The sequence below is a fragment of the Patella vulgata genome, chromosome 9 (genome assembly GCF_932274485.2).
Source record: "Patella vulgata chromosome 9, xgPatVulg1.2, whole genome shotgun sequence".
Classification (NCBI taxonomy): domain Eukaryota; kingdom Metazoa; phylum Mollusca; class Gastropoda; family Patellidae; genus Patella; species Patella vulgata.
In genome coordinates this window covers 6766506-6832980 of record NC_065887.2, presented here as the reverse complement: position 1 = coordinate 6832980, position 66475 = coordinate 6766506, and the positions used below count along the sequence as shown (strand labels likewise).

Here is a 66475-nt window from a genome sequence, read left to right as displayed (position 1 = left end):
AATTATGTGAGATTTAGGAAAAGAGCTGTCAGTTTAAAATAGATAATGGAAAATCAATATATTGAAAAAAAATTCAGTCAAATTTATAAGGACAGCACTGTCTCGATTTTCAATGCTACCATTTTTCGATAATAAACAATGTCTCGATTATCCATTTTTAAATTAAAATATCAAATGGCATTCGTGTTTCACTTCATTAATAATCGCGACCATCGGATGTTCTAGACAATTGCTGATGGACTTGTCAAGTACATAAGTCTCTAATTAATAATTTAAACGACACTTAGGGCCAAAAGAAAGACACCCAATAGGTAAATATAGCTCTTAAATAATACTTCAGTGCAGAACAGTAGGACGTTAAACCCCATTTCATTTCATTTCTTACATAATATATGATCTTTCTATGGCCAAGGGGGGGGGGGGCACGGTGGCTTATTGGATAAGAAGCTGACTCGCTAGTTTGGAGATCCAGTGTTCGATCCCTGCATTAGCCGACAAAGTTCATCGGGATTTTTCGACGTGGTGTCCCCTTGTCACTGATGCAGAACAAGGACAGCTGCCTAGTCGTTCGGATAGCAAGAAAGAACAGACGCTCCATGTATATCTTGGCGTGCACGTAAAACATCCCTTCGCAGATGGAATTCCATATTAGAGAACACCATAGTGCCGCTGTCCTGGCAAAATATCGCTCATAGCACACTGTATGACGTATGCCTGTATGACGTTAGTCTAGTCGGAGCAGAACAGTAGGACGTTAAACTCCATTTCATTTCATTGTTTCCCGATTTTGTAGAGCCCTGTACACAGAATTTATGGGTACATTTAGTACATAGCTAGTTTCTCGTTTTTGTAACTTTGAATCGTTTCTAGTTCATTTTATTATGTTTCTCAAATAACTCAATTACTTGATACATTCCTTGACATCTCGAGTAATTTTCATCTTACCGGAAGTGACGCCATTTTTAAAAAAATAACTATAATTTTAACCTTTAAAATTGTTGTAAAGAGTGCTAACTATTACCCTTTACGAATTCCCTTTAATTAATAGTATGTATCTTTATACGGCCCCACTTTCCCCTGCTTATTTACAAGGGTAGATAAATGGTTAAAACCCCTAAAAGTGTTCCGTTAATTCTGGGTCAATCGGATAATTATTACCCAGCTGGATCTAGGACGGAAAATGAATTTGTGTTTGATATGTATTGACAGCTGATCAGTACATATGTTATCACAAAGTTTCAATTTAAAATTTAGAAAACTAAAACGTTTTCTAAAAATGTAAAATTTCCAGACTTTGCTCTTAAACAGAGCTACAAAGTTTCAAAAAATAAAATTCAGAATAATTTTACCCGTTACATTTTTCTAAAAAGACCCAACCGTTTGCAATACTTATTTCATGATTTCTGACATGTGCAGACTATTCCAAATAGCTTTAATTTGTATGTCACATTCATCTTTCTTTCAACCCCGAAAATGTCAAAGTAATCCAATGAGCATTTTTCTGCGAAATAAACAAGGTGGAAGCAGAAAAAAAAGCTAAAAAGCCGAACAAAAACAATGTTTAACATGAGCTTTACAATGTGAAAACCAAATAAGATTTATTGTCGCGAAACAAACGGTGAAATTCTCCTTCACTAGACATTTGTACCCGAATGCGCTCAATTTGTAAAGTACCTGTAAAATTGGTACGTGTCCCACGCAGGCGCATTCGTAATATTTATCTTCTGAGACAAGCACAATGTCGAGGTATGTGAAATTCAAAAGAGAATACTGGATTTTATCTAACTTCTATTATGGTTCGGGGAAGAATCAAAGAGATGAAAATTCCAGGTACGTCACAACGTTTCAGCTATTCTGATTACAAGCAATTTTGGAGTCGTATTATGACCTGGATCAGACAATAGTTCATATGTGTAAGGACAGAATAAAAAAAAAACCGACTCAGGTAAAGCCGCCAGGTAATTAAATATATATATTTTAGATGCCATTTTCGCAAATTTGTCTGATTAAAATAATTTTCGGGGCGATAAATGGCGAAGTTGATGGCCCAGTTTGTTTTTGGCTTCGTCTCTTACGTTCTGTCTACTGTTGTTGTCCTCTGGTGAGTTAGGGGAAGGGCATGGCAAGGGACAACGTATTGGCGTGCACGTAACAGATCTGCTGGCACTTTGAATGCGCTATTAGAGTAGACCGTAGCGCCGCTATCCTAGCAAACTTTCCCTCATAGCAAACTGTATTGCGTATACCCGTCTTCATAAGCCCAGCCGGAGCAGCAGAATAGTACTACGTTAAACCCCATTTCATTTCATTTCATCTCTGATCCAGGTACCGAAACACTCATAAGTGTCAGTATTTCACCTGTGGAGACACGAGCGCTTTGGTTGGTCTTGTGATCTTGCAAACACAATTAAAGTTCATCACATTGAGTCTCTCTTATTAGACTGATCAATCACCTACAGAACCAACAGAAGAGACGATACAGATTCGAGCCCAGCCATTCTCAAGAGAAAATGGAAGAAAATAATGAAAAGTCGTTCACGTCGACATTATGTGCTAAAATGCAGTATATTATATGCCCCACATGCCCATAATTGTGGTCTGTTTATGTTGGAAAACACTGCCAGGAAGAAAAGAACAAAAACATCGAAGCAGACGAAATAGATGTCACTTACAAGCTCTCAATACATCCACGTGATGTAAACAATTAGCTGGTTCATTCCCATATCGCCGACTCGACGAGTTTTAGGTGAAAAATTTTGGTCGGCGTTAAGGGGTTGAGTGACCAAGAAGAATAGACCCAAGCTGAAGGATAAAACTAATTAAGCAGATAATTTTGGGAGCATTTATTTTTTTTAAATACATAATTTTACCTTTTTGCATGCATAAAGTGTACAACATAGTACAAAAATTCTAAAAATTCTTTCTTCCTTCTTTTGCTGTATAGGAATAAACTTAGATTGTAACTGGGCATTATCCATCGTAGAAAGAAATGAATATGAAATGTCTTGTTGTTGTTGATTATTACAAATTTAACATCCAATACATAATGCATGATATTATGGACAGGTTGATTTAATTACGTTATTTACATCTGAATGAGTAGGCCTAATATATAGAAGATAGGTAAAAACACTAAATAGTAAAATTTTCTTGTATATCTAAAAGTCACTTTAAAACAGATTTAAAATAATAAAACGTTCTTGTATATCTAAAAATCACTTTAAAACACGGTTTTAAAAACGTTGTGGTGAGAAGAGAGGGTGGGTCATCTTCTCACTTTGTCATAATGAAAACAATTATCATGTTGAACTGTAGCCTATTATTTTATTAATTGATGAGTGAGTTGAATTCTGACAAAATTCAAGTTCATGTAATTTAAGTGAACTATATTCATTTTATTAATTACTGAGTGAGTTGAATTCTGATAAAAATCAATTTAAGTGAACTATATTAATAATGACTGGTCCCTGCTTCATTAACGCTTTTAATCCGTTTTTAACCAATCAAAGAGTACCGCGGTCGACTTTCCCAATTCTGGTAAGTTGGCGATATGGGAAGACCCCAATTAGCCATGTGGCGTGAATTGAGCCACAGCGTACTGTTCAGTATGAGTGAATTTACACGACGGCTTGGTGTACTAAGCGTTAAAAAAACATAAATTCATGTTTATAATATCCCAATAAACAGCCCATTTGATCAGATGTTTGACCAAACAACACCGTATTACAGAGGGGATTATTTCTGAATATATATTTTAAGATTGATGGACACCTTGTTAAAAATCGTTGGCACAAACCTTGGCACAAAACAAGTTGGTCTTCCCCTTTAAGAACGAAGCTGGCGATTGCGTGACGTGATGACAGACAATGGTTTAGAATGATTTTAATAACGGAAATAGGTAACTGACGGGTCCTCGTACATCCCGCGGATATATCTACTCTTGTGTAGATCGTTTCCACCTATATTGAGTCGAGACATGGACAAAACATTCCTCAAGAAAATCGATGGGAACACAACCTGACCTGCAGTATGTATCAAGATTCACGATTGCCTCCAATGGACCAGAGAAGTAGTTTAACATTTTTGAACAAAATATATAAAGGTTTATTCGATAAGTTCGAGAATGTGCGGATAATTAATGAGTGAGGAAGTAAAGTACACATTTGTTTAGGATGATTTCTCATTGGACTGGCAGAATAATCCCACCAAGGTTTAAATCTAAACAATGTGGACTAGCAGGATAATCCAAGCAAGGTTTAAATCTAAACAATGTGGACTAGCAGGATAATCCAAGCAAGGTTTAAATCTAAACAATGTGGACTAGCAGGATAATCCCAGCAAGGCTTAAATCTAAACACGGGGGTTGGATGGTCCAATGGTTAGCACGTGCGCGCAGTATCATAAGGTCTTTCGTTGCGCCTATTGGTTTGGCGTGGTTTCGATTCCCCAGTTGTACGTGACAAGGAGTAGGGTTGCCTGTCCAATCTCGTGGGTTTTCTCCGGGTCCTCCGGTTTCTCCCACTGCTACAGACAACTACGCGCAAGTGAATTATTGAAATAAAATTGACCTAGTTTGTGTCGCGTAGGAGTTAAACTCTCTCTCTCTCTCTCTCTCTCTTTAAATCTATACAATGAAGACCAGTAGATCACTTACACGAATTAGACTGCAAAACAGACGGGGCCACAATATACGAACATATATTGTGAGCGTATAAGTGAAATTAAAATATGTATGTCATAATGGCTGTCTTACCTATTAATTTCTTACATTCATATCTTTGATTACAGGTGTCACTCGTCTCATTCACTGAAACAAAGATTAAATGTAGAAATATAAAGTAAATTGTTGATTCGGTTGTGCAATACTAAAATATTAATCACACCAAATATTAATACACACAAAGGTATTGATATATAAAAATACAATTAAAGTTTCCGACGTGGTTTGCCCTTGTCTAGTCGTTCGGATGGGACGAACACATTAGCGTGCACGTAAAAGATCCTTTGGCAGTTGGCATTCGATATAAAAGTATGTCATAGTGCCGCTGTCTGGGCACTATTTCACTCATAGCACACTGTATGGCGAATGCCCGTCATTGTTAGCCCAGTTGGCGCAGAACCCCACTCCATTTCATTCCATTTCTATTACATTGTTGATGAGGTTGTACATTGTTAACTGCTGTGCAATACTAAAATTACGCAGAGAAGGTAATACAGACTAGAATATTGTCAGGATTTACATCTACACGAAACAAGGAGGTGATAGATTGGTCTTCCACATCAATTGTTGGAATTGGTAAAGTTTGCCAGAAAAAGCTTAATAAAGTGAAAAGTACTCGCAAAAAACTAGTTTATTTCTAATATCTAACACCTGAGAGAAGCTTTTACTAAATATCCAAAATTATTAGCACAACCGCAAAGCTGCACTACCTTGTTTCACGGTAAACGATGAAAAGATAAAAGGTACGCCGACACAAACTGATTTTAGCACTGGTTTAATAACATTTTAAAGTACTTTTCGTCCGTCTTGGGACTATTCATAAATAATGTCATTGTATAAAGATGGACAGTATAGTATATTTATACATATTTAACACTGTGGTTTTAATTGGCTATAGTTACCATTGTCTATGGTTACATGATATATATGCAACTAACAGAAAACATGTATACACGTGTGTTAATCTGTAGTATATGGGTACAATACAGTTTTGGAACAATGAATGGGTGATAATAAAGGGATATGGCCAATTGTTACTTATTGACTATTAAGTCGAGGAACGTATTTTTTTAATAAAGTGATTTTCCATTAATTTTCTTTTCGCCATGTCATCGACTTTCATTTTATAAAAAGGGGAAATTTAAAATTTAACTTGTAGGTGTTGTGCACATCTAAAGATATGTCTATTTACAAATAAGGGTCCATTTTCAATATTACAATCCCGTCGATGGTTGCGTACTCTATCCCGTAGATGCGTCCCCGTCTCCCCGATGTAGAAATTTTGACGACCATTGCAAGTTAAGGCATATATGAGATTTTTTGTATCACAATTCATATTGACGTTGACGCTAAAAGTAAAGTTATGAAAATTATATTTGTCGTTTGGCGTTATATGGTCGCAACATTTATATCGAAGATCCGGGATTTTAAATACATAAAAAAACGGTCCTTGTAATAGATGAATAGAATTTTGCTTTGGCTAAGAGACATTTCAGATTTGGTGACTGTCTTTGTGATTTAATGAATTGTACATTGTCAAATTTCATTCTCAGGTTGTTGTTTGGTCTCGCCTCGTGCATTGTTTTAAAGAATTATCCGCACTGTCTTTTACTTTAGTAGTTCTCAATATCTGGATATCAATTGCCAAAGCCTTATTTATCCCAACTTATATATATATATAATTACAAGTACACAAATTCTGAAACTGGGCCCATTTCGTTTCAATGTATTTACTTTATTTGTTTTTACTTTTAAAGGAACTACTGAAATACCGAGTGTGCACCACAGATGATGTGTTACCGTATTTCTGGGTATAGCTCGTCGTTTATAAGCAAAGATTAGAAAATACGATAACCATCTCCATTTGAAAGTGACATCAATAGTTGCATTGCATACTTGAGCTAAATAATTGATTAAGTCCTGTTTACATCATGAATCTTCTGGTAATGGTTCTTATCGTATACCAAGTGACCAAATCAAACTGTAGTACCACAGATCATTGGCTGGGATTTACAAATGTTTATGAAAACGAGGTACCAAACTCACCATTAACAATGGTGTGGGCGGAATCAAAAGGTGTATGTGTCTTGTCTTGTAAACTTGAAGTCCATTGTGTGGCGTTTGGCTTTCATCAACAAAGAAGAGAATGACATCTTTACACAAGGAATGTGCAAGAACTGGGAAGAGATCCAGATCCTGGAATGACGGTTTTCTTGTTGATTACGGGTTGGTATTTTTTTTTTCTATTACTAGACATATAATCAAGTAGTTTTAATTTCCTACGTTTAAGTAATAACAAGGCTTATGACTGATGAAAACGGACTTATGACCGATGAAAACGGACTTACGGCTGATGAAAACGGACTTATAGCTAATGAAAAGGGACTTTGTGTTATGTTGTGTGGGACCATTTAGTTCTGACAGGAGCGTTTCCGTCTAATTGTCGTCGAATTCCAGCGTTAAGTGTGTTGTTAGATAGGAACGTTAACAGATTTACCCCCTTGTTCGTCTTGTATGCATGAGCTGGGGAAACTAGCGAAATCAAAACAGGGATACAAACAGAGCCACCACGACTCGGTTATAATATTATTGATATACCGTAATACTATTTATAATATGGCGATTTTGTTGAATTTACCAACTAGACTCGACGCTATCTGACTGAATGTACACGTAAAGGTATATATTATATGTTTTAAAAACGACTTCAATGAGTTGGTCTTAAGACCGACTAATATGAAATACGCTTGGTTATAAATTGTTATAGCTGTTCACTATTGTTGCCCTGGGGAATATTCGTATCATTTTATTAATTATTGTTGGCCTGGGGAATATTCGTGTCATGTCATTAATTATCCCCAAATACATTCTTTCGAAATGCATCTCTGTTACTGTTTCATAAACGCCTGCACGTGTTTGTTAATAGCAAATGGTTAGTGCGTGCGCACTGTATCATAAGGTCTGTCATTGAGTCAACTGGCGTGGTTTCGATTCCCCGATTGTGATAAGTACTAGGGTTGTCTGTCCAACCTCGTGGGTTTTCTCCGGGTCGCCCGGTTTCCCCCCAATGCGAAAGACCCCTACGCGCAAGCGAATTACTGAATTAAAATTGAACCATGTTAGTCCCGAAATGACCTAGTTTGTGTTGAGTGGACGTTAAACCCATTTCTCTCTCTCCCTTAAACTTGGAGATGGTGTTCGATGTTATGTCTACTATGCTGGGTCTGCGAGTGCTGGGACTTGATGTATAATTTCGTTGTATCAATACCTTGACTGTGTGCGATGATCATTTTCTTTAAGCAATATAATTGGTCTAAACTTTGGAACACAATATATCTGCGTATAATGTACAAACTGGGTGGGGGGTTGGATGGTCGAACGGTTAGCACGTGCGTGCTGTATCATAAGGCCTGTCATTGAGTCTACTGGCGTCGTTTCGAATCCCCGGTTGTACGTGACAAAACCTCATGGGTTTTCTGCGGGTCCTCCGGTTTCCTCCCACTGCTAATGACCCCTACGCGCAAGCGAATTATTGAAATAAAATTAAACTGTGTGTTAGTCCCGAAATGACCTAGTTTGTGTTCAAAGATTACAGAGCTCATTGAATCTCATTCATAATCACTTACTTATCAATGGTGAACATCTACTCAAGGGAAACAACTCTAATTAATTGTTGATAAATTATTGATAGCTGTAGTACCTATAGAGGTTGCTAGTCATTTATTGTGTAGTATATTTTATGATAACATGGCTGTTCACAATGAAAATAATTCATGTATGTACATGGACAACTTTGATATATTTCATAGGAGAGGGATACATCATTGAAACATTGTAATTACATCCTTTTAGTTTAAACATACTTAGCAAGAGCAGGTCTAAATTATTAATTAGACATTAACTTATCCAGACCATAACCAACTCTCAATGTCATCGCTAGCCTGCGATATTTACCGGATTAAGATCCGAATTGCTGCTCAACTTTCATTCATGATTTAATCATGAAATGGATAATCGAGACTATGTTTTTCATCGAACCGACTTTAGTAATGAATTCAATTGCTAAATTTTCTGTTCAGAGTGGATGAATTTGACTGAAATTTTCAGCAAATTTCCTTTACATTATCTAGTTTTTAACTATTATAGTGAGAACTGCCAACTCTTTATCTAATCTCCCATAATGTATCTTTAAAGTAGCGATTAATATTGTCATCAGTTTATAATGGAAAGAGAGAGAGAAATGGGGTTTAACATCCTCTTGATACAAAATATGTCATTTTGGAACTAACATTTGGTTCAATTACATTTACAATAATTCGCTTGCATGTAAGGGTTTTTAGCAGTACAGGGAAACCGGAGGACCCAGAGCAAACCCAAGAGATTGGAAGGAAAATCCTACTCCTTGTCACGTCCAACCGGGGAATCAAACCCACACCACCTAAATTTAGACCTTATGATACACAGTGCACTTGTTAAACCACCTTCCCTAATAATGGAAAAGGAAAGAAATGAGTCAATGCTCTATTGTAATGAGGATTAAACATCATTTCGAGAAATACTATTAATAGAAAGAATTACATTAGTGGGTATAGAGATAGGAAAGTTGATAGTGATCTGCCTCCATAGATTACCTGGGGGGGTTGGTTGGCCGAACGGTCTGTCATTGAGTCAACTGGTGTGGTTTTGATTCCCCAGTTGTATATGACAAGGCGTATGGTCGCTTGTGGTCTCCTCCAACTGCTAAAGACCGCTATGCGCAAGCGAATTATTGAAGTAAAATTGAACCATGTTAGTCCAGAAATGACCTAGTTTGTGTCGCGTGGACGTTAAAACCCCATTCCTTTCTCTTTCCCATACATTGCCAACAAGCTCTGTTATTTAGACCAAGGGAGGTAAATCCTTAAATATGAATTATGTAAGATTTAGAATTAGATAAAGAACTGACAGTTCTAGCAGTAATAGTTCAAAAATAAAACAGGGAAATTACTTCCATCTGAGCAAAATTGATCAGGCAATAAAAAAAATCAAATAGACCAGTTTTAACATGTTATTTTAAAACCATTTGAAGTTTACACAAGTCTCTGATTCAACCCTGCTCTATTTGTTCTTCTACTGTGAATAAAGTAATAATAATTTGTATCATGATTCATAACCATATCAACATCTACCAAGAAAACAACAGGATAAATGAATTTTTAGTCCTGCTGATGTCGAAGAAAAAGGGCTGTATATGGTGCCCAAAAATTGTTTTGCATCATATTGCGATACTTGTCAAAATGTCAGGGTTTATCACAAAACACAGTTTTATTTTGAATAGTTTTATTGTTTATCGAATCGTAAGAATCTAAATCGATCTTTCATGAATATTTTTTTATGTCTTTTATTGTTGCTCCAATAAGTATCTTAAACATACATTATGCAAGAGCTAAATCTGCCTATTGCAGGTCTTTCTTTAGGCCTGAAATGTTATATAAACTATTAATTAGACATTAATTAACGTATCCAGACCATAATCAACTCTCGATGTCAACGCTAGCCTGCAATAATTGTTGCATTATGATCTGATTTGCTGCATAACTTTCCTTCTCGATTTAACGATTAAATGGATAATCGAGACTATGATTTTTGTCGTACCGACTTTAGTAATGATGACCAAGGCTATGCGGAACTTTCGATCTCTTATTTCTCGGTTCATAGTGGATCAATTTGACTGAAATTTTCAGCAAATTGCCTTTACATTATCTAGTTTTTAACTATTATAGTAAGAACTGCCAACTCGTTATCGAATCTCCCATAACGTATCTTTAAATTGTTTTGGACTTTATTTTGAACCACAGCAATATCGTGGTATAGAACAGTTTTTATTTCTTCGACATCGGCAGGACTAAAAATATCAATTATTCATTTATCCTGTTGTTTTCTTGGTAAATATTGACCTGGTTATGAATCATGATATGAATCATATTGTAGCACCTGAATCACAATAATGTATCCTATTGTGACTGCAATGTCAATACCCAGCACAAATCAGTTGATTAAGAACCCTATCGTAGGGGTCTTTACAACTGAGAGAACACGGAGAAAACCTGTGAAGAAGGGGAAGTGTTACTACCCCTTCCTTGCCACGTACAAGCTTGGAATAGAAACCACACCACTTGACTCAATTGTAAGTTCTATTAACCAGGCATACTAAACTTAGGCTGCCTGTCTGTCAACAATTAGCTCTGCTTGAGAACAGACACTAAGCTAGTTGACTGACATTTTATGTCCTAAATCGACCATTTTAGTCGAAAACACGAAGTATACTTCAAGAATTTTGTTAAGTATTTATTCTGCTTCCATTTAAAAAAATTGAATTTTTTTTACATATTCTTTGTATGTATGACAGATGTGAAACGGAGTAGAACCGCATTACGAAACATTATACTAATTTTTAGATATGGTGGCCATTTAGGGCAGAGATCTAATCTCGAAGTATGAAGTAGATGGATCTCTGTGTGCAGAATGTTCACCAGGGGCAGATAATGCTGTGTAAACTTACCTCATTTGGTTGTGATTCAAACAGTTGATATAAAGCTATAACTAACTCTTTATTTTCTCTCAATGTTGATGCAAACGAATGAATTTCTGCATCTGGTAATCCCTGAAAAAAAAAAACCCCACAATAAATTAGCAATTGAAAACATAAGATACATGTGTCATTTAGAAATTGTTTTTTAAAGATGGATTACGCAAGAGCTACATGTAAATCTGATCATTGCAGGACTTTCTTTAGGCCTTAAATGTTATATAAATTATTAATTAGATATTTGTTAAAATGACATGATTTTTAACAGATTTAAAAATATATGTCAGTTAATGATTTAATCAAAATCTGGATAATCAAGACTTTGTTTACTATCGTAACAACAAGGTGCATGTAGTAATGACTATCAAGATTCAGAATGAAATAATTTGTCTGAAATTTTCAACATATTCTCTTTTCATTATCTATTTTTAACCATGATAGCGAAAATGATCAGCTCTTTATCTAAATCTTACATAATACATCTTTAGATAACTCCCTTACACAAAGTGGAAGGAAGTGTCGAAGTACCCAGAGAATATCCACAAGCTTGGGAAAGGGTCCCCACTCCATGACACATACAAATATAGGATATGGTAAGATGAATTGTGTACTCGTCAAATATATCAGAAGTGATATCAGGTGTTCTAGTAAGTAGAAGTCTACCTTATCCTGTGCACAACAGCCATGACAGAGAAAAAGTTAAAAATGGAATCCAGAAGCACATGGTAGAGTAGTAAGTAAGATAAGGGGAGGCAGCTATAGAAATTGATTAGACGGCCCCTGGACACAAACTAGGTCATTTCGGGACTAATACACGGTTCAATTTTAGTTCAATAATTTGCTTGACTGCCGTGCTTTAAATATAACTTAATATAAATGTAGGAGTGCTATAACTTTGATTTTAGAAACATGACACCAATGGAAAATAGATACATGTACCATATGACTGTGACAAAAGTCAGCCTCCCACATCTTCATATTCGCTAAGAACGATCTGTTCTTATCGCGGTCATGGGATTCTAGCTAATTTATCGCTACATTTGTTGATATTCATTCTTATTGGTAAAAATAAAAATTTAACTCTCATTTGCCACATAAGCATATTTTGGGGACGCTGAAGACTATATCTTAAAATTAGTTCTCTGCGTTTGATGCATTGATGTACAGCAAGTTAGGATGACACTCAAATCCAAGATGAAACTGTGCTGCATTAATGAATGCCCACCCATAAAAGATAAATAAATGAAAATTGTGTACTAACTTTATAATCAGCTAACCATTCTTTAATAGCTTTATTTAACATGTTAACACTAATGGTAGAATTACTATCTTCACTACATAACACTTTCATTGAAATCTGAAATACACAAAACATCTATTACACCAGATGACTTACACAGAACATGATCTAGTACACTAGCTAGCTGCCTTACACAGAACATCTAGTACACTACTCACTAATGCCCCCGTCAGACCGGGTGGCGTCCTTACTGTGCTGCTGCGACTAGAAAATGCACAAGGTCAACGGCAAACTTAAACACAACGCGAGAAAATGTCCCAAAAATTTACAAACTTGAAAGAAGTCGCGTTCTTTACCCCGTCAGACCGGGTGGCGCCTTTACTGCACTGCTACGGAGACAGAATATATGTAGCACCATGGGTCTTTTGTCTGACGTGGAGAGTGGATTAAGGGAACCGGTCGCCACATCCTACATACGACCCATGCATCTTTTCTTACTACATATTTCTGTAGCCTTGTGATCGTCTAGAATTTGTCTCTAGCTGTCTTTACTTCTGCTTCACGTTGTGTATTTACTTCTTACAGTTTCTTAAGACGTTTGTCTTACCAGGAATAACAATGCGACAGTTTGCTTCTACATATTTTATATATATGTATAGCTGAATACAGGTATACAAGCATAATAGATAACAATACTAGCTAAAACCATTTCTCCACCATAGCCAGCCTCGCGGCTGTCTAGGAACTCAGATGTAAGCTCTCTGGAACCTAATAGAAGTCTGACTTACAGGGTTCCATGGGTTTTTTTAAAGGTATATGAATATCATGCACAATAAAGCGTGATCATGGCCCTGAACTTGTGTAATTAACAAAATGATTGGTTACTTTAAAACAAATGATGCAATTAGAATAATTCCACTCACGTGTAATTCTGGTGGTAAATTATTGACACGTTTTGGTTAAAGAGCTCTTTTTTATATGTCAACTGTCAATTACAGACTAAGTTGATTTAAGTATTTTAAGTACATATCACTTATTATGCGAGTATGTTATTTCTCGAGCAAAAATTCTACTAAAAGTATTACATTCGTCCCTTTCTTTAAGACTTTTTGCTCGGTATTGGGTAAAAGATCCCTTGAATCCTTTACAATAACCATACCAACATCTGTAGAAATATATAACTATTCATAAATGTAGCAGGAATCTAGAAAATCAACATATATCACCTCCCCCACTTGCAAGATTTATGCTAAATGAACAGGTAGGAGACTCTTAAAACTTCTATGTGCTAAACCCTATAATTATTCATGCAACAGACAAATAACAATGATACTATACTATATAACAAAACTGTGAAATAAAAACACAAATAATCAAAAATCAAAAGTCAAAAGTTGCATGCAAAAGTTCTCCAAATAGTTCATCACTGTAAAATCCTATGAAAAATCACTAAGCCTAAACACAGAAAACACAAATTGTCTTTTTTAAATCTTCAAATGTCCTAATTTCAAAACACTTTAACACATCACGTAATATTTATAAAGTTCAGGTTTCACTTTAAATTCTGTCTCAGGAAATCTCAATTTGGTGAACTGGTAAACCATTTCTTCTTCTTGGATTTGTATTGGTCTGTGTCAGCTACCATAGTATCAAGTTGAAACTTCCTTTTTTTCCTTCTAAGTATGATTGGGTTGTCAATCAAACATGTCATTGCCATCAGACCAAGAACTAACTATTCCTAATTTTTTTTTTAAAAACTTTATTTTGATATTAGTCTAATATTATTATTTCGAAAATTTACAAAGTAACTCACTCTTAATTAAAATTAAACTTTATTTTAGTATTAATAAACTTTGATGTGTCCCTTTAATTATAAATTTCAAACTAATTTTGACCTCTTGACCTGAACTCGATCAGTAATGGAAAATTTTATAATTACGTTTATGTTTTATAATTTCCATTTCTGTTTTAGAATTCCTACATTGTTATTTTATATTTCACCGTCAGTAATGTGACCTTTTTGACCTAATCATTTACAATTTTGTATTTCGTTTTTTATAAACATTCCTATCAGACTGACACTGACACAAGCTGAGCTCACACTTATGACAATACCAGTGTTACATTTTACCTAGAATAGAACTGTCAATCAAATATGGCCAGTATATGAATGACATTCCATTTTATCCTACAGTACCTATTCCATCATTAGTATTTTATAAACACAACAATCAAAATTTCCCTTTTAATTACACACAATATTATATAACATTACTTAGAATCATGTTCAAAGCAAGTGATGTGCACCTCACTCCCCAAGAACATCAGTCGATATTTTATAAACAAAACAATTAGAACATACCTAACTTTTAATAACACATACAGTTAACTATATCCTATATATTATATTAATGCAATCCGTGACTTTTACACCCGTCAAATTTAACACAGTATGAATACTGTTGTTTATTATAATTTTACCTCATGTCAAATTACACATTCCTCATTGCGTACCTGTTGACAGCTTAAAGCAATTAGCAGTATATATTAAACGTTAATATTACGTTTCTAAGCAAAAATTTAATTACATAAAATTATATACGGACAAAATTTACCGTATTTCTCCACTTTTCTAAAAAGTGTTGTATTCTTAACTTTAACCTCCTATAAAACTCGTATTAATGACTTTGCGATAATCTCACAATTTAACGAGCCGTTAATTTTAGTTTTTTCCCAGGAAAACTATAACCTACATCCCTAGATTAACCATATGGGATTTTCAACATAACCCAACTTTTTAATCAAAAGTTAAATTACAACAACTCTAAGGCCTGGACTAAGGGCCTCAAAATTATATATTATACGAAACAACAAAAACACAAATTAACGAATCACAGTAGAAACCACGGCCAACTAGGAAACTAGAGTTAATCACTCACAAACTTCATCCTTAGCTCTGCCGTCGTTCTCACTGCGATCCGGAGACAACATTAGTTCCTTACTTTATTCCCTATTCCGTTTCCTTATTATTCCTTAGTTATATCAAAACATTTTTTTTAAAACCTACTCCCTAAAATTTCTCTTTAACTTTAATTTTACTACAAATTTACTACAGGTCATGTTAACCTGGCAATATACACACCTAACCAGTGATATTATATTGTTTAATATACCTATCAATCAAAACTTATGAATGACTGTAATTTATTCTCTATACAGTTAAATTTTAAAGATTTAGTTTCTTATCAGATTTTAACTTTAAATTAATATTAATTGGTCTTTAAACAAATTTAATTTTCCAAACAAAATGTATTTACCCAATTTTACGAATATCTCCACCAGATCTTTTCCACCAGACTTTTTCTGTTGCTGGATTGTACAGGTTTTCTTCGTAACGTCTTCAAATATGTATTTTTCTTCTAAAGTGACTTCTTACCCCAGAGGTCGAAACTTCAGTACGGCACCAAATCGAATATGTAGCACCATGGGTCTTTTGTCTGACGTGGAGAGCAGATTAAGGGAACCGGTCGCCACATCCTACATACGACCCATGCATCTTTTCTTACTACATATTTCTGTAGCCTTGTGATCGTCTAGAATTTGTCTCTAGCTGTCTTTACTTCTGCTTCACGTTGTGTATTTACTTCTTACAGTTTCTTAAGACGTTTGTCTTACCAGGAATAACAATGCGACAGTTTGCTTCTACATATTTTATATATATGTATAGCTGAATACAGGTATACAAGCATAATAGATAACAATACTAGCTAAAACCATTTCTCCACCCTAGCCAGCCTCGCGGCTGTCTAGGAACTCAAATGTAAGCTCTCTGGAACCTAATAGAAGTCTGACTTACAGGGTTCCACGGTTTCTTTTAAAGGTATATGAATATCATGCACAATAAAGCATGGTCATGGCCCTGAACTTGTGTAATTAACAAAATGATTGGTTACTTTAAAACAAATGATGCAATTAGAATAATTCCACTCGCGTGTAATTCTGGTGGTAAATTATTGACACGTTTTGGTTAAAGAGCTCTTTTTTATATGTCAACTGTCAATTACAGACTAAGTTGATTTAAGTATTTTAAGTACATATCACATATTATGCGAATATGTTATTTCTCGAGCAAAAATTCTACTAAAAGTATTACATATAGTCCCAGAGCGCGTCAAGATCGCCATAAGCGTGGTGGAAACGCAAGATATCGCGCCGTGATCTCGATGGTCGCAAATGATCGCCGAGTCACGGCGTTTGTTTTGAGCATGTTCAAAACAAACGCCAAGGTTCTGCGATCTGCCCTGGAGAGAAGTGAAAACGCAATTTTTCTTTTCAAGTTTGTAATATTTTGGGACATTTTCGTACGTTGTGTTCACGTTTTCCGGCGACCTTGTGTGTTTTCTGGTCGCCGTACGGTCGCTGCAGCGCAGTAAGGACGCCTCCCGATCTGACGGAGGCATTACAACTTTCCAGGTTAGATCGCAGTCTTGGCGTTTGTTTTGAACATGCTTAATACAAACGCGGTGAGTAGGCGATCATTCACGACCATGGAGACCACAGCACAACATCTGGCGTTTCCACCACGCTTTTACCGCGCTTATGGTGATCTTGACGCGCTCTGCGGCCATTTTCCGTCATCGTAGCGTCGCAGTAAGGTTGCCATCCCAGTCTGACGGGGGTATTACTGACTTACACAATAAAACAGCTAGCACTAGCTACCTTACTCAAAACATCTAATACATGTCACTATCTAGCATGTCACTTGTACATCTTGTACATTTACAATAGCTATCAAGTAGGGAACAACGGTGGCCAAGTGACTATGAAGACAATGGCTTGCTAACTCGGATATCCTGTGTTCGATCCCTGTTTTGCCAGAGAAATTGTATCAAACTTTCCAGTGTGGTTCTTCCTTGTCAGTGATGCAGGACATAGGGCCTAGCAAGGGACAAGATGTAGTCGCTTCGACGAGACAACCCCCCCCCCCACCAAAAAAACAAGGTATCGGGTTCACATCGGCCTTCACTTAAAAGATCCCTTGGCAGTCAGAATTTGATATAAGAGAAGGGCGTAGCGCCACTTTCCGGGCAAAAATGCCCCTCATGGTACACTTTATGGCGTAAATGTAAGCCAGACTTCATTTACCAATGAATAGTGTATCAATTGTAGCTGTGGACAAGGCAGGACATTACTACAATATTGCAGCTAGGAATGCAATTAATTCAGTAATTCACTAATAATTGGCCAGGATCCTGACTAACAAATAACATTCAAGCTAAATTAAATGACACCTACATTCATTGTAGTAGCCTACATGTACTAGTACTAAGTATCGGGTACGGTATCTTGTCATTTTCGTGTTACATTGTCGATCATCTTGCAATGTGGACAAAAAGACATTTTTATTAATTAAATTTGATGGGGTGATTCGATAATTGAACATTTGCCACGATTAGTGAGTGACAGCAGGTTGAACCGTGAATGTGATTTTAAATATAATTACGTTCCTCATGACACAACACACAATGACATTTTGGGACTTTCTGTTATGTACAGCCGTATACGCTCATTTCATCTATTTTATTCAACAATTCTTCAGTTGGAAAATTACCCCCGTGTAGAAAACTAAGCAATATTTACCGGTGGAAAGTGCAAGTAAAAAATAGAACTTCGTTCAACAACCTGTGTGTTATTGCCGTAAACAATCCAATAACCTCTGACCTTTTTAATATTTACGACATACCTTCAAGAACACGGGTAATAAAAGCGTTAGTGTAATTAATATGCTGATTGTTTCCCTCTAAAAACATCCGTACAGTAACATATCTAATCTATATACAAATATTCTTATTGTATTTAAGGTAAGACAGTGTCGATAATTACGACATTAAATTTGCTTTTCAAGTGGTCAAAGGGAAGTAAATCTTTTTAACGATCCAGGAATCAGACTCCACGATATTAAACAAAACTCCTACTTTTCTGAACTGACTTGGCTAATAAAGACGAGCGTTCACCATACAGTGTGCTATGACGGAAATGTCTCTTGTACATCGCGCTACGGCCTACTTTTATTGTCAATGCTTCTTTTACGTGGACACATATTATGTGTACACGGGGCCTCGATTTTTCGTAACATCAGAACGACTAGACATTGTTCTTAACAAGGCATCCGTCCTGCGAAACTGACAAAGATGGGGTCGGGCACATGACGTTACTAAGGAATTGGCTCGAGTTGTACATACATAATTAATTGCATACTTTCTGGGTATTGTCATGACGAATATATAAAATATGTATTTTATGCGGACTATTTTATGTAGGCTATATACGCCCTAAATTATATTTGTAGGTTATATAAATAATATTTGTTGGGCTTTAGGCGTGGCGGGAGGAGGGGGGATGGGGGGGGGGGTCATTTTTGTGGGCCCTGTTTCAACTGCACCACTTTTCATCGGTGGGCCTACCTCAATTTCATGCTCATTTTGCTTTAAAGTCAATGTAGCGCTGTGGTCGTAAATTCAGTCCCACCCTGTTTTTCTCTGGATAATGCCAATAGAGTGCTGGAAATCGGGGTTTTTTTTTCGGTTTTTTTTTCCGCATAGTCAAATTTCAAAAGAATTTTCGGAATAGAAAGCATGAAACCCCGACTCACCCCGTACAAACCCGGAAACCGCACAAGAAAACATTAAGTTGGGCCCTGTGCAGAGGTGATTTGATTTGTTCTGAAAGGTGACACTTTAAATTACCTAAATCGCTAATATTTTGGATCTAGAAATTGACACAAATGGGTCGCAACGCATATAACAACGTAATATGAATGTATATAAACTCATTTACATTCAACCAGTTCCGTTTTTACCATAATTTCAAATCAGTTATGTTCGGCGAAATACGCCAGAAGTCTCAATCGAATGGTAATCTCTAGCGTCTGGTTATTCCAATCTATTACTATTGCTCTCCAGAATATGGTGTCTAGCTTCTTTCTTCGAGTCCCTTGTTACAAATGGCACCGAAACGCATTATTGTACACGAGTCGTAAATTTTTTATTTTGTCTTAAATATTGGATATCAGAAGCTCATCTTTTCCGGGTAAGATCATAACATCAATGTTGATTTAAATCGACAAATAACTCGTGTTTTCAATGTTGAAGAGTTTGGATTATATTAAGTTAGAGACTTGGCTACTTCAAGCTGTGTATTATGAGAATATGAAAGGCTGTCGATGCCGTGTTGAAAAATAATATTGGCCAGAAAGGATGAATAGAGCAAGAACAACACTAGACCGAGGACTGATCCTATCCACTATCAACAGAAGATCAGGCCCCCGAATTCACAAAGTATTCTCAGACTTAATTTTAAAATTTACCCAATTTTCAATCATGAGAAATATCTCTGATCCAGAAACAGATAGATTCTTATTGAGGTATTTGATACATTAAAACAACAATTAGGTTTTATAAAGGGCTATTTTGAAGTTACAATAAGGCGAACAAATTTGTGTAAATTCTTAACTTAAAGGAGCTAAGTCGCTAATATTTGGGACCTAGAAATTGACACAAATGTGTCGCGACTCATACAATAATGTAATATGAATGTATATAAATTGATTTACATTCAATCGTTTCTGTTTTTACTGTAATTTCTAATCAGTTAGGTTCGGCGAAATACGCCAGTATTCTCAATCGAATTTCAATCTCTAGCGTCTGGTTTTTCCAGTCTACGCCGATAGTATTTATTAGGCATACTCTCCAGATAAGAATATAGCTTCACCGTTTGACATGACTTGTGGAATATGCCTAGCCTCGTTTTTCGAGTCCCTTATTACAAATGGCGCTGAAACGCATTATGGTACACGATTCGTGTACCAATTGTAAAATGTTTATTTTGTCTTAAATATTGGATATCATAAGGCCATCTTTTCCGGGTAAGATCACAACATCAATGTTGATTTAAAGCGACAAATAAATCGTGTTTTCAATGTCGAAGATTTTGGATGATATTGAGTTAGAGACTTAGCTACTTTAACCCTGATAATGGCTTGTGAATTCGGGGCCTGATGTCATTTGATAGCCTTCAGGTGGTTTATAAGCTTGTTGTTAGGCTGTCTCAACGGTTATTTATCCAGTTGTTCCGGCGTGGTTCCCTCCTTGTCAGTGATGCAGGATGGAGGGCCTGACAAGGACAGCTGTCTAGTCGTTCGGATGGCACGAAAAACCGAGGCCCCGTTTGCATATTGGCATGCACGCAGTTGGAATTCGATGTAAGAGTAGGCCGTAGTGCCGCTGTCCGGGTAAAATTTCACTCATAGCACACTGTATGGCGTATGCCCGTCTTCATTAGCCCTGTTCGGCGCAGAACAGTAGGACGTTAAACCCCTTTTCATTTCATTTCATTTGTCTCAACGGTTATTCATTGTAACATTGTGATCACAATCCATTGCTAACGATTTTCTCCACAACCGTGAGACGACCAACAACCAAATTGATTTTCGAATTTAGTATGAATCATTGATATCGGAGGGGATGAACCTGTTGATTTTCAGTATTCTAGGACTATCTCTTCCACAGGCACATCATGTGTCCGTTAAACCTTGTTAACACGATAGTGATCGAATTCCCTGAAGGCTCCGGTAAGGCTGCTCACTGTAGTTATCTTTATTTCGAGATATCTCAAGCTATGCGACAAGAGACAGGTACATGGGGTTTAACGTCCACTCGACACAAACCATGTCATTTCGGGACTAACATATGGTTCAATTTTATTTCAATAATTCGTTTGTGTTTAGTGGTCTTTCGCAGTGGAAGAAAACCAGAGGACTTGGCCCAATGAAACCCCTTATGATATAAGGCGCACGCGTTAGATCCCCACCCCACCTCAAAGAAAACGTGTAACCTATCACTGTGTCCATCTTATTGGACCCCAATGCAACTAATACCATAAGAATATTATTTACAGACAGTAATTTTCCCCGACAAACCCGGCCACTCACCCGAATTTTATTTCCTCTGCACCCCCACCCCATGCCTTAACGCCATGTCCCGCTTCAGTCTATTGGCTACAAGGAATCATCGTTAGGTCTAAATAGTAAGGTCAACTGCAGATTTGATCAAAGGTCACGAGATATAAACATGGCTAGCGCTAACCCTATCCCTAGTCCACATACTCACGTGTCCTAACCCTATTAAAATCTCGCGACCTTGACGAAATCCGCAGTTAGCCTTAATATTTAGACCCGACATGGCTGGCGTGCACCTATCTACATACCCTGTGCAGAATTAGCTTCCTGATTTAAAATGCCTCATATGTATTGCTTTAAGATGAAATTCCATTCAGGTTTTAAAGATTTTCGTTAGCTTAAGGTTGTTCCGTAAACGTGTTCGATTGAACCGAAAGCTGGTCAATGAAGGTCTGTCTTTATTCTTGTGCACGACACCCGTCACAACATGTTGTTATGACAACCAACTATTGTACGTGACCCAACGATGTTATTCACAGAGTTACGAAAGAAACTAAGAGCTGGGTGGTATATTTTATTTATTGCAATATTTAAAATGTCTACAAATACACCAACCACCAATTAAAAAACATAACACGGTTATATGGAATACAAGCTACTTAACAGATTTATTTCTATGGCAGCGTTTCCACGAGGGTCCTCTCATCTTTATCAAGCAAAGAATAGGCTATAGTTATAATACATAATAAATATAGTATATATTAATCAATAAGCAATAATGAAGCTGAGTACAGATGATTTATATTCCCTGTTATTTTGAACTACCCTCCAAATATAATTCATATAAAACTTGAAATCTGTTTAGGTGATAACGTCGTACAGGTGGTCATATCTACTAAATCCGAGTTGGTTGTTAATTCGAAACTTTAAGAGCTGATACACGTTGACCTATCCCGAAATTCCAAAATATCGGCTGATCCAGACTATGTAGCATTAATAACCTATATGAAGACATATTGAAAGCCATATGTATGATATAAGATTTGACGCCATTTGGAATCTCCGCCATATTGGATTGTCGAGAGTGATTTCGAAGTCAATGATGAGACTCGGTAAACCTTAAAAAGACATTATACAAGACACATTGGTGCATCTAATGGGACGTTTCCACCAAAATCAGCATTCTGGGGCCAATAAGAGGGGTAAGAACTTTCAGGGTAGGGTGGGGAGGGCGGGGGGGGGGTGCTCTGATAACCAACCTTTTGTTTATTAAATAATCAGTCTATTAAGCCTCGTGCTTCAAGTGGGTCCTGGTTTATAAATATCACATTTTACATAACACAATTATTATCTTCTAATCATCTTCTGTCAATAAATAACATAAAATTATATAAATACAGTTATTATCTTCTAATCATCTTCTGTCGATAAATTACATAAAATGATATAAATTGTCTATAAATCACCTTGTTTTTGTGTATCACATAATCGTCTTAAATTTACCGTTACAACCTCAAGTGAACAAAAATGATATCTTTATAGTTAATAGCTATTTAATATTACACATAGCTGATACCATTACACAGTTAATAGTTATTTGCCAACTCATTGTACACACAACCATAGACACATACCTTACACGGTATCAGTTAATATTACACACACGACCATAGATACATACCTATATAACGTTGTAATAGTTGAAACAAAAAGATTTAAAATCTATTTTATTCATATATGTTCTGTGGATATGTTCTTGTATTATGATGACACCGATCTATCATACTATGTTATCTAATATAAATGTTAGTATCGTTCTATGTTGTTTATTTTTACAGACGCCTGCACAGTAAATGTTTTATTGTTGTTTATAAATCCTTCACTCACATCTTCTAGTTTATTCCACTCTATAAACTTATTACTACCATATCCATCACCATCAGGTGTAAATGTATTTGTATGTTGTTTCACTATAGATTTACTCACATTGTTTATATTTAATAGTTTTAGTGTATAACTAGCTGTAACGGTTTTAACTGTTTTATCATCTACTCCTCTCAGATACAGGTAACATCCTAATGTTGATGTATTTGAATGATGTTTAACACTTACATACCATGGCATTCCTTGTATCATTACATCATCACCAGAGTACTTCTCACCTGTTTTCACTATCTGATTCAAACTAAAACTAGATGTCCAGGTTGGTGACTCCATTGTTTCTAATTCACCAAGTAAAGATTCTAAAGTTTTAACATCTATATCTACCATAGGATAATGGACATATCTTACTGGGGGTATATCTAAACTGGTTGATCTGCTATCTTTTGTCAGTGTTTGTACATTGGTTAACGCATCTACAACTGGAAATGTAGATTTACCATTTAACACTTCATTCACATATTTCAAACTGTTCTGTAGAGAACTTTTCATTTGGATCATATCGTCATGTAATGTCTGTAACTTTTTACTTTCGTCGTCACGAATTTTATTCATCTCACATTTTATGTCACCGCCATGTTTTCTGACTTCTTTACAAACTTGTTTAACCTGTGTATCGACATTATCACAGGCTATTTTAGCTTGGTTCTGGATATCAGATATTTGATTGGTTAAAGATTCACAATGTTTCGCGACTTCGTCAACCTTCTCTTCTAACTCCCCCTTTATAATGTTTAACTTTCCTCTGATTTCTTGGTCTACGTCATTAAGGTCAGTTTTTAAGTGAGTTGTATGATCCAATATAAGACATCTACTACAAACAGCAACAGAACAATCTCGACAATAAAAATCTATTTCATTTGCCTTGTGTCTCGGACAGAAATGTTTTTCCGTTTTACTTTTCGGTTGAATATAAATGTTTGTTGAAAACCCACTTGCACCACCATCAGGTATTTGAATGTCGATCCTACAATTAGGACAATTAAACTTGTTGAGATATGAATGTGCTTTGATATGGTCGTCTATACATTGTTCACAAAACGTGTGAAAACATGGTAGTATTTTAGGTTTAGTAAAATCCTCTAAACAGATACTACAGCTATGTGTATTATCGTCTCCCTCCGCCATATTTAGAGAAATCTATAACACAGTAGAGTCCCGTGCAAAAAGTACATCCAAGTTTCAACAAAGAATGTCCAATTTAAACAGGGTTTGGATTAAACGTACAGCAATATTCACAGATTATATCTATATGGTTGTTCACATTACCGAATTGAAATAGACACTTGTCCTACATTACAGTATTGTGATGTATACAGGTTATAACATACTACTAAACAAATCTATCTTTAGATATCTAACGTTATACCCCTGTCTTTATACTGGTTATACCACACGACTATATACCTTTTATATACACCTTTAGATATCTATCTTTATATCCCTCTCTATTTAAAAGTTCGGGGTTTAGGGGCGGATCTTTTACAAGTGGTATACATATGAAACATGATCTAATGTTAGCATTTCAAATGTAATGTCTTTAGCTACCCCTGTCATGTGTACAATTATGCTGGACTGCAACATTGTTCTTTACCGTACTGGTCGCTGCACAATTTGAACGTTATCTTGAATGGAACGGGGATCCAGCTACGACCCGTCTTAAATAGCATGATAAAACATTATAAAATCGTAAAGAGAACTCGCCATAAATGTAAGATAGCGTGTAGATTTAAATAAAAAGTATATGTGCCATTCCAGAAGTCAAAGATACTTGATAATTGATCGAAATCGAGCAAAATTGGTTTTCTCGTGGGGTCTCCGACAGACATCGTAATATCCCCATTCGAAACGAAACGGAAAAATCCACGAAATTCACTCTAAATATTTCTATTGTGGGATAACTTCATCAAACAAGACTTCAACATTTGAAACTCGTGTAACGATTGTCATGCACGACGCAGGATATCCTCTGTCTTTCTAAAATATCCTACACACGTTACCATTACGTCACTGATTTTGTTACTCTGTTGATGACGTAGGACACCGAGATTATCTTAGCGTCGTGTTCTGATATCGTGACCGGGACAGAGTAAGCTCACTCTTTGTAGTACATCTGATATTACTATGAGGAGGTTATATATCTAACATATTTTTATTGTAATTATTGTATGTACATATACTTCTGTCTTGTATGATGATGTATTATACATGTCTTGTTTGTTTTTATATTGTAGGGTGGAACTAATTTTCAATAATTCTTAACAGAGGCTGTTACCCTGATTTTCGAATTCAAGCTATTACAAACTATTTAATTTATAAGTTAAAATTCAGCTACACATTTCTTCATTAAATAGTTAGTTTTGAGACATCCACTCAAATTGTAACTAACTAATCGACCGCTGTAATTTTTCGCATAGTAAGAGAGTAGAAGCTGCGTTGAACATCGTAAGGGAGGAGCCCCGTCTTAATAATTTGGAAAAAATTGATCGATTTGCTTACAATTTTTGGCCCCTTGCGCCGAGAGCATACCCTACCCGCTTCCCCCTTGCCCAGTATGCATTTTGTTACGACGGGCCGGGCCTGTTATCCTATCATTACGACCTATACCGTGTATTGGCAGATATTTTAAATTACACAGATGTGAAGTATGATATTATAATAGGCCGAAATAAGAAACTATTGTGTTTACGGTTATCGGACCGAACTCATTTCTTTAGCTAAATGATATATTATATTGATGATACCATCTAAATGGAATGTGTTTAGTTACCCTGGCATGTGTTTAGTTACCCTGTCATGTCTTTAGTTATCCTGTCACGTGTTTACCTACCCTGTCATGTATAAAATTGTGGTGGACGGTCCCATTGTACTTTCACCGTAAACATGGTCGCTGCGCTATTTGAACGTTATCTTGAAATGTAAGGAGAGCTCGCCATAAATATAAGATAGCGTTTAGATAAAGATTATATGTGCCAATGTGCAAATTTGATAATTGGTCGACTGACTAAAAAAAACCAGAATTCGGCGGGTCTCCGACAGGCATCGTAATATCCCCATTCGAAACGAAACGGATAAAATTAAGAAAATTACCAAACATTTGTCACTCGTAATATTTTTATTGTGTGGTAACTTCCATTAAATAAGACTTCGTCATTTGAAATCCGTGTAAAGATTGTCGTGCACAAGACAGGGTATCCTTTGTCTTTATAGAATATCCTTCACACTTTATATTTACGTCACTGATTTTGTAACTCTGCTGATGACGCAGGACGTGTGTGTATCTAGGACACACATCAGGATTATTAATTAACCTTCTAAATGGGGACGTAAATAAAGACATGCCTTCTAAATGAGGAAATGACTCATGCGCCATACAGTGTGCTATGAAGGAAATTTTGCCCGGACTGCGGCCCAAGGCCTGCTCTTATTTCGGATTTCAAATGGCAATTACGATACCCTTTTTCGGTGCGAGCGAGTAGACGTTACCTCCCCCCCCCCCCACACACACACACCCACAAACACACCCACAAACACACACTTAAGTCCTGCACAACTGACACAATGGGAAAACAAACCAAACCACAAAATTCAGAGGAATTTGCACGGCTAACACCGAGATCGAACCCTGATGTAAGTGCTAGCGAGCAAGTGTCATATATCCTTACACCCACCAGACAAGTAGGACTACCGTTAACCTTTTCATGAGAGATATAATATGAATTAGTCTATACAGTAATTTTCTTTCATAATACATTACTCGTTTCTATTGTGGTGTTGCTATAGCAGACGTAACGTATGACAACAACATGTTGAGACGACTATAGAACAGAATAGGACGATTCAATGTTTAATAACCCAAAGATAATTTCAACTTTATTGGCAACCCTTTCACAATATTTGAAAGAAATATCCCACACGGGGTGTTACTCTGTTTATATACCAATTCAATAAAACATATAATAAGATATGTCTTGAATTTATTCATTAGTTACAATTCATTAAAATTTAAGAGATCAACAGGTTTAACTTTTACATGTGTAACAACACGCGTAGACCTAAACGTATTTTTCAAATACACTAAAAAAAACGAACAGTATCGAAGAATACCGAAAAACTCCGAAAAATACCTATAAAGATCTAAAAAAAACCCAACATACCTAAAAATGTTTTTTTTAAAACTAATTACCGAAAGAGATCCGAAAAACCTAAATACCGAAAAGTCACTAAATACCGAAAAAAACAACACACCGACAAAAACCCTAGGCCACACACACAAATTGTTAGGCGGGTCATGGGTCAGTATAGGCCACGTATAATAATTGTGGGGAACTCTAGGTCACGTATGAAGATGGTGGATACTCTAGGTGGGTAATGGGTCACGCTAGGCAACACAAACATATAGTGGGACACTCTAGGTTGATCATGGATCACAATAAGTCCCACGTAAGACTATAAGAATTATGGAGCATCAAATAAGTTTTAGTCTCCTACTGGTACAAGGCCATGCTCTACATACAGAAAAAAAACTGTATAAGGGATCAGGGCTGCATTCCCTGTAATATACTCTTTAAAAAAAGTAGGGGATATTGAGAAACAATACAAACTGCGGCAATGCACTGCTGTTTTTATTAGAGGTAACCAGTGTATGTTAATATCAGGCCAATTGCCTATACATGAACATAAACAGTTCAAATGGGCGTCTTTTCTGACGGCCCCATTTCACTTACAAAGAGATACACTGTCAAAAGTGAAAATGGACGTTGTTGATTTTTGTCTTAATAATGAGTAATTGCTCCACCAATCCTCAGACATTCAGCAATTCGTCGTGGCTTGCTCCTAATCAACCGTCCAATCACGATTTGGGACAATCTGTCTGAACCACTCCACTTGCAGTGTCACGGCCAATTCGTGCGGTGTTATCGGTTGACGTTGAGGTCGACGAACACGTCTGCCGATAAAAGCAAAGATACGCTTAACAGTAAATCTTATGCAAGAACCGATAGGAAAGCAAACATGGATTGATAAACCAGCACGCGGCAGTTTTCATCAAGCCTTCCTTGAAGTGTCAAATTTGACAATGAACCCTTCCCATGTGTATGGCGCTATTGCGTGTCGCACATGCACCTCAGTGCTTCTGTTAGGGCGATAAGTTTTTCACCCGTGAACATACTCTCAAAGCATGTCAAGTGTCCATGACTATTTATCATATCACAACCTGCATAAGCATTTGCATTTCAATATCCCCTACTTTTTTGAAGAGTATGCATGCAAGCGTTAGTGTCATTCCACATGTGAACATATTGAAGACCTACTTTCGGCCTTGTGAAAGGCAGGTTATTTTTCGTGTGAACTTTGTGTCTTGAGTGATGACTTTATTTTCAACTATGATGGATCATTACTTAGGTGTGTAGAGTACTATTAGATTCAATTGAAATTTTAACTCTTGTAATCTCCGACAGAAAGTTTCAGATATTAGCCATAAACTTTACCTGGATTAAGTTCGTATGATGCTGCTAAAGGGTCCCTGGATGAACGTAAGCGATTACCTCACCGTCTGCTATTTAGAGATCAGTTAGAAGCATGGCCGTTTACGCGTGGAAATATGGACTTTTAAAATTGGGTTGTCCCGACTTTCCTCTTATTTTCTTTCTTATTTTTGTAATACCTGAAGATGTACGGTACACTGCTGTACGATTTTCATGTGGTACACTTTTGAGCTAATCTAGCCTAGTTGGGGGCATTGCATTTTGGGCGGGGAATACCACACCCGCCACCAAAAACTCGGCAGACTTACATTCTGATGATACCAGATATACATGCATTATCGATACCATATAGGGGAAAATGGGTACACTGTTCAGCTAGGTTGACCCTCTGGGCTCCTTGTCTACAATTTGAATGCGTGACCTAGAGTTCTCCACAATTTTTGTGCGTGACCTAGAGTTCTCCACAATTTTTGTGCGTGGCCTAGCCTGACCCACCTAACACTTTGTGTGTGTGACCCCCGTTTTTTTTTCGGTAATTCGGTGTTTTTTCGGAATTTAGTGATTTTCGGTGTTCAGAGTTTTTCGGGTTTTTTTCGGTATATAGTACAGCCCATGTCAGCTAGTGTTGTGCAAACTCGTGTGATTAGTTAAGAGCTAAATATGCCTAATGGAAGTCTTTCTTATATTAATTATAGACCTTTATTTTACATGCTAAGCTCAAATCAACTCCGTAGACCCTCAGATGTCTTGGATAACGATGAGATTTAAACAGTCGTACATTTAATAATTAAATCAATAATTAATTGATCAAGCTAACATTTACCGTTAATCACCGACGTCACTTACGGATGAAAGGCCTGCCAATCGACGTCGCCGATTCGCCCTGTCCAATACACGTGGTTTTGTGTACATTTCACTCCATTTCTCGTAATGAATATGACAATATTTAGGCTTTCAATAATATTGATTATTATTAATTATCAATCTATGATTTTTGCTATATTGCTGTTCGGGAGTATACCTGTAGTACGATATGTGTAGGTTAAACTTCATTTCATTTATTCATTGTAACGTCAAGTCAACATTCATAGATTGTATATTTAAAAGAATCTTCAAGTAGGTTTTGGTGTTTTATAAAAGGTTATTGTTATATAATTCAAGTTTTTACTACACTTTATTTACGTCAGATTTCTACAAGCATATATTAAGTACATTTATATCTTAAATGATAAAATATATTATTCTATATAAATGGTGAGTCGCAGGGTTCCTACTATACACAGATCTAAGTACATAAATCCATCAATGGGGAATCGTTATGGAGGCAATCTGTTAATTCTTAAAAAGATATTTCCATTTATTTGTGTATAATTCTGGAGATATCTCAATCTCCATTTTAGCATGCTCTACTAAAAAGCTTTCATACTTATTAATATTGAGCATTTCGTTTCGTAGTTTAGCCCGATATATATAGAATTTAGTTAAAATAATTACATGATTAATGAAAATCCATTCAGTATTACTTATATAATTTGATTTGTTAGTTAGACCAAGGTGTATTATATGTGTTTTTATATTTATCTTTATATTACCACGATCTAGGATAGTATGAAGATGATTCCATATTATTTGTGAAAATGGGCAAAGGACAAAGAGATGTTCTACATTTTCTATATTAGATTCACAGAAAGTGCAGAGTGTGTTATCAACTTTTCTAATTTTGAATAATTTATCATTTGTGAATATAATCCTATGGAGATATTTGTATTCAAAACTCCTCAGTTTTGTACTAAGACATACAGTGTTTATTATTTTGAATATATTTTCTACGTCTAAATCACTTAACTCGGTATCTAAAATGTGTTCCCATTCTTTAATGGCTTTTGGCCTGCTGAACTTTGCTTGTATTCGGCTATCATAAATATTTTTTAAGTTTACGTTGTGAAAATGGGTATTATATATTTTGTAAAAATTAGTATTTATATCTTCCAAGGGAGTTCTATTACAATTAAAATTTGTATGTACCGCACTTTCAAACTCGCTCGCTTCCTGTACATACTGCAAGATACACTTTTCTATTCCTTTTAAGATAAATTGATGTTTTTCTAAATATTGATTATCGATCTTATTTATTTTATCAAAGTATTCACTAACGTACCGAATATTATTGTTAAAAAGAAAGTTTAAAAATATAGTTTTATTATTAATCTTTATATTTGTATTATTCCAAATAATTTGATTTTCAGTGTGGGCAATGTTCTTTATATGCGTTGTGTAGATTGTATACCAGTTGGCATACAGGTTTTTATAAAAAGGAATTTTTAGATTTAACTTATCTGGAAAGTTGCATGCAGGTAATAAATTTCCACCATATTCAGCCATAATGAATTCATATGGTATGAGCCATGTTTGGATTGGTGACTGATATATTTTTTTAATCCAAAAAATGCTATTACATATTAGGAATTCTTTTAAGTCAATCATTTTTAATCCGCAATTTTTATTTTTTTTGTATAAGAATGTCTCGCTTTATTCTGTCAGGACCGTTCCATATAAATTTGTAAAAAATTGTGTTTAGTTGTTGAATAGTAGAATCCGGTACTGGATTAACAGTGGCCGGGTAAAGAATTCTTGGAATGCAGAATGTTTTAATTATTTGTATTTTTCCAATTAAAGATAATTTATGTTTATCCCATACTTTTAATATTTGTTCTATTTCATTTATTTTATTTCTAAAGTTTAATTCACTAGTAATTTGAGTATCTTTTGAAAAAAGGATCCCGAGGATTTTTATAAATTTTTCGCATAATACTATACCGGTTGATTTTAATTTTTGCATTAAATTCATATCACAGCTATTTAAATCTATTGTTTCTGTTTAATTAACGTTAATTATAAGCCCCGAAACTAAACCGAGTCGCAAAACCTCAAGCAAATGTCGTGCAGAGCTAAAATCTTTTAATAATGCCGTTATATCATCAGCAAAGGCTACAACTTTTATGGATTTTTGACCAAATTTTATTCCATTTATATTTATATCGTCTCTAATAGCGCATAACAACAGTTCTATGATCAAATTAAAAAGATTGGATGACATTGGATCGCCTTGTCGTACACCCCGTTTTACATGAAAATAAGGGGTTGTAAATCCATTGTTTATTACACAACAGGTGATATTTTTGTAAAGGGTTTTTATCCATCTAATAAAGTTATGTCCGAAACCGTACGACGATAAAGCTTGTATTAAAAAGTTATGGTTTATGCTATCGAAGGCTTTTTGGAAATCTATAGCCAAAAGAAAGCCTATTATTCTTTTTTGTTTCGCAAGATCGAAACAGTCGGAGATAATACGGGTATTTTCATGAATGTGGCGACCTGGTATAAACGCGGATTGATTTGGGTGTATTAATTGGTTCAAAAATGGTTTTAATCTATTAGACAAAACTTTGCTTATCAGCTTCACATCGACATTAATAAGCGTAATGGGTCTCCAGTTAGTTAAGCATGTTCTATCTTTATTACCTTTAGGAATGAGTTTAATAACTGATTGACGTTGTGTTACGGATAAAGATTCTTCTTCAAAGCTACAGTTATACGAGTCTAATAATAATACATAAATATCTGGCCAAAAATGTCGATAAAATTCAATTGTGATACCATCATTTCCTGGAGATTTATTTATTTTAAACGAGTTTAAGGCCTTCTGAAGTTCGAAATAGTCAACTTTGAATTCAAATAAATCCTTCTGGTATTCATTTAGCCTTTCTACGGGTCTAAAATTTGTTATAAAATTGTTTTCCTTTTTAAAAGACGTATCTTTCGACGCATATAAATTTTTATAAAATAGAAATATTTCATCCGAAATTTCAATGGGGTCAAATATAGCAGAATCGTCTGATTTTTTAAGCTTATTTATTGTCGTAGCACATTTTCTATCTTTTTCTAAGTTTAAAAATAATTTTGTGTTTTTTTCACCATTTTCATACCAGTTTTGTTTAGATCTAATAATTGCTCCTTGCGTCTCATCAATGTAAATGTTATCTAATGATTGTTTAACTTCAGTATATTGATCATAAAGTTTTTCGATAATTTTGTTGTCACAAGGTTCCTGTTTACTGATAAGGGATTCAATCTTGACCAGTTCTTCAATTAGACTATTTTTTACAGCTTTTTTAAGTTTTTGTTTCTTTTTGGAATATCCTATAGAAGATGCCTTTATCTTAAATTTAATGAAGTCCCATAAACCATTTTTATTTTGTTTGTCAAAATATTTACTTTTCCATATCGGTATTGATGATTTTATCATTTTAGTATATGTCTTGTCTTTTGTTAGCGAAGAGTTAAATATCCACAGATTTGGTCCGCGTGGATAATTGTTTATTTTGATATGTAAATGAATTGATGAGTGATCAGTAAAGGAAGTTGGCTTTATTGTACATGATTTTATACAATCTTGAAGTTTTTCCGATATCAGCCAAAAATCGATTCGACTTTGTATCAAAGGCTTCCTTTGTTTCCAAGTAAAACGCTTATTATTTTGATTTAGATTTCTGAATATATCTAAGAGGTTAAAATAATTAATTATATTGAATATAATTCAAGTTGGTCTTGGTATTTTATAAAGGTTATTGTTATAGAATTCGAGAAACTACTATCCAATATCACATGTCTAATTGTTTATACAATTGCAAATCTCTTGTCGTGTGCTTATATTGGGTATTATTTTCTATTCGTAAGATAGTCTAAAAGGATAAAAGGGAAAGTTAAATATAGAAATATTTAAATCAAGTCTTTATCACCACCGTAAAGAATTTATTATATTCTATGAACGGAAAAAAGACATTAACAGAAAAATGAGAGGCAACCTTTAGGGCAGACTGTATACAAGCATTAATTGTGTATAATTATGTATTAAAGGGACAATAACCCTCTTGCTGGCTTGAAAGCTCCAGAAAATAAATAATATCTCTATCTAAGTACTAGATGTTTAAGTGTCCTACCTGTTGTGTAAATTATCCATTACATCCTATTTTACTTGTCCAGAGGGTTCGAAAATATTTTTAAATCGAAGTTTCATTTGGAAAGGTTTACGTTAGACGTTTCAAACCATTATGTTGAATTTTTCAAAAATTTTAAATAAGGTGTGTTAAGATGAAATTTGTATCATCAATTAATTGAAATATTCTAAAATAGTACAATTTGTTGACCAGAATAAATATTGGGACATATTATTCAGTTACAACAAGAGTGGTATTGAGCCTTTAAGTATTAATACTTCTATTCGTTTATGGAAATTTCCATGGAAGTTCTGTTCACTGTGTCCTCGGTGTAATATGGGGGCTGATTGATATCATGTCGCGTACAAATGTGGTACTGCCGGTCAAAATCTCTTGATGTCTGATTGTCGCCTTTCCAGAAAAGTGGTAGAAGTGATCATTCTCAGCTCAGTACACAGGTACTTGAAGGGATTAAAATGAAACTTCTTACAACTGCTTCACTATATATTACAGCATTAACACTGAATATCGCTCGCCATATTGTTTTGACTCACTGACGATATTTCGTCAGTTGTCATCTCACAATACTCTCTAGTTCTACCACTTCTCGTCGGTTTTATTGCCAACGAGACTTTATTTGATCATTACGCGACTTACAGTGTAATTAAATCATTTCATTTTACGGCGTTACTAATTACAAATCAAACACGAAGCGCTATCACTTGCCGATTATCACTTCGTCGGAGACGTGTTTAACTAACATTAAAATTAGCATTCATAGCTGACCGTGAATTAAGAATCTCAGAATGACAGCTGAATACTCTCATTAGTATGTAAAATACTTAGAAAAATTGATTTGATCTCTCGGGCAGACAGGTAAAGTCGTAAAAAATTAATATAATATCTTTTGGGAATAAATAGTTTGCCTTTTATTTCGCAAAATGTAGTGCGACGTCATTGACCTCATTTCGTGTAACTTTCACCTGACAAACAAGCGTGGTTTTGCCTTGGTGCAGTCTGGATCACCCAGACCCTCGATTGGGTGATACAGGCTGATACTTACAAAAAGCAAAGGGAATTCCTTTGGCCTCATTTCGCGTTACGTCCGGTCATTTGATCGCGGCTAAGGTTTTATTTGTAATTAATAACATGTTGTAAAATGACCAATTTAATTACATTGGAAACAGTAGAATGATCAAATAACGTCTCGTTTGCAATAAAACCGATCGGAAGTGTTAAAACTGGTGCGTATTTTGTGATGACAGCAGACGAGATGTCGTCATTGCAATGAGTCAAAACAATATGGCGGGTGATATACTTTGTTAATACTGTAATATATAGTCAAACAGTAGTAAGAAGTTTTATTTTAACCCCTTAAAGGTCCCGTGTCTCAATATTAGAATTATGTACACTGGTCCTGGTGTTGGCTAAGAAAGTTCTTCTGGATTTTGCAGTGTGGTTGCTTCCTGTCGGTAGTGTAGATGGGACAAAAAAAACCAAGCATTCCTGTGTACACATTAGCGGCTCATAAAAGAACCCTTCACAGTTGGAATCACGACATTTTTACGCGACATTTCGAAATTTTACGCAACATTACGTGTCGAGTTGTTGTGATGTCGGGTTAATATGTCGTAATGTCGGGTTGTCGCCTTATGAAGTTCGACATCACGACATGATACCAATCAGCTACCATAGTAAAGTTTATCAATAAATAAAAAGGGAAAGACCGGTCAAATATGTACAGTGTCTCGAGATGATTAATCTTTCTAAAAATCTATCAGGTAGCTTTCAACGTATGTAATAACTTAAGGTGCATTGACATGTGAAATCTTAAAATACGTCCTAAATACAGTTTGATTTAATATACATGTAACAAGTAAAACCCTGACATTAATATTTATTAAGATGGTGACTGAAAACACATCAAAACATACGGAAACAAATCAATAAAAATGAACCATATGTTAGTCCGGAAATGACAGTTTGTGGACATCCCTCTCTCTGTCTCTGTCTCTCTCTCTCTGTATCTTTCTCTCTCTGTGCTTGGTAACGACAAGAGCATAATTCAAACGTACTAAACATTAAAATTTTATGTACTTACTTACAGCCAATGGTTACTATATGCAAGGTATTTAAATATCAATATATCAGAGAAAATATTTTACAGTTTTGAAAAGGTATACGGCAAGTTCACACCAATTTGATTAAAATTAATTGAGCCATCTTCACTCAAAGTCGCAAATACAGACCACGAAAAAATTCTTAATCCCCTCGGACGCCAGATTGGTCACAATGACAAAATGTATATTAGAAATCTTAATTACCATATATATATATAGCAAGATTTGTATTTGGCAATTTGGAGCGTATACTAAACATCTAAAACTTGATAGGGATCGTAATCATCCCCACCCAAACCATTGCAGAACGAATGATGCATTTGCAGGGAACATTAAAAGAGCTCATCACCAAGCTATTGTGTGGCGTCCACCGGAAGATCGTAATCCACCGGGAACTTGATCCGGAACTGTATTGCTGAGTGAAGGATACTAAATAGAGAACATTACATCCAACTTGCTCCGGAGTCTGTCATGTTGCTCATGGCAGATGCGGATGCAAGAGTTACATCCCATATTGTACACTCGCTTGTAGCTAGGGATGACTTAGAATGTACAGTATTTTGCGTTTGTTGCAGGTTGCAACCAGAAACCCGACTAAAGGATTAAACTGATTATTACCTATAGTTTTGTGGGGGTTATTTTCGTGTTTTGCGGGTAGAATTTGTTTTTTTAAATGTGGGGATTATTTCCGTGTTTTGCGGGTAGAATTTGGTTTTGTAAATGTTTAACCTATGCCAAGCTTTTCAAGTGCGGTATGCTCCTATGTCCAGAAATATATAGTTTGTCTCTAGATAGATATAGCTTTTTATTGGTGAAATAATCGCCCCCAACCGCTGCTAACGAGTTAAAGGGCCATACTGCCTGGCATTTTGGATTGTACTATCATCTAATCACTCCACAACATAATGAACAATTTCAGTGTATTCCTTGAACCCCAAAACATACGGTTAGACACGAAAATTATTATCCTAGACTAAATTCTATAGGAGTTATTTGAAATGACGACCGTCTTGGACGCCATCTTGAATTTCTCAAAACGCTCAAGGGTGACCGAGGTTCACCCGGGAGATTCTGAAAGAGGACACCCTAGGCTACTAAAATCAATCATAACAAGCAACAATGAGGCTAATGTCCCACTATTCACTAAGTCTCACCAATCTCCATCAGTTAAAATCAAAGCTATCTTGTCCCAAAGTATCGACCAATGAAATTGCTTTGCTCTGCTTAGCTTTAATAGCAAATGTTAAGCATTGAACTCAGTCAAGACATTGACCCAATGAACATCTACAGTAAGTCTAAACATCCCACCTCAGTTAAAAGCAAAATCGTTATGTTCCGAAGTCTTGACCAATCAAATTGCTTATCGCTACTTAGCCTAAATGAAACTATACACTAAGTTACACCACCCTCACTTATAGTCTGGTCGGGGTAGAAAATTTGCGGGAAGAAATTCCTACCCAAATGATTTCTTCATTTTCTGAAACAACTATGTCCCTAGTGTTCCCGAAAAATTTTCCCCGCCGATCGGAGTTGAGCAAAAATTTTTTACAGCATTTTGAAATTTTGACACCCTGGGTCAACATAATGAAACTTTAAACCATTTATAACTTCAAAAATATCAATTTTACAGCCTAGAAATATATTATCAACATAGGAAAGTGATACCAAGGAATCCAGAAATGACGTCAATAGTAATGTACGACGTCACCGTGACGTCAGAATATAAAATGGCGGAACTATGACGCCACTGAGACGTGTTGTGAATAAAGCAAGCAAATACACAAGAGGAATAAAATATTCATTCGGATCATTTGTTCTACCCCGTACAAATTTCATCTTCTAAATCAATGCTGATTTGTTCGCTATTGAGACAACCCTCCCCGTGGCATCCTCCACACGCTTCAACACATTTCAAACCATTCTGTGCACAAGAACATGACGAGCATTGTTGTTTCAACGATTTACATTTACACCAGATGAAATTCAGAACGTTGTCTGGTGCTGATGGAAGAACAGTCGCGATGGGAACGTATCTATTCTCTATCACTTGCCAACCCCAATTCACAGGATCGACGCCATTGTCTAGTTCATCCCAAATTCTAACCTGAACATGAATGGGGTGAGCATGCTGCTCGGCCGCAGCAGCTGTTGAGTGAAGTCTATTGATTTGAATGGAAATGTTTTCAGCGATCATAGCTTTGTACCTTAGGTACCGGACTTTAGTCGGAGATATCTCATTTTTGTGACCATACATTGACATTGCACAGAATAACCTTTCCCCAGCTTCAGATACTTCGAACTGGGAACTTCCAGGTGAAGCTATTGTCTTGCTAGCTTCCTGAAAGATGTCACTGTTCGTATGTTTAAGACGTCCCAATTTACCGAATCCGAAACAACCAGATTTCCCTCACCAAATTGTCGTATTTGGTTCATAGCTGTCGAACACGACTATTGGCGAGGGAAATCTTTTTACAAATGACCGATAGTTTTCTAAGATGTTGGAGATATTCGTACCCTTATTTCACCTTACAAAGTTGATTAGCAGACCTCCATCAATGACAGTTATTTCACTGGCGAGCGAAGTGTTCGAAACGGGTGAAACGTTCTTGAGCAAATGCTCAGCGAGATCAGACTTGGTTACATGTCGCATGAAAGCTCCTGCAAACAGTGAGGACGGGAAGGCACTCAACTCATATTTGAAGAACTGTTGAATATCTGTACCTGTGCGCTGTGCCACCGTAATACATCTTTGGAAAATAACTTCTGGTTGCACTCGCACTGTCGTGCCTTGAACTTTAACACCTGGCTTCAGGTCCCTCGCCAATCGTCGTGTTCAGCGTCTATGAACCAAATATTAAGGATCATGAGCACGAGCGCCGAGCTGCTACGTCTAAATATAGGAGCAGTGACATTTCTCTGAAATCGGACACCACAGTTATCTATAGTCAAGCCCAGTTTCTGGCCAACACTGAAAACAAAATCTGTCTAATCAATCAAGTGGTCAACGATCTTGAATTTTGACATCACAGTGACGTCATAGTTCCGCCATTTTTTATTCTGACGTCACGGTGACGTCGTACGCAAAGCCCTGTATAGGGAAAGTTACGACAACTCATTTACAGGCGCCATTTTGGTGTCCCAACTATAACGCCATAAAAACTATGACGTCATGGCGTCATATAGCTTTACTTAACAAAACGTTTTATTTTTTTCTTGGTATAACGTTTTACGGGCTACAGTTCATCATAAACAAATTGCAAAAGTAACCAATGCAGTTTGGTTCAATGATAAATATGTCAGACGAAATCATACTCAAATTCGGCCAAAATGACATGATTAACAGAATTCAATTTGGTGTTCTTCAGGAATTTTCGGAGAGTGGTTATGCAAGCGAAATGTGTGGAAAAATCGAATTTGACAAACATCAATAAAAAAAATGTATTTGTCATTTGGTGGCGGGCATTTCTTTCAATATGACTGCCAAATTTGGTAAAAGAATATCATTTTAAAAAATACAAATTAAAATGAAAAAAACAACATTAATTTGGTAATAAAAGGGCAGCGATAATTCATTTTAGGTACATTGAAATGTTGGCAATAAAGATAATATCATAGTTTTTAGTTACACATTGTTTACCAACCACCCATAGATCCTTTAATGACAATAAATCATATCCTTTATTCAGCTCGACGCTATACCGGTATTTAAAATGATTGGATGCAGTTCGTTTAACTTGAATGTAGATATTATATATCTATGTTGCATATATAGGACTTTTCGGTTGAATCATATCTTAGAAGTATCTTATTTCATAGTTTTACATATTTGTCGACATTATAAAGGTATACTTGTTCTATTGTTTCATTTAGCCTATGCGTTTTCTTGTTTCACTTGACTAAACAACTAAACACAAAATTTTGTAGGAATGTATATAGGCTTTTATAGATTGAAAAAAAAGCTGATAAAAATTGAGATGTGTGGAACATGTTCGAGGCGATTTGTAACAAATCTCAGACACGATATATATTTGATACTAGTTGAGCATCAGAACAACATGATTATTTCATTGGAAATGGGGCGCAAATAGCCACAAGAGTCCTTCACTGGGCCCCTTCAATATCTGTCTACCTGTGGAATAACATGTACATTATTTGTATCTGTTAAATTTTTGCGGTTTATATATTAGATTATTATTATTATTTACCCATGGGCGGGGAGTGATAACGTCTTACCCCAAACAAATTGCAAAAGAAACCAGAAAGTTTCGGAGAGCGATATCTCGTATCAAATTTCACTGATGAAACATATGCCCGAAACACATGTCACGCTAGACACCTTTTATTTGAATTACACTGATTTTACACTGATTTTAAGTTACACTGATTTTAAATGTTTTATCCATTAGTCAATTTAAAGAAATTTCTATTTTCGAAAAATTGATGATACAATTAATGATTGATGACTGAAAACTGACACACAATCCGGAATGACTCCAGACCAAAAATCATGGAATTTCAGGCATTTATTTTGCCGGCTAGAAGGCAAAAAGGTTGTATCTCCCAAATTACTATTTAAATTTTCATTTTTCACTTTACCCGTCTGCACAAAAAATCTGATTTTTAAAAGCGTATGCAATTTAATTGCGCTTTTATTTGGTGTATCTTTTATTTCACTTTCTTATGAATTAGACTATTCTTATAACAATAATGTGCGCTTTCTGTATAATAATAATAATAATAGTTTGTTCAGCTATACTTTTCGTTTAAAAAATGTATTCTGACATATCTATATACATACTTGTCGGGGGAAGCCAACTTCGACACAACAATAAAATAGATAGTAGGTACAAATACTTGGGACCCAAGATGGCGTCTAACTACACTTGAGGTCATATTTTCATGACGTCATATGAAATTTCTGGCTTCACAATTGTCGCAACTTTATCTATAATATTATACGGCTTTGGTCGTACGTTACTTTTGACGTCATTTCTGGATTCCTTGGTATCACTTTCCTTTATGTTGATAATACATTTCTAGACTGTAAAATTGATATTTTTGAAGTTATAAATGGTTTTCATTTTCATTATGTTGACCCAGGGGGTGAAAAGTTCAAAGTGCTGTAAAAAATTTTGCTCAACTCCGATCCGCGGGGAAAATTTTTCTGGAACACTAGGGAAATAGTTGTTTCAGAAAATGAAGAAATCATTTGGGTAGGAATTTTTTCCCACAAAGCTGGATTTGTCACCTTCTCCAACCAGCCTATTAATTAGAACTAAAGTTATCGTGACCCAAAGCATCAACCAATCAGATTGCTTATCTCTGCTTACCCTAAGCTGAAAATGTTCATCTTCGGAACTCCATCAAAGCATTCACCTAATGAACGTCTACACCAAGTCTGAGCATTCAACCTCAATTAAAAGGAGAGTTAGTGTGTTCAAAAGTCTTGTCGGGTATAAGCGGGAAATCGAACCACGCCACTCGACTTAATGACATGCCTTATGATGCAACGCGCACACGTTAACCATTCGACCACCAAACCCCCCAATATATGAAGGATAACATTCATGGATGTCTGGAACAATGCATGGTAGTTATCACACCTGTTATCACATATGCAATTGACATATTCGTGTTTCTCGTCCACCAAAACCCTGAAACAACACATCACACGTGAATATTGCCCCGACTACAATGTCCCCGGCTATAAAAACATAACTTTTTCAAAATTCGGTTGAAAAAAAAATCACAGAATTATGGCATTATGACCGTTTTTCAAATTTCATACCCGTTAAAGATTAACAACATGTCTGATCTGCTCAACACTTTCGAAATGGAAAAAATAAAACCCCAGACCTCTATTTCATACAGTATCTCAGATCTACGTGGAATTAAAAAGAAGAGTTTTGCGAATGTTACGAAACGCTTTTTAAAACTACTAAACAGAGCAAATACTCTAGCACTTTCAACCACAGTTTTCTTTTTTTAGAGTATGGTTGTTTAAGACATTTGTTTTACTTTTAAATAAATAACCTTTTGATTTAGGGTATTCAATTAGGACGCCGTAGACAAAATACCTCGTATCTTACTGAAATGACATTATATATCTACTCTAGTAACAGTACAACTATATTTGGATCAACCGTAAAATACTCCTAGTTTTTATATTGTCACTATGACATAAACTCTCTATGCGCTCAGTACTGTTACGAAATCTGGATTTGTAACCCCAAATGGGACGTTACAATTGTTTCTGATATGACATATAAATAAAGAATAAGAAATACATGAAATTATTAATAATCATATCGTATTCCACATTAGAAGGCCTAAACTGTGAATATAACTTAAAAGAGCTAATATTTGGGACCTAGAAAATGACACAAATGGGTCGCAACTCATATAATAATGTAATAGAAATGTATATAAACTGATTTACATTCAATCGTTTCTGTTTTTACTGTAATTTCTAATGAGTTATGTTCGGCGAAATACGCCTGAAGTCTCAATCGAATGGCAATATCTAGCGTCTGGTTATTTCAGTCTACACCGATAGTATTTATTGCGCATGCTCTCCAGATAAGAATATCCCGTCACCGTTTGACATGACTTGTGGAATATGTCTAGCCTCGTTCTTTGAGTCCCTTGTTACAAATGGCGCTGAAACGCATTATGGTACACGATTCGTGTACCAATGGTAAAATGTTTATTTTGTCTTAAATATTGGATATCAGAAGCCCATCTTTATCCGGTAAGATCACAACATCAATGTTGATTTAAATTGACAAATGATTCGTGTTTTCAATGTCGAAGACTTTGGATGATACTGAGTTAGAGACTTAGCTGCTTTATAAGGGCAATCTTAGTTATATTTTGGAGAATAAAACTGCTTAATTGTGTGTGGGCCCGATCATCAACTATCTCAAGGTATGTGATACGTTTTCAAACAACTTCCCATTGTCGGTTTTGTTCTGTGTTATATTAGGAGACTGGTACAGAGTGCCATTGCCGGCTTATTTTCATTTGTTTTAATGACTATATTCGATATTACTGTGCTAAATATGGATATTACAGACAAAGGCACAAGTAAACACGATTTGTATCGGGTGTGAGATTATAAAAACAAATCCCGCCTGGCGTAAGCAGAACAGTGGGACGTTAAACCCCATTTCATTTCATTTTATTTTATTTTATAAGTATCACATTTTACATAACACAATTATTATCTTCTAATCATCTTCTGTCAATAAATTATATAAAATTATATAAATAGTCTGAATTATAAAAAATGTTATCATCTTGTTTTTGTGAGTCACATAATCATCTTATATTTATCGTAACAACGTACTGGGTGGATGGTCTAGTGGTTTAACGCATGCACGTGAAATCATAAGGTTTGTCATTGAGTCATGTGGCGTGGTTTCGATTCCCTACATGTACGAAACAAGGAGTAATGTCGCCTGTCCAGCCTCGTGGGTTTTCTCCGGGTCCTTCTTCATAAGGACCTCTACGAGTGGGCGAATTATTGCAATCAAGTTGAACCATGCGTTAGTCCCATTTCCCTGTCTTTCACAACACATAACTGATACCATTACACGGTCATAACTGATACCATTACACAGTTAATATATAGTTATTTACTGACTCATTGTGCACACGACCATAGGCACATACTTTACACTGTATCAGTTAATATTACACACACACAACCATAGACACATACCTTACGTTATATTATATTAGTTTCAAAATAAATTTTAAAATCTATTTATTTCACATACAGGTAACTTAAATGTTTCTGATTGAACAACATATTTTAAAGTAAAGGTATTTGTCCCTGTATTGTATAAACAACATAGATATATCCTTGTATTGAACTAACAATAGAGATATGTCCTTGTATTGGACTAACAATAGAGATATGTCCTTGTATTATGATGACACCCATCTATCGTATTATGTTCTGTAATATAAATATCACTATAGTTCTATGTTGTTTATTTTTACAGACGCTTGTACAGTAAATGTTTTATCGTTAGTTATAAACCCCCCCTTCACATCCTCTAGTTTATTCCACTCTATAAAGCGGGGGTTACCATATCCAACATTACCAGGTGTAAATGTATATGTATATTGTCCCACTATAGATTTACTTGCATCATTTATATTTAATAGTTTTAGTGTATAACTAGCTGTAACGGTTTTAACTGTTTTATCATCTACTCCTCTCAGATGCAGGAAACACCCTAATGTTGATGTATCTGAAAGATGTCTAACATCTACACACCATGGCATTCCTTGTATCATTACATCATCACCAGAGTAGTAGACATCTGTCTTCACCCGATTCAAACTAAAACTAGATGTCCAGGTTGGTGACTCCATTGTTTCTATTTCACCTAGTAGTAGTTTTAATGTTTTAACATCTATATCTACCATAGGATAATGGACATATCTTACTGGTGGTATATCTAAACTGGTCGATCTGCTGTTTTCAGTCGGTGTTTGTACATTGGTTAACGCATCTACAACTGGAAATGTAGATTTACCATTTAACACTTGATTCATATATTTCAAACTGTTCTGTAGAGAACTTTTCATTTGGATCATATCGTCATGTAATGTCTGTAACTTTTTACTTTCGTCGTCACGAATTTTATTCATTTCACATTTTATGTCACCACCATGTTTTCTGACTTCTTCAGGTTAATGATTCACAGTGTGTCTCCAGTTTTTCAACCTTACCTACTAACTCCCCCTTCATAATGTTCAACTTTCCTCTGATTTCTTGGTCAACCTCTTGAAGATCAGCTACTGTATGATTTCTGTGATCCAATATCACACAATTACTACAAGTAGCACCAGAACAATCGCGACAATAAAATTCTATTTCTTTTGTCTTGTGTCTCCGACAGAAATGTTTTTTCCGTTTTATTTTTCGGTTGGATGTAAAAGTTTGTTGAATAGCCACTTGCACCACCATCAGGTACGTGAATCACTGTTCTACAATTAAGACAATTAAACTTGTTGAGATGTGAATGAGCTTTGATATGATGGTCTATACAATGTTCACAAAACCTGTGAAAACATGGTAGTATTTTAGGTTTAGTAAAATCATCTAAACAGATACTACAGGTATGTGTATCATCGCCTCCCTCCGCCATATTTAGCGAAGATCTATGTGACTAAAATAAATACATCAGTAATAACAAAGATGTGATCAATATTTATCAACATTCGGCATCTATTACAGATGCTGTTAGTAGGATATACATTTTAACATGGATTGTAGCACAAATTAGATTGGTCGATTCTGATTGGTCGAAAAGTGTGGTCGAATGGATAATAAACCCCCTCTAAATTATCAAGGAGAATTACTGCGTATAAATATTACAAGGTACTTTTTGTGCTAAATGATCTTCCTCAACTTAAATCTTTATTGGCAGATATCTTCAAGGAATTCTGCAGACATGACTATCACACCATTTTCAAACATCATCTTTTATGAAATCACATTTCTGAAATACATATAACAGTAGAACATCATATCAGTCATAGATTAATTAAAACCGTTTTCAGGTATCCAAATATATTTGTAACTAGGCAGTGACATTATGGACACATTTGTTTTCTTTTTTGGTAGGCTAGTTTTACTCACCAATTTTTATTAAATCCGGTGGAATTTATTTTAAATTATGCTTTAATGAAATTCTGACTAACATGATCTGCCTAATAATAAGTCATTATACTAATTAGTCACAAGAAATCGCTTGAAAATATAATGAGGGAATCGAAAATAGTAGCTGAACTATGGGCCTAATAAACAGGAATTCTATGCCAAAATTGACAAACAACACGTCAAAACGGTATACATAGCAACCCATAGAACCCTAGATATCACATTGTTTTATAGGGTATTTTTGATCATGTAAGAACGAACTGCAATTGTCTGAACAAGAACTAACTAAAGAATTGTGATAACGATCCACACAGAGACCTCTACCAGAATAAAATTCCATCTGAAACTAAAAATATTTATTCTAAAACAAAAAAATGGCAATCACACGTGAAAATGTTTTAAAGTCCTGCAAGATTTCGTAACAGTTTCCGTAAGACAACTGTATTTCATACAAAATTGAGGAAATTAATTTTCGGTTTAATTTTTGCATTAGTCAACCGCTTTCAAATGAAATCTAGAAAGAATTGGGTTATTCTAACATCCGCTTCAGGAAGTCTGAGAAAAATAAAAATACTTCCAGATCTTACATTCTACTAAAAGGAACTTATCCTGGGTTTATTCTTTGGTACCACTTCCGTATCTATACTCATAACACATTTATACCCTCTAAACCAAGGGTGGCGAACATTTTTCAGATCGTGTGCCAATATTTTTTCAATTTGATAAAAGTACATTTTTTTCAGCATTTTAATTGATTTTGTTATTTGATTTTTGTGTACTGGAGTCTTAGATACATACAACATAGGATTTGGTACAGGGGCATACAACAGTGGTCCATGGCATAACCAAACCTCTGCACGTCACTCTACCTGTACATTAAATGTGAAATGAAATGGATTTAACATCCTACTGTTCGGTATGGACTGGGCAAATTAAGAAGGGCACCATACAGTGTGCTGTGAAGGCAATTTTGCCCGGACATCGCTTTTTCGTCCCGTCCGAACGAATTAAGTATAGAACAGGGGTGATAAATCGTCTATCCATGTCAACATAATGAGAAGAGAGGGAGAGAGGGAGAGAGAGAGAGAGAGAGAGGGGGGGGGGGGTAACGTCCACTCGACACAAAAAAGGTCATTTCGGGACTAACGCATGGTTCAACATTATTTCAATAATTCTCTTGCGCGTAGGGGTATTTTAGCAGTGGGAGGTCACCACGAGGTTGGAGAGATGACCCAACTCCTTGACGCGTATAGCCAGGGAATCGCAAGCACGCCAGCTGACTCAATGACAGACCTTATGATACAACATGCACACGTCAACCATTCGGCCATTCAACACCACCGTAATGAGAAACCATACACGTTTGTTGTAAATACGTTAATCAATGGACTCCCTAAATATATCATTTTTTACATCATTAAAAGTTCGAATAACATGTATATAATATACTATCTATATAATAGCTATCTATCTCGGTTTATTTTTTACAATATTTTGGGCGATATTGACAAAAGAACGCTCTAAGCGGTTCTTGTTTCACGTGCTACACTCATGATCAGGGGCGCTGAAACAATTTTTATGTGCGGGAGCACAACCGATTTTACCCCCCACCTCTCAGAGTATGGCACCAGGTATCGCATCTAGGGTTCTGCGGCACGAATACTGGCCATGTCGACGTAGATAAAGTTTAATATATGTTTATGGGCCTCTCGGGTCTTCGTGAGCCCGGGGCGATGTATCGACTGCAGACCCCCTCTAGGTGCCCGCCCATATTTTTCAACGAATGTCGTGTTAGTGTTAGGTTGATCGTTTTGGTTGATTAAATTACAGACTGAGATGGTATATGTTATGTATAAGAGATTGAATTACATCCTGGTTGGTTATTCGGTTTGGTCCATGAATATTTAATCAGGTAAATTGTTATCTGATATTTTCGTTCTCTGAAAATACTACAATCTATAACATACAATCGAAATAAAGAATATACCTACCTGGTATATGAAACACTACAATCGTAATAAAGAATATAACTACCTGGTATATGAAACACTACAATCTATGATTTACAATCGTAATAAAGAATATAACTACCTGGGGCCCGTTTCACAAAATTTTAACTAGGATAAAATCCAAATACTAGTAATTTGATTTGGATAATATTAGATTGATTTTAGTGCTTAGCCAATCAAAATTGACGTATCTACTAAAATTTGGATTTTATCTTTAGTTAAGATTTCGAGAAACAGGGCTCAGGTATATGAAACATTACAGTCTATAATATACAATCGTAATAAAGAATATGCCTACATGTTAAATGAAATGCAATGGGATTTGACGTCCTACATTTTCTCCGACTAGCTAATAAAGACATACACTACGGCCTACTCTTATACCGAATTCCAATTGTCAAGGGATCTTTTACATGTATTTTTCGCCCATCCGAACGAGTAGACACTTTCCTTGCCACGCCCCCTATCCTGCACGACCGACAAGGGAAACCGCCGCAAAATCTGGAGGAACTTTTTCAGTCAACACCGGGAACAAACCCGAGACCTCATGGTAAGCGTCAGCGACTTACTCACTGAGCTACCGCGGCTACCTGTCCAAGGTATTTGGGTTGATTTATTGTATTTTACTATCAACACCTAGCAACCAGTTATCTACTCTTTGTTGTTCCCATAGACATACTGGCCAGGTGGATGTTAGGGGTTTTTCCTGCTATTCCAGCCCATGGTCCAAATGTAGCCTATGTATTAGTAAAAAATACAAGCTTGTGTATTCACACAAGTCAGTATATGCATGACTGAATAGAATGGTATTTTAATACAAATAAACTTAAAATGATACAAGATTTATTTTGACAAAATAGAAACTGATATCCTGAATTACCTCGAATTTAGATTAGATGCGTAACAAGTTTCGTAGCGTGGGAGGGGTAGGGGTCTTTTACCATATTTGTAACGATTTAATTTTCTTTAACATGGCTGTAACCTGTATTTAATCAGGTAATAGTAAACTGTTTTACAAAGAAATCAGCAAACCAATTCTAAGAAACAGCTGGAGGTGGAGTGAGTAATTTCCAAGAAATTCGTGAAATCGTTTAAGTGTTACTCAAATTTAGCAACATCGATTTTATGGAAGACCAAACAGCGCTTTATTCAGTGTTCTCAGTTCTCAATTCTTATTTCTTCATTTGTTGTCGTATTTTGACATTTGTACAGTAAAATTAACATTTGTATCTTAAAATCAATATTTGTTTCACAAATCAGACATTTGTCATATCAGATTTGTAAAATGTATTTTTGTTTAACATAATTGTATTTTAATATAAAGATAATTATTTTTTTAAAGAAAATCAAAAAATTAGCCTACATTTACATTTCATCAGAGAAATACAACCAAAACCATTTCTCCAAAACCATTTCTCGAAATTCATCGAACCAGAACATTATGTTTTTGAAGAAATGTTTTTGAAGAAGTATTTTGCAAGATTTGTATTTATTGGAGATTTGTATTTGGAAATCTGTTGTTCAAGATTTGTTTTTCGTTTTATGTCTATGATGAAATGTAAATGTAGATTATTTTTTTGATTTACTAAAATAATTTTTATCTTTATATTAAAATACAATTCAATTAAACAAAATTACATTTTACAGATCTGATATGACAAATGTCTGATTTGTGAAACAGACGTCTGATTTGTGAAACAGACGTCTGAATTGTGAAACAGACGTCTGATTTGTGAAACAAATGTCTGATTTGTGAAACAGATATTGATTTTAAGATACAAATGTTAATTTTATAGTACAAATGTTAATTTTAGTGTACAAATGTTAATTTTAGTGTACAAATGTTAATTTTAGTGTACAAATGTCGAAATACGACAACAAATAAAGAAATAAGAATTACGGATAATGAATTAAGAACTAAGAATTAAGAACACTGAATACACAGGTGTTTGGTCTTCCATACGATTTGGCAAGAGATTCAGAAAAGTAGGACGGTAAATTAAGATGGACGATAAATTGTGATCTTGGAGTACCACGGTTTACCTTCAGTCTAATTCCTCAAAATGAAAAATATTTGAATAATTTCGTTTGTGCGTAGGGTATTTGGCATTAGGAGGACCCGGAGAAAACCCAAATGGTTGGACAGATGAACATACTCCTTATCAAGCAGTGTATCGAAACCACGCCACTTGACTCAATGTCAGACATTACGTTCTAATGCACATGCGTTAAACCATTTACAAATTCATAAATATTTATACAATACTTTGTCTTCTCCTTTTTTTTTATACCCAGTCTCATATTTTTATATTCTCTATTCCCTTACTATATAACTTTATTTATATTTTATATATACTAAACAACCAAATATAACGCAGTACGATTTCAAAATCAGAGAGGCACTTTAATCAAAACATTCTAGAAAACGACTTACTAAATGGATCAAAGCATTTTTTTTTTGTGAACAGTACGTTGACGCATTTAGTGATTAGTCTGTACACAATCTATACATCAGTATCTGGTGTGTCCACCTCGAATTCCATAAAACAACAGCGCAGCGTCTGTACATGGAGTTGACCAGACGATTGATGAACGGAACGCCATTGGACCTGGAATCACACTCTCAGAAAAGCCTGGCGCAATCCATCGACTGTGGTCCCGGTACGACGTTATTACGTTTTCCACTGACACCGTTCTGTTGTAGAATACCCCGAGTAAATCTGGCGGTGTGGGCACGGGGTTGTCATGCTGGAAAACGTTGTTCCGATGACGTGCGAAATGTGGTATGACCTGGGGTCTGAGAGCTTGATCGATATAGCGCACTGCTGTGATGCCGCCTCGTCTCCCTGGAACAAGATTTTGGAAAACCACATAACGTTGGCCACGTCGACGCCATATTCTGGTCCTGCCATCCGCAATAGATACGCAATACCGACACTCATCTGTGAACAGAAAGTTCTCCATTGCCTGTGTCGCCAGTTCTGGTGTTGTTGGGCAAACTGAAGACGTTCACGTCGATGGCGAGGCGTAAGGATCGGGCCATTGATGTTCTATCTGGTGAGACGTCGGCGCACTGTATCGGTTCGAATGGGTCTTCTGTGTGTTCCCACTGTCTTACGTGCTGTCACAGATGCCTGTGTGAAGGGATGCTGCACGTGATGTCGCACAACATGGCGGTCTTGTCGCATTGTTGTAAGCCTTGGTCTACCAGTTCGGGGGCGATCATCCGTGGTGTTGGTGACCCGAAAGCGTTGCTGAACCCAGTAGATGGTCCGAACATTGACCTGGAAGTGATTGGCAACGGCCTGGGCAGTGTGGCCAGCGTCGAGTCTTCCAAGCACATGGTTCCACTGAGCGGTCGTGAGTCGTGGCATGCTGCTGACATTGTAGTGTGAATGATTCAACCAGGTACGGGGGTGCATTTCATAGGGCTGGTCCCGGTTAACAGCACGTGCAGCATGAGTTATATGAAAATCATGGAGAACACATTACCATCTCAGAAGTCAGGTTGCGTTCTTGAGAAAATTTCCTGGGTTCGATTCTGTGTTTGGGAAGGAGCCTTATTGCTCAGGTAAGTTGGAGAAGGGGTCACAAATATACAATGAAAACATTTGGCAAGTTATATGCAATGCGTTTTTTCAGTGTAACATACCAACCTGGCGTTTCTTTTGCTGCTTAGTATATAAGACAGTTCAACCACTCCACGTAAATTATAAATAACCAATCATATGGAATAAAATATATATGCAATAACTCGCGCAATGCGCCGTAGCAAGGCGTACCATTTCGGTGGTACACATCATCACGTGAAGCCCTGTTCGCGCATTGTATACATGTAAGTTACGCAATGGCTAGGCAATGCGCGGCCAGAAATGGGCTGCATTGGTAATCATTGAGACGCAATGGCTCTATTAGTTTACAGGGGGTCACGATGGCTAATTGGAAAAGACGCTGGCTCGCTATCCTAGAGATCGGGTGTTCGATCCCTGCTTTGGCCGAGAAAGGTCATCCAGATTTTCCGAAGTGGTTCCCCCCCTTGTCGGTGATGGAGGACGGAGGACCTGACATGGACAGCTGTCTAGTCGTTCGGATGGGATGAAAAACCGGGATCCCGTGTACACATTGGTGTGCACGTTAAAGCTACATTGAATTCGATATATAAGTAGACCGTAGTGTCGCTGTCCGGACGAATTTCCCTAATAGCACACTGTATGGCGTATACCCGTCTTCATTAGCCCATCCAGTTCCGAGCAGAACAGTAGGATTTTAAATTTCATTTTATTTTATTTCATTTCTATTTGTTTACGCATAGGTTAACTTTTGTTCTCGCATTGTTCATGTCTACCGTAACGAATTGTCCCGTTAAAATTTCAAAATTCTCTCTACGTCCAGGGATCGCCAAACTATTTTCATAGTGAGCCAAACATAACTGTCATTGAGTCAACTGCCGTGGTTTCGATTCTGCCTGTCCATCCTCGTGGGTTTTCTCCGGTCCCTCCGGTTTCCTCCCACTGCTAAAGACCCCTACGCGCAACGTAATTATTGAAATAAAATTGAACCATGTGTTAATCCAAAATGACCTAGTTTCTGTCGAATGGACGTTAAACCCCATTTTATGTGACAATAAAATATGTTTAATTAAAGAAGCAAGGCGCTTTGACGACGAAAATGCTATTTTTTCAATGTATCCTACAGTCAGATATTTGATAAATAAATACGTGACAGAATGTTATATGACATTATATATACGCATCGTTTCACAACTTCAATATACTATACACTCACATTAAGTTGTTTGTTCAAAACATGGAAAAAACAAAGTTTTGAGCGACATTATAGCTACTCGTGAAACTTTGATGGGTGAACATACAGACAGTAGCGGATCTACTCCACAATAAATATCAACAAAACACGCAATAAAATGCATAAAAAAATACACTGAGCGCCCCGGTAGACCATAGATCGTGTTTTTTATATAGTTGTTCACTGATGTTATCTCGCCCCCTTTAAATCTGTACCTGGCAACAGAAGAAAATACAAAGTAAATTTAACCGTATGATGAATAGTTGTAACATACCCTACATGTAACCTAGGTTGGTAATGATCTTATACTGGTAATGATAGTTGTAACATACCCTACATGTAACCTAGGTTGGTAATGATCTTATACTGGTAATGATAGTTGTAACATACCCTACATGTAACCTAGGCTGGTAATGATCTTACACTGGTAATGATAGTTGTAACATACCCTACATGTAACCTAGGTTGGTAATGATCTTATACTGGTAATGATAGTTGTAACATACCCTACATGTAACCTAGACTGGTAATGATCTTATACTGGTAATGATAGTTGTAACATACCCTACATGTAACCTAGACTGGTAATGATCTTATACTGGTAATGGTAGTTGTAACATACCCTACATGTAACCTAGGTTGGTAATGGACGTTAAACCCCATTTCTCTCCTACATGTTTATAGTGGTTGTTATATTATTTGCATACAAGCCCGAGTATTATGATTGTAATAAATATTTGTAATATGTAGGATAATCTGATTGCTGCACCCAGATTACACATATCGTTTCATAACGTCATTGTCGTAACTTGATAATATTCACCTTGACCTAGTTATCATATTTTACAGGTAAAGATGAAAGACATGATAATAACACAGTTTTAGTCGACAAAATAACTACATGCGATGACATGATGTTAGAAGTGGAGGTAGGAGTAGAGAATTGTGGCCCATAGTCTACGGGTCGTTTCAATTAATAAAACATATTTGGAGGGTTTCGTTCCAGATTATTTTATCTGATAATATTCTATGTTAATTTATCATAAGATGTCATTGAGTCAAGATATTAAAGATACATTATGGGAGATTTTTATAAGGAGTTAGTCATTCTTGCTATAACAGTTCAAAATTAGATGATGAAAGAAGAATATATTGAAAATTTCAGTCAAATTACTTTATTCTGAACATAGTTATCACCAGTGTAATTTTTGATTAGAAATGGGATTGAATTTCATCTTCACCGATTCTTAGTATGGCCGATCGTTTGATTGACAGGCGTTAACTCTCTGCTGTCTTTTGTCTGGTGTCATCATATCCGAATTCGTGTTTTACCTTTTTGGATTTTTATAACAAATGGACAAAATGAGTGAGAGGGTAAATTTTCACTCTTACTTGTATTTTGGACATGCATTAAATCAATTGAATATAGGACATAATATTATACATATTATAATACAATTATGATAAATCTATAGGTAACCAGGTATACACCAGTGGCGTAGGGCCTATTGGGGAAATAAAAATATTTTTAATGATATTATTAAGACAGAAGGAAGATCTGTCCGTCTGTATTAGTCATCACACGGTCTCCAGAAATTGTATAATGTGTCATTATCTGTGTTTAGTTTATTGCACTTTAAATAGTTTAGATGTCATTTGTTAAGGCATCGCTCAACAGCGGCCTCGCTTCGTACACTCTATCAAGCCTCGATCCGGGATTATGACGTCAACGTAACGGTTAATCTCCGCTCTCGACGCCATATAAAATTAAATCAGTCAACGAAATCCCGTTTAAATCCAAGCTGAATCCAAGCCACCCGTGGGTCTACAGCGTTGATTTTCTGCTTGTTGTGTAAATAAAGATCTAATTTATAATTTCTATGACAACTAAAGCCTAAATAAAGACTTGCAATAATCAGATTTAGCTCTTGCATAATGTATGTTTAATATTAGTTAATTTCTATGAGAAAATCAATGTATACTGTTGCACTACTTTATAATTTGTATTTTATGGCCCTTGAATTTAAATCTCATTATTTTATGACACAACGCTGTGTCAAACTTTTGGAGACAATCCGGCGTAGCGGGACCAGATAAACGATATGGACACTATGGTAGGCCACAAAAGCCAACATGAACTATGTAAAACTGTTCTATGTCACTGCAGTACTTCAATATTTGTACTTCAGTTGGGACTTCCCGGATTGCTACGTGTTTATAAAAGAACTACATGAAACACCACAACAGTTATCCATTATAATTTATAATCTGTAGTCTCAGTTCGACTATAGCCTAGATCTCTCAGCGAGAGACTATCTAAAATAGCTACAAACGTAAACATTGAATATAGGCCTGCAGCCAAAATTTCTAGCTTGCTTAGAAACACAATTCCGCTACATGGTCCTACCAAATAAACAAACTATACAGTTTTAGAAAGCTTTTAACACCAGGAACACAGATCCAGATAGTTCCAAGCAAAAAGTTTGCACTAACACGATTTAGGGCCAGAAGAAAATTGCGATTATTGTCAAGTAAATGCTATAGTTATATTAATAATTGTGAAGTTGACATAAAATTAAATATTGGCGAAAACACCCGATGCCCCCTCCTAGGCAAAGAATATGCTTACCTGGGGTTGAGAAAGGTAGAGGATAAGACAGTTAAAGCTGTTACAGCTGATCGTACAGTTAAACTGTTAAATATAAACAATGTTAGTAAACATATAGTAAAAAGAGGGAAAGATACACATATACCTTGTGGTCATAGATTTATAGACTGGGATAAACTCATTAATCCTGATAATGGTTTCCTTGAAGACAACGGTATGTTCACAGTACAAACAACTGTCAAAATATACAAAATAGATAGAAATTAATCTGAACATACAAACTAAATAAAACGTGATATTAACTCGTCCGTGATATTCATATAGATGGAAATTTTATGTGAACCATAACAAAAGAAAATGAAATTATGTGAACGCAGATAAGACGTGTTCTTTATGTTAAGACTGACAAATTCAATCTATTAAAACCATTAAGAGCCATTCCACGAGAAAACCATGCAATATCAGGCAGATGTTCGAAGGTGGGGGTCGGCCGATTGAGTTCATACCCACAGGGTTTGGTCGACGCATCGAGCCTACTCCCCAGCCAAAATCGCCGATTTCAGAAATCAACCGTTTCCGAGATACAGGCCGATTACGTTTTTCGGCTGATTTTTGTCATTTTTAGGCCAAATTTTAGCTATTTTTGTCGCACTACTACCGCTGTTGCATGAACCTGGCGAACTAGGTTTTGGTTGTTCGTGATAGTCGGGGTCTTACCATATCACATTATCATGGTCACCCGGTTCAGGTTCATTTTCCGTAGGTGTCAAGAGATTACACAAGATACGTGTCTGGAGATACCTAAAATGTACCCTATCTTCAGATCGCGATAACGCCACTGAAGCAGGGTTTGCGATAAAAATTAAAATCAATTTATTTGCAGCTTGACCAGTTCTAACAACATAAGAAATAAAATCGTTGTCAGCTAACTTGCAAAAGTATGAAAATTCGTGTCGAAAGTTACCAAAAACTTTAGTTTTGTTTGGGATACATCGGTGGATTATTCAGGTACCCAATCGCCAATATTGTTATTCAAAGGGTCAATATATCAAAATATATGTATTTTCGCAGATTCTCGATCTAAAATGTCGATCCTGATTATTTAAACATTTTTTTCTATAAAAAATGAGAAATTTCAATTCAAAATTTTGAAAAACAATCGAGTTAGAGCAGATGAAAGTCGACAATCATGCAAAACATACCCAACTTCCATGAAATATTTAGCCTTCACCATGACCTTCAATCGCGAGGTCATCAGGGATACAATTTGAAGTTCACACGTTGCTCTATCGACAAACCATATCTCATTCGAAAATATTGAAAAACAAATGAGTTAGCGTTCGGATTTCAAAAATGTTCTTGTCGGACATTTTTACGAAAAATAAAGGGGTATAACTCTTATCGTTATTTAAGCAGGCTGATTCATACCACAATTAAAAATCACATGTCAACAAAATATTCAAATCCACACGTAATAAAAATAGGAACACCTCGCTATTTTTGTACGCCCACATTCTCGTGTGGGCGTATATTGTCGTCGCCCCTGTCCGCCCGTCAGTCAACAATTTGTTTATGGTCACTCTACAGGTCACAATTTTTATCCATTTTCAACAAAACTTGATATATAGGTTTATATTGGCATGTATCGGACCGTAACTTCGCCACTGAATTTATGAAAAATCACGTTTTTAGCTTGTGGACACTGGAGGTTACAATTTTTATCCGATTTTTATGAAACTTAAAAAGTATGTTTATAACCCAAGGAACTCGGTTCCTTTCGATATTCTCGCATATCGGATCTTAACTTCTTGGATTATGGCCGATGATTTTACAAAAAGTCGCGTTTTTAGCTTGTAGCCCCTCAAGAGGTCACAATTTTTATTTGATTTTTAAAAACGTTTTAATATATCACCGCTAACGCTAATGATAGCGGAGTTCGAACTTCGTGAAAATCGGATCGAACCTGCCGGACAAAATGGCCGCTTCTCGTACACAAATAGTGTAAAAGTATGCAATTCCAAGGTTGTGGACACCCTCGAAGTCACAATTTATACCTCATTTTCATGAGACTTAAAATAATTATGTTTAGATCACAAAGATCTTGGTCCCTGTCGATATTCGCGGAATATGACCCCCGATTTAAAGAAAAATCGCGTTTTTATCTTGAAGTTCCTCTTGATGTCACAATTCTTATCCGATTTTAAAAACCGTTTCAATACATCACCGTTACGCCCTAATGACAACTAAGTTTGAAAATAGGAGCGAAACTGCCCGACAAAATGGCCGCTCCTCATACGCAAATAGTGTAAAAGTATGTAATTCCAACATTGTGGACACTCTAGAAACACAATTTTTATCCGATTGTGATGAAACTTAAAATGTATGTTTATATCCCAAAGATCTCGGATCCTTTCGATATTCGCGCATATCACATCGTAGCTTCCTGAATTATGATCCCTGAATATACGAGAAAACACGTTTTAATCTTGTAGTCCCTCTTAATGTCACAATTTTTATTCGACTTGAAACTTTTATATTATACTTTTATATCCCAATGATCTTGGTTCCTTTTGATATTGTCGCATGTCGGACTGTAACATACTGGATGATGGCCCCTGGTTGTACGAAAAATCGTTTTTTAATTAGCTTGTTCTCTGTCCATCTCTTGCAAAATGTGGGTGTATCTTGCATGGAAACCGCTTATTCATATTTAATTCCCGTATGGTATTCAAATTTATCTCAGTAATATTCCTACAAAATTACTGTTTTCGTAATACGATAGAATGAAATTTGCCGATCCGTGCCTGTTTCAATCAAATTCACGCCAGTAATATTCCCCCAAAATTACGAGTCTTCGTTTATACGTCAGCAAATGAAGAAAGTCGTCCGAAATGAGAATTATTTGTGGTGATGTCAAATCATTTTCGTAAAATGGTATTTGAAAATTACATTAATAGTTAAATCACCTGTAAAAGGCATACATAACTTCGGCGTGTGGCGTACGTGACCGTTAACATATAACACATACAGGCACTGTCTAACATAGTAAGCGATTTTCGTGCGATAATCGGGATCGCGGGAAAGTTCCACTGTAGATGGGAATTTATATAGAGGTTGCATTGGGTGACCATTATAATATGGTAGGGTGAGACCTGGACTATAATCACCAACCAAATCTTAGTTCGCCATTGGTCGATTAACGGCTATAGCAATGCTACAAAAATGGTCGAAATTTGACCTGAAAATGACGAAAATCAGCCGAAAAACGTAATCGGGCTGTATCTCAGAAACGGTTGATTTCTAAAATCAGCGATTTTGGCTGGGGAGTAGGCTCGATGCTTCGACCAAACCCTGTAAATATGAACTCAATCGGCCGACCCCCTCCTTCGAACCTTCTGCATGGTTTTCTCGTGGAATGGCTCTTAAAACTAATACTATTTGGCCTCTCAAACGGAACGATCAACATGCCTTATATGTGATCTCACATCTTATCTCGTGTTATGGTATAATACATATGCATCTATTGCTGGTAATTAAAACTTTGCTAATTGTCGGTTGCATAGAACAAAACCCTGGTCCGTTTAATACATTAAATACGAGTAACATTTCCATTGTCCACAATAATGTATGTAGTTTATTGCCAAAACTAGATATAATTGAAGCTGAATTCTCCAACTATGATATAATATGTATTACTGAATCTCATTTAGACAACACTATTAATGATTCAATGATTTTACTGCCTGGTTATAGAAGTCCAGTTAGATTAGATAGAAACAGGCATGGGGATGGGGTTGTTGTTTATATAAAAAATAATCTTCACTTTCGGATTAGGCATGATCTGATAAACTCTGATATTGAATTATTTTTTATAGACATACTTACTGATTACACCAAATTCCTACTCGGGGTAATATACTCAGCCAAATTAAAAACTTGACACTCGGGATTTTTGGGACTAGATTTTTAATATTTGGTTTAAGGCAACTATTTTAGTGTTATGTTGTGCACAGACGACCATGACATCAACAGAAAGCAAGAATACGTCTCGCCGAAAGTCCTTGACATTGATAACGTTCGTGATGTCACAGTACCCCCCAGAATGAAATTCACAGACTTGGAGAACAATCGGAATAAAGTTTTTAGTAACGGTTGTGGCTTCCTCTAGCGTCTCGTACTGCCACGCAACGTCAGTGGTGGATTCACTTGCTGACGAACACGTCGACCCAGTTCCTCCCAGATGTGTTCAATAGGATTAAGGTCGGGGCTTAGTGACGGCCAATCCAGGACTTGGACACAGGCATTTCTTAAAAAATTCTGGGTAGCAATTGCTGTATTGGGTCGAGCATTGTCTTGTTGAAACGTTAGTCCAGGCCCATGTCTCTGCATAAACGGAAGAAGAACAGGTTGCAAAATCTGATCCCTGTACTGGACAGCATTTAAGTTCCCTTGGACAACAACAAGAGGAGAACGTCCATGTGCACAAAAAGAACCCCAAACCATGATGCTACCGCCACCAAATCGGTCAACCTCTCTGACGCATACTTTAGCGTAACGTTCACCTCGTCTGCGGTACACTCGGGCCCTGCCATCGGCAAATCTCAAAGTGAATCGAGATTCGTCACTAAAGACAACCGAATTCCACTGTCTTTGAGTAAATCTTATGTGTCTTGTGGCCCACACAAGTCGGTTACGGCGATGAAGAGGTGTCAATATTGGTCCATTATATGGCCTCCGAGCTCGAAGACCAGCAGCCTGCAAGCGATTTCGAACAGTTTGTGCAGTTACCCTTCCACCAAACATCTCTACTTGTGGAGGTTGCAGTGACAAATCTGTTTCTAAGATGACGTAATCGTATTGCTTGATCTTCCTGGAGTGACGTCACACGTGGCGCTCCCGCCCTTGGGCGGTCGGCAATAGTTCCAGTATGAAGCACTCTCATTCTAAGATTAATTATTGTCTGGCGTGAACAATTAAAGGCTCTTGCAACAGTGATCACAGACTGACCAGCATAGAGCCTACCTATAGTACGTAGACGTTCTACATTTGAAAGGCGCGGCATTTTCTAACAAAGATGAAAATAACAATTTTAATTTGTTTTTCCAGTTCAAGTTACGTGTGCGTGTTCAGTTAAAGCAAACTTGCATCGATTGACCTCACGAGTTTGTGTTTGCACGTGTTTTTCAGGTTTTTCATCTTTATATGCTCAATCCACGTGACTTTACAATTTTATGAAATTAAAGGCTTCTTACTACTTACTATCGTTAGAAACACTTTAAAATTTATTTTACTTACCAGAAAAAAAAATTGTTGAAATTCATCAGTGTCAAGTTTTTAATTTGGCTGAATATATATAGACCCCCAAATACAAAGGGTGCCTTTAGGGACATATTTTACGATACGTTATCTAATGCATTAGATAGTGGTTCCTCTTATATCCTAACGGGGGATTTTAATATCAACATTTTAAGTAATTCAAGTAATTGTGCTAAATTTAAAAAACTATTACAAAGATTAAATCTTGAAAATCTGATAAAAGAACCGACTAATTTCACAACGCTCCCAGGTTCATGCATTGATCTTTTTATTACCAATAGGAAATCCCTTATATCAGATACTAATGTTAATGCTCCTATATGCAGTACACATTCACCAATAACCTTATCTTTAAATATAAAAACATACAAACAATTAACATACAAAAGAACTATTAGAAATTATAAACTTGCAGATTATAAAGGTATAAATAACGAATTATTAACTGTCGATTGGTCAAAAAATGTTTTTTTAAAATGATGATATTAATAAAATTTATCAAAGCCTTTTAGATGTTTTAAATAAAGCATTAAGACAATATATCCCAACAAAAGTAGTAACTATAAGACCAAATGATAAGCCATTTATGAATAACGCCATACGTATAAAAATTCGAAAACGAAATAGAGCACACAGACGCGCCAAAAAACAAATAGTCCTAATCATTGGCTATTATTTAGAAAAATAAGAAATGAAGTAATAACATTAATTAGGGAAGCTAAAAATAGTTTTAAAGACAAATTAGAACAACAAATAAATATTAAAAACTTGCAACCAAATAAATGGTGGAAAATAGCTAAATCTATTACAAATTATGGTAATGTAAAGGTACAAACCTCCCTATTATTATTTGAAAACTGTGTTTACACACACCCACTTGATAAGGCAAACATCCTGAAATCTTATTTTGCTTCGATTTCAAAATTAAATGATGTACCTGACCTTTCATACTTTGCTTCTCGCAGTTACAACGAACTACAAAATTTTATTGTAAGTGAGCAAGAAGTGAAAGACCAGTTACTAATTCTTAACTGTTCAAAGCCTTCTGGTCCCGATAATATTAGTCCAGCTGTATTGAAAAAGATAACTCCATCAATCACAAGCCCTCTCACTGAACTTTTTAATCTTTCATTAGAACTCCAATTATTACCTTATATCTGGAAGACTTCACATATCATTGCAGCGTATAAAGGAAAGGGTGATCCGCAGTTCCCTGACAACAATAGACCAATTTCATTAACATGTTCATTGCGTAAAATACTAGAGAAAATCTTATTAAAAAATCTTTATAATTTTATAAAAGAATATAACCTGTTATATAAGTATCAGTCTGGTTTTCAACCTAACGATTCTACAATAAACCAACCTTTAGAAATTTATGATGTTATAATTAGTAATCTTGATAGAGGAAAGCAAATTCGATTTATATTTTGTGATGTATCAAAAGCGTTTGACAAAGTTTGGCATATAGGCTTATTGTCTAAATTAAAACAATATGGAGTTAATAAAATATTATGTAAATGGATTGAACACTATTTAAGTAATAGAAATGAAATGAAATGAAATGGGGTTTAACGTCCTACTGTTCTGCTCCTAACCTGGGCTAATGAAGACGGGCATATGCCATACAGTGTGCTATGAGGGAAATTTTGCCCGGGCAGCGGCACTGTTGCCTACTCTTATATCGAATTTCAACTGCCAAGGGGTCTTTTACGTGCATTCCAATGTATACACGGGACCTCGGTTTTTCGTCTCATCCGAAGGACTAGACAGCTGTCCTTGTCAGGCCCTCCGTCCTGCATCACTGACAAGGGGGAACCACGCCGGAAAATCTGGATGAACTTTCTCGGCCAATGCAGGGATCGAACACCCGACCTCCAGACTAGCGAGCCAGTGCCTTACCCACTTAGCCACGTGGTCCCCTTTAAGTAATAGACAACAATGCGTAGTTTTAGAAGGTTTCAAATCAAACTATTTGCATACTGATTCTGGAGTCCCCCAGGGAAGTGTGCTGGGTCCTTCCCTATTTTTAATTTATTTAAATGATATCTCCGATAACATTACTAACAACATAAGGCTATTCGCCGATGATACTTCACTTTTTATCATTATTCATAATGATCCTCTAAGTAGCGCGAACTCTATGACTGAAGATCTGAATATTATCTCATCGTGGGCTAAACAATGGTGTGTAACTTTTAACCCCAATAAAACTAAAGATATTATTTTTACTAGGAAAAATACAATCCATCCAGACGTTATTTTTGAAAATACAAAAGTTGAAAACGTAACTACTCATTATCATTTGGGAATAACATTTCAGTCTAATGCATTATGGTCAAAATACATTTCAAATATATACCAGAAACAAACAAACGTTAAGTACATTCAAATTGGGCCTTTCACGTATGTATCCTTTAATTAGACCACTACTATATTATAATACTGGAAATAGGAAAGAGAATATTATCCAAGCTAGTAACTTAAATTATCACTTATTCTACCATTTTATTAGTGACACAAAAGTGTGCCCTAGGTGTAATTCTGCAGACGAAGATAATTACCATTATTTTTTCATATGTCCAGCTTACTCTGCCCCAAGAAAAATTCTAAAAAAATAATCTACACCACCTTAATCAAAATATTACAATTGACCTGATCCTATATGGCAACCAATCTCTTTCAGATAATACCAATTCCAACATATTTGAAATAGTGCAAAAATACATAAAAGACAGCAAGAGATTTTAAAACTTTAACATTTAAAACTTAAAATTACACTTCAAAATGTATATATGTTTGTTACTCACTGTCTGTACATATGTCACCACTGTATTGTAAACATAAGATTTAACTATTTTATATGTTTGGAGAGAACGTATATAGGCCTTTGCCTGTTGTTCAATCCAATTCAGTTAATTGAATAAAATATTGTTTAAACTAAATTCAATCTATCGGCTCATGTTGTTGATAGCAAAGACAACTTACATCACTGATTTTGTAACTCTGTTGATGACGTAGTACATCTGATATCACTATGAGGAGTTTACATAGCTAACATATTTTTATTGTAATTATTGTATGTACATATACTTCTTTCTTGTATCATCATGTCTTGTTTGTTTTTCTATTGTAGGGTGGGATTAATTTTCGATAATTGTCCAATTTTGATGACAGGAGACTTTTACGCTGATTCTGGTTTCTCCGCATCCTGATTTTCGATTTCAAGCTATTACAAACTATTTACTTTAGATGTTAAAATTCAGCTACGCATTTGTTCATTAAATTGTAAATTACTAATCGAGCTCTGTAATTTTACGCGAACTGAGAGCGTAAGAGTAACGTTGTTGCCTTCATCCCAGCGACGGGTTTCCGCATTTAACGAGCTTCGTAAGGGAGGAAGGGGAGGGGAATGGTCAGTTCGCCGCAATAATTTGGAAATACTTGGTCAATTTGTTAACAAATCTTAACACCTTGCGCCGAGGCCCCTCCCTCCTCGCCCAATATGCCTTTCGTTCCGACGGGCCAGGTGTCTTATCCTATAATTACGACATATACCGTGTATTCACAGGTATATCTAATTAATCATGTGTACAGGTATATCTAATTATTCAGATGAACAGGTATAGTGTAGATATATAAAATAAGAAGATAGGCCAGAATAAGAAATACCTGAGTTTACGGTTATGGGACCAAACTTATACCGACCGAATTTTTGGTGGTCAAGTATCCGGAAACACATGGTTGTTGCTTTTCGTTGCCTGACATTATACAAATTTGATGATAATCTACAGAAATATGCATAATTTATTTTAAAGATACTTTCCCACAAAAGTATTTATCGGGTGGTAATTTCCAATAAAAGTATGGCAATTTTGGTTTATATGGAAAGTAGAGATTTTAATCTTACAAAAAAAATTCTGGATTCCTTGTAAAAAAAACACCCATGGAGCGGGCACAGGACAAAAATAAGAGAGTTTCACTGACTCGCAGCCAGATATTTATTATAAAGGGACAGCGATTAATGTTGTTGTTGTTGTGTATTACAGGTTTAACGTCCAATACAATAAAAATCATTAAATATGATACTATGGACAGGTTGATTTAATTAAATTATTTTACATTTAAAGGGTTAAAAATCGGTAAATGAAAATGAAATAAAATGGGATTTAACGTCCTACTGTTCTGCTCCGACAGGTCTAATGAAGACTGGTATATATCAAAAAGTCACACGTGTAAAATCGCCGTCGTGAGAAGAGGGAGTGGGTCATCTTCTCCCTTTGTCATAAGTTAATACAGGAGGTCTAGCTGATTGATGTTTGGCGTCATCAGTGCGGATAGAAAAAAAACAATGGGAAAAAGAACCCGCTTGCTTTATGCGGAAAAGCGAAGGACAGCGATTAAAGACAACGTTTTATTTTACATTGTCTCTGACTACGCACCTATTCGTTGCTGTTAATAGAGTTTTGTAGCTCGGGGTGTTTCCTCGCGAATAAAAGGTTTAGAGAGGAATTCGCAGCAAAGCTTTTATAGATTAATTAGTTTGTACGCGGGAAGTTGTCTTTAAATGAAGGAGATATATCCGAATTCATAAATAAATATTTTCGTGGAAAGTTCCACCCCAGTAACTCATAATGTGATGATGACAACAAAACATAAAGCCTTCGTGGAAAGTTCCACCCCAGTAATTTACAATGTGATGATGAGAAAAAGACATAAAATAAGAAGCTATTATATTACGTTATAGAGGGTCAAGATGACTCACTGTATAAGAAATACAAGGTATAATCCAGATAATGGCTGATGAATACAAAATAAATGACATAACTTGCCTGAGTGGGGGAAAGATTTTAAAGCCCAGTCGGTCTTCTCCGATAATTTTGACAAAAGTTAAAGATGCATTATGTAAGAGCTAAATCTGGCTGTTGCATGTCTTTTTTTTGGCTTCAAATATTATTTAGACATTTATTCCCATGACAATAATATACTCAACTATCTAGACCATCGGATGGATAATGGATAATCTAGATTTAGTTTCGATTGTCAAGTACTGTTGCTACATCTTTAAACAGTCTTTACTTCACTGAGAATAAAGTAATTTAAATGGAATTTTTAGTATATTCATTTTTCATAATCTATTTTTGAGCTATTATAGCACGAACGACCAGGTCTTTATATAAATCATACATAATATATCATTCAACCCCAGTAAATAACATGTTTATATAAATCTTACATAATATATCTTTAAACCCCAGTAAATAAAATGTTAAAGAGAAAGGTGTTTTTTACACCGATACTAACAAAAATCACGTTTTGGGTTAACATTATTATCATCACGATACAATGTATGTCTGTCCTATTAGGGATGCCGATAAGACCATGAAGACAGTGTTAGTAAACAAAGTCGTATATAGATAAAGTTACGACTGAAAAGCCAGAAATTGCATATGACGTACTCATACCCTAGTTAGAAAAAAACACTTTGGATATTTTCTAATGAAAGAGTCACATCACCATCTTGGGCAAATTTTCAACATGGCCCAATATATTTTTTTTACACTTTTACTAATGGTCAGTGTTTCTTTGATAGCGTTTTGGTTCTTATTCGTTGATGCTGAAAACATTTGAACATAATTTACCATCATCTGAAAGAGTAATGTGTAACCAGGGCAAGATTAGCTCAAAAGTGTACCACATGAAAATCGTACAGCAGTGTCCCGTACATCACCAGGTGTTACAAAAACACTCTGACAGACATGTTGGGAACCCCTGACAGGGCTATGTAATTGCCAGACATTTGTAGTGGTGATGTATCCTTGACAAGAGTTATCTAATTTCCAGACCATAGCTACGATAGATTAGCTGAAATCTGTACCACCTAAACATCATTGGAGTTGTTCAGTACCACCACAGGAATCATGAATGACCATTGACAGACCGTTTGTGCGGTGGGTTACCCCTAACAGACACGCCTCAAAATGCCACGCCCTCAACAAGGCTAGATTAACTGTACAAGTGAAGAGTAATTA

The 66475-nt window shown here is 35.9% G+C and overlaps 1 protein-coding gene and 1 long non-coding RNA gene across 2 annotated transcripts; both read right to left on the bottom strand.

Annotated features, from left to right (window-relative positions):
- Nucleotides 1-22044: 22044 nt before the first annotated feature.
- LOC126807957 (tripartite motif-containing protein 2) lies at nucleotides 22045-25022 on the bottom strand. The gene has a single exon (XM_056103497.1). It carries the CDS (start codon nucleotides 24551-24553, stop codon nucleotides 23291-23293), a length of 1263 nt encoding a protein of 420 aa, XP_055959472.1. The 5' UTR covers nucleotides 24554-25022; the 3' UTR covers nucleotides 22045-23290.
- Nucleotides 25023-43271: 18249 nt separating this feature from the next.
- Nucleotides 43272-53177, bottom strand: LOC130014333 (uncharacterized). Its single transcript, XR_008789293.1, has 3 exons — nucleotides 53084-53177; nucleotides 45430-45546; nucleotides 43272-45031 (listed from the first exon to the last, which is right to left on the bottom strand). It is a non-coding gene; the product is annotated as an uncharacterized LOC130014333 (long non-coding RNA).
- Between the last annotated feature and the right edge of the window lie 13298 nt (nucleotides 53178-66475).

Bases quoted from the DNA above. Each gene is read 5' to 3' on its own strand.
- LOC126807957 (XM_056103497.1), bottom strand. From the start codon at position 24,553: ATGGCGGAGGGAGACGATAATACACATAGCTGTAGTATCTGTTTAGAG.